A 62,074-nucleotide genomic window follows, 5' to 3' on the forward strand; every position below is an offset into this window, starting at 1 on the left:
ATAGCTTAATATTATTATTTTTATTATTATTATTATTATTATTATTATTATTAATTGTCTCAGGGCAAAAGAAAAGATTATGATATGCTTCAACAGGCTTATTTGTTGTATTTTTGCATGTAATGTGTATTATAATGTGATATTCAAAAAGACAGATTATTTACACGTTTTTCAACTGCATGAAGAACATGAGACATTACAATAATTCATAATAAAATCCGAATTATATAATAAATTAGTCAAATAATTAAAATACTAAATAAAATGCCATTAGATAATAATTATACTACATACTATAATACTGTGATATATATATATATATATATATATATATATATATATATATAAATTGGTAAACATTTTAAGACGGTAAAAATATGCCAGATCAACTGCACATATTCCATTTCCCTTAAATTGTGGAGGAATGAAAGCCAACATTATCTGAAAACGCCTTTTCCCCCTGTCATATTGATTTTGAATTGTCACGATGGCTTATATAAGACGAATGAGTCTGAATATTCTCTTAGAACCCCCCAGTGCGCGTGAATTGTGCTTTATAATGTATTATTGATGTGGAAAGACTCCGAGCAACAGTCTGAACTGCTGCTCGTCCAGCGCGTCGCGGGGGCACGAGACAGCCGCCGCAGCTCGCGCGCTCACTCACACACACAGCCGAGCTCTCGCGCGCAGCCGGTCGGTCTGTCGGTCGCTGTGCGCTGTCCACGCGGTGGCGAGAGGAGACGGCAGGTGTCAGATTCGGTTCCGATACAGCTTGCACAGCTGCCTTCTTAAAAACAGCAAATCGATCAGCTCGGATGATATAGGGGAGACAAGACGCCGGAGGGATTTGTGTTGCAATTTTTGGTGGTGAGTAGCCTATCTTATATATGTATATCAGTTATTTATCATCTGGGACGCGTATAATTGCGTTAACGCATCACAAACGCATTCTGTGCTCGCGTCAGGGCTTATGCTCTTTGATGCACATTTAAACGCTTAAGTTGCATAGGTTTGCAATGCCGGCAGTTATTTTCTCTGTGGCGTGCATGAAAACGCAACGTGTTCTCAGGTTATATGTGTGGCCTGGTTGGTTTTAAATGCTAGAGAGACTCCTTCTGTTTTATATGGAGGACGAGGTGCTCTTGAAAAGCTTCTGGGGTCTATTTTGGAAGGAAGAAAGCACCAGCCGAAGCCTTTTGAGAGAGCGCAGTGTCTCCCAGCCATCCTGTTGTCATGGTTACTGCACTAGGAGGCTGGGGATAATATGGCTGCGATTCAGGCTTTCTGTGTATGTGTGTGTGTTTTACTCCACGATGCCTTAAACACAAGGAGCCACTGTATGTGTTAGACACAGGCTGTATTTAAGGCAGAACCTGAGCTGTGATGCTTTCAACAGCTGCAGAGCACCTTACTGTATGAATGCAAATGATGATGCATCTTGTAATGCATGCAGTTTTATGTCTGACGATGCAATGCAATGCAATAGCAATGCTTATTGATCTATTGTTAGCCCAAGTATCATCATGAAACAGTGGGAATATAGGCGTCAGACAACCAGACATCCCAGTGCCAGACGAGACACAAGACGCCCTAAATGATCACTTGCTCTCTCTCTCTCTACCTGTTAAAAAGGTGTGTGCGTGTAAGCCTGGAGCTGGATGCGTTTAATGAGATTTCTATCCCGGGGATGATTTAAGTGAAGACGTTGTAAGTGATACGGTGACATGATACAATAGGACGTCTGACCTTGACAGCAGTGGAAGTGACAGAACGAGGTGATTTAAATCACATTTACACACGGCTCAGTTGTTCACACTCGTTTACTCGGTGGTGGTCTCCTTCACAGGACCCCTGACGAGTCAGGAGAAAAAGACAGTCTGCACTTACTCCGTCATCTTGAAGCCTGTATTTTGATGTCCCGTAACCCGTTACGCACGGAAAGCCAGCATTACGCAGCCGGCTGTATGTGGGTAAGGTAGACAGCATCGATATATTTAGCGCACTGCAGCTCCCGAGAGAGTTAAATACGGCGTGCTGATCGTTTGTAATGGTCAGTCTTTTTGTGTGTGTGTGTGTGTCTGTCTGTCTGTGTGTGTGCGTGTGCGGCGGTGTCATCTCGCGTCTGAAAAGGGTTAGTGGGTCACGCAGACGTCCGGTATCCAGACTGCATAGAGATGGAGAAGGGCATGATGGGTTTGTTTGTGATATAGTGGCTCTCTTTTGTGTTAATGGTCCCAGACAGGTAGATTGGATAGGTCTGACTATGCAGAGAGGAGAGGAGAATCGAGAATGAATGAGAATGCTTGTTTGAAATACTTTTTTTTTTTTTTTATTATATACTGAATATATATTAAAAAAAAAAATAAATAAAAAAAGTTTTTATAAGAACGCCTGACTGCGTAGTGCACCATGTCGTAGGCAGCTGGTGTGAAATAAAGCTGTATTCTGTTGTGGCATACTATAATTCAACCATTATATGTGTGTATGTATATAGTATTTATTACATATTTGTAATTGAATATGTAGTAATTTTCTTCAGCATATTTTAATTTTAGATATTATTTTAAATAATAATTACATTTGTAATTAAATATGTAATAAATATTTGGTTTATAAAAAACAAATAAATAGCAAATATAAATATTTTACATTCTCACAACATATGTATATGTGTATTAATATAATACAAATCTAATTATAAAATGCAGTTCTAACTATTATAATTGTAATTGTATAAAATATTATATTTATTACGTATAATTAATATATGTATATAAATATCGTAAATATAAGGAATGTAATATAATATAATAATAATAATATGTAACTCTAATAATTATTCAACTAAATATTGCGATTTAGTTGTTGCGAAGTGTTATATGTAGTATATTTATAATTAAATATGTAATAATAAAATATTTGTTGTATAGTTGTAAAATATGTAAATATGTATTTCAAATATTTATCAAAAAATATGTATACAATTAATATAATACACATATAATAATAAAATGCAATTCTAACATTAAACATTAATTCTAACATTAGCATGAAAATTGTATAAAATGTTATATTTAAGAATATATCTAAATATATTTAGAATTACTATATTAAAATATCTTAAATATAATGAATGTACATAATATAATTATAAAACAATTATTCAACTAAATTCTTCAATTTTGAAAATATATAGTATTTATTACATATTTGTGTATTTTATATATGAATGTACATATTAATTACATTTATAATTAAATATGTAATATTTTAATATTTGCTTTATATATGCCTCCATGTGTATGAGTATTTTTTTTAAATATGTAAATATGTATTTTAAATATGTTTAAATATAAAATATATTTAGAATTATAACTATAATTACCATATTTAATTAAATATTTTATAGATAAATATATTAAATATAATATAAATAATATAATTATAAAATGTAATTCTAATAATTATATATGTATGTTTATTAAATCATCATGTATACATGTTAATTCATGTATTATTTATTAATTTCTGACACAACACAGGACACTTTACAATGACTAATGAATGACACACAGATTTTTTGATTAATGTTGAGGAAATGGTTAGAGTAAAAGGTTGTGAGTTTGTAATGATTTTGTACAGATGCACTGTAAAAGTGTTTTGTAAGACCCCCTCCAAAATATGTCTCATATGGTAACCTGTCAATTACCTGCTTTCTTCAAGCCAAAATGTCATGAATCAATTGGATTACATGAGATTACACCACTGACGGTAATTTTCAAGGGTCAGGACAGGTAGAAGTAGCTGTCTATGGCAATAACTGCAGATTTTCTTTTTTCTTTTCTTTTCTTTTTTTTTTTTTTTTTTTTTTTTTTTTTTTTTTTTTTTTTTTGAGTGCAGCTCTCTCTGCCTCTTTGCACTTTTTATCAGGCCTCTGCTGCGTGGCCAACCCATGATCCCTGAGGAAATACTGCTTTATTTTAATCCAATCAATAAAGATGTGAGATTAAGCCAAAGCTGTCGAAAGGTACTTGCAGAAAAACCAACACACATAAAACGACCGAATTTTGCTTCAGAATATCACAGGACAGCCAAAAGGTGGAGGCAGATCTCTCTGAAAGCATGTTGAAGGTTTTTTGGGTGATTGAGAGAGGATTGTTGATTTGAAGATAAGACCGTTCTTTGAGTTTATCAGTGACGGTGTGTGTGTGTTTGTTAAGAGGCCAGTAGCCGTATGAGTGCCAGTGTGTGTGTTGTTAAGAGTGAAGGTGACGGACAGGTCCAGGGAAAGTAATTAAACAGAATTGATTGCCCTGAAGACCCTACTGTTCTGCTGACAGTACTGGAAGTCTCTCAGTCAATCAGTCAAGTGCACACACAGACAAATGCATCAAAATGAAACACTATAGACTTACATTGTTTTATATAAAGCTAATAATGGTAAATGAACCTCTAACTCTAAAGAAAATCTTTGTGTTTTTAAAGTAAAAGTCACTATTTACATTATTTATGAATGATTTTGCACTTGATGATATATATGATTGTTAGATATAGTGAACCTGTCCCCAAACTATTAGGTGTCTTTCACAATGATTTTAGATTTTAGTATCATATTCACGACTCAACAATAAGTTTGTAGAATGGTCTCTTGCACTTTACCCTATGGAAGCCTGTTCGGCCACTGAAAAAAAAAAACTCAATTGTGAGTTTACATCTTCCGATTCTGACTCAGAACTGCGTGACATAAACTCGCAATCCTGAGAAATCAGAATTGCATGATACAAACGTGCAATTTTGAGAAACTAAGATTTGCAAGATATAAATTCACAATTCTGACTTTTTTCTCAGAATTGCGAGTTATAAAGTCAAAATTGTGAGACAAACTTGCAATTCTGAGAAATAAAGTCAGAATTGACATGTAAAATCACAGATGTGAGTGAAGTCAGAATTTTGAGATATAAATTCACAATTCTGAGAACATATCAGTCTTTTTTCCCTCAAAATTGGACTTTATAACTCGAGATTCTGAGATATAAACTCACAATTGCATGAAAAAAGTCAGAATTGTGCATCCATATCTCGTAATTCTGACTGTATAACTCACAGTTGTGAGTTTATATCTCACAATGCTAAGAAAAAAAGTCAGAATTCAGAGAAAAGAAATCAGAATTCAGATCAGAATTCAAATTCAAATTCAGAATTCAGTCAGATATAAACTCGCAATATAAACTCGAAATTGCAGTTTTGAGAAACAGTTTTGAGAAAATAAAAAAGACAGAATTGTCAGATAATCTCACAATTGAGATATAATCATAATCATTTAAAAATAATTATTCATAATAATGTGAGATATAATCTCACAATTCCTAAAAAAAATGTCATAATTGTGCATTTATATCTCGCAATTCTGAGGAAAAAAAGTCAGAATTTCTAGAAAATAAGACACAATTGGGGGATATAAACTCACATTTGCAAATTCTGAGAAAAACTTCTCACAATTGCGAGTTTATACCTTGTTTTGAGAAAGGAAGTCAGAATTCCTAGAAAATAAGTCAGAAATTTGATATATAAACTCACCAATGCTAAAAAATGTCATAACTGTGCATTTATATCTCGCAAATCTGAGGAAAAAAGTCAGAATTCCGAAAAAAGAAGTCAGAATTGTGAGATAGAAAGTCACAATAACCTTTTTTTTTTTTATTCAATGGTGGAAACAGGCTTCCATATTTTTCTGTAAGTGCTGCATTACCACAGAAAATTTTTACATTCATTAATCTTGAACATAATTGGTTTTCTGCAAAGTATTTTACATTTGTCATGCAAATTCTGTTGATTTGTCACCAGGATCATTTTGTCGAAATAACAAACATGCTAATGATTAGAAACATTAAAAAAACATTTTGAAAAGTCATTAATTTTTGTGCATGTTGTTTTCCTGCTAAGGTGAGTTCATAAATGTATGATTTATTCATTTATATTTTCATTTAGCAAAGAAAAGAATGAAAGAAAAAAATAAATACACACAGTATATTGTTTTAGGAAGTGTAAATAAGTACTGTATGCACAGAATAAATTCAGATTAAGATTCAGAATAAAAAGTGTAATACATGTACTACCTTTAAAAATTTGGGGTTGGTAATGTTTTTTATGTTTTTGAAATTAATGCTCAACAAAGCTACATTTACTGGATCAAAAATACAGTAAAAACAGTAATATTGTAAAATATTATTACAATTTAAAACAACTGTTTTCTATTTGAATATATTTGAAAATATAATTCTGTGATGCAAAGCTGAATTTTCAGCATCATTACTCCAGTCTTCAGTGTCACATGATCTTTCAGAAATCATTTGCTGCTTAGGAAATATTTCTGACTATTATCAATGTTGAAAACATTAATATTTTTGCGGAAAGCATTATTTTATGGATTCTTTGAATATAAAAATCTTCTATAACACTAAAAAACATCTTTTTTCAGTGTGCAGAGAGTATTTTTTTACTTATTTAAACAGATGATTATTCTTTTGTGATGGGTATTGAAAATCATCCTTATTGTTGATCCCTGTTGTTACTACCAATATAGGGCAAATCTTGACACATGCACACTCATGCGTCACACATATACACCCTCAGTGAGTGATCTGTCATGTTGTTTAGTGGGCGTGTGCTGCTGCTGTAGGAATTATGGGTATCTGGCAGTTACAGAGCGCACAGGCTCTGAGGAATAGCCAACATGACAACAGGGTACCTCACAGCAGCTGAGCCTGAGCGTGTGTTTCTGTTTGTGTGTGATGGAATCATGCATGTGAGTCTTGATGTGTTTCCAATGTGAAGAGATCATCTGCAGCTGGGATGGACTTTGGGTACTGAGCGCCCATGCAGAATGTCAAACATTAACCACATGTGTTTGAATGAGGAGCCGAGGTCAAAGGTAACTTTCTAAGAGCCGCTTTTGCTAAATGTCACATCAAAATGTTCTGTGTGGTGTGAGCCAGTGTGTGTTTTTAAAAATTCCCATGTTGCAAGCATTTAGAAGGGGAATTGCAAGGGTAAAGGTTTTAATAATGTAGGAAACGGCACACAATTCAAGCACCCTTGACCTAATTCAATTGAAATAATGTGTAACTGGTATGATTAAGATGAATTTGTGTGTATTCTGTCAAACAGCACTGAATATAGACATGAAGAGATTTGATTTGTTGCCTAATGTAATGGCAGTTTGGGCAATAGAGCTTTAATGTAATGGAAGCTTGGGTTTTACTGCGGTTTGATTCGATCAGATGTTCAGCATTAGAAAGCTTTAAACAGCACCGTCTGAGTCAGAGCGGCAGAAGAAAGCGGTTGAGCTTCACATTTAACTCAGAGGATGCTGGACTGTTTCTCTGCCAGAGACAGGGATTTTCTGTACATGTGTGCTGTTTGTATTCCAGGCTATGTTTGTATATCTGTCCATTTGGTTTCATCTGGTAAAAGAGATTTAATGTGTCATGATGTGCTACTTAGCATCTGTCCTGTTCAATGGGTTTAATGAAGAGCCCAAGAGAAAATAATTTGAATGTGATTTTAAAAATCATATTTTATATGGTAAGGATGCATTAAATGGTTTGAAAGTGACAGTAAAAACATTTACAATGTTACAAAAGATTTTAACTACATATTTATTTTATAGATATATATTTATCATAGAATCCTGAAAAAGATGTATTTTGGTTTACACAACTGTTTTCAACAATGATCATAAGAAATGTTTCTTGAGCAGCAAATCAGCATATAAGAGTGATTTCTGAAGAATCATATGACACTGACGACTTAACAATGCAGAAAATTCAGCTTTGCATCACAAAAATATATTAGTTATTTTAATTTGTACAATAGTTATTTTAATTTGTAATAATATTTCAAAATATTGCTGATTTTACTGTATTTTTATCAAATAAATGCAGACTTGATGAGTATAAGAGATGTAATTCAAAAGTTTTGGACCGGCTAATTGTTGGAAAGCTGTGTGAATGAATTTTGTCATTATTTTGCAGTTCTTTTTATGATGCTAGTAGTAGATTTTAGCTTCAAAGTCAATGTGAATTAAAAATAGACCAGATTTCTTTTCTAACAAAACATTCCTGATCCTACTATGCCAGATTCATTAAAGGGATAGCTCACCCAAAAATGATAATTCTGTCATTAATTACTCACCTTCATGTCGTTCCAGACCTTCGTTCATCTTTGGAACACAAATTAAGGTATGTTTGATATAATCCGAGAGCTATCAGCATAGACAGCAACGCAACTGACACATTTGTGCACAAAAAGTATTCTCATAGTTTCATAACTTTATGGTTGATGTCACATGGACTATTTTAATGATGTGCTTACTACCTTTCTGGGCCTTGAATAGGTCAGTTGCTGTCTATGCAGAGTCAGAAAGCTCGTGCATTTCATTAAAAATGTCTTAATTTGTGTTCAGAAGATGAATGAAAGTCTAACGGGTTTGAAACGACATGAGGGTGAGTAATTAATGACAGAATTTTCATTTTTTGGTAAACTAGCCTTTTAAGGCACGTTATTCTAAATGAAGACTGTCCAAAAAAAAAAAAGTTTGTTATTTGTAACATTTTATCGAAATGTAATAACTTTCACCACTTCTGAAATTAATTTCCTTTTAAGCTGTGCAGGCTATAGTTAAGGGTCGCACATGAACTTTTCATTTTTGCATCTGTCACATGAGAAATAAGTGAAAGATTTGGATCAGAAAACGCAGCAGGGACTCGGTAATCTCGTAATTAGTCTTTGGATGCGTTACAATGATACCTAATTGGAGTATCTCAGGGAATTTGGCTATTAAAAATATAATATTTTAATTGAACTCTGCTCAAATGAGTAAAAGGACGTGAATGAAGATTAGTCCATTTTGCTGAATGAGATTCAGAGTGAGTGAAATGATCCGGGCTTCCTATTGCTAGTGCGGTCTATTGATTAATGTTCGGCAGATGCTACAATGCAGTTAACATCTAATGGATAAATTCAAGTCCATTTGTATTCACTGAACATCCTGTTGCACTTGGAAATATGTAACATTATAGAAGTAAAGTGGGTTGGCGAATCTGTCCATTGCTGCTGCTGCCCACTAAGTTTAGGGAAGATTTCCCAGAGCAGATGTTAGAAATCAGAGCAGCATTTAAAATTAGACTCAGACTGACCCTTAAATTCACCCTCGGTGGATGGTTCTGGTCTGTGTGTTGTATTGTAAGAGCCTCTAGCATGTAAAACACCAGTGGCGCTTGAAGTTTGCTGAGTCAAAGGTAATGCATTCTCACCATCCTGCACTTCTGCAGGGTTGATAAAACACAAAGATGACAGCAGATAATGGAGTCTGAATCGCTGTTTAAACTTTTAAGATCCTGCCACCTGACTGCTTCAGTCTTCAGAATGCTTAATGTCACCTATAATGTGCAGTGAGCTGTGGTCTTACATGCCGGTATCACACAGTTGATGGATGCAGTATTCAGCAAATTGGAAAGAAAAATCACAAATGAAATCTCTATATTATTTCAGTTATTTCTTCTAGACAGTATTGAGATTAAATGGAGAGCACAAGAAGACTTTTGCTTAAAGGGATAGTTGTAGGGAAGACCTTCGTTCATCTTCCAAAAACAAATTAAGATATTTTTGATGAAATCTGAGAGCTTTCTTGCCCTGCATAGACAGCAATTGACACCTTCAAGGCCCAGAAAGGTAGTAAGGACATTGTTAAAATAGTCCATGTGACATCACTGGTTCAAACCGTAATTTTATGAAGCTACGAGAATATTTTTTGTGCATACAGAAAACAAAAATAACATTTTTATTAACTCAGTCTCTGTTTTCTCAGTAGGTCACTGTCCTTTATCTTTCAGGGCCCACCTTTATCCGAAATCTCATTGCTCTGTCTCACCTTCTTTCTTAATAGGTGTGAACTCTAGCCCCCTCCCTTGTTCCTGACCCTGACCTTGTGACCCCAGGCTGCCAGGACACTGTGATTGAGGAGGCCACCATGAGTGAGGAGGGGCAGCATGACCCCCTCCGCACAGACACCCCACCTACAGATACACCCCCAGCACCTGAGGGAGAGGAGGAGGCTGACGGCTCTACGGCGAGAGATTTGGAGCCCTGTAATGGGACAAAGACAGAGGAGGAAGCAGAAGATGGCGATACAGAAAATAACAGAAACACACAGTCCAGTGCAGAGGAGGATGAGAAGGTGACATTAGAAGAGGAAGGCCGAAACAGTGAGATTGAGGGCAGCTGCTTAGATCCTGTAACAAAAAATGGTAATAAGGACATCAGTGAAGGTGAAGACACACAGTCGCTGCCGCCTCAAAGCCCAGAAAACGACTCAACCAAACCCCTGTGTACTCTAAGGTTAGTAAAATATGATATACATTCATATACACTTTTAAAGTTTGACTTCTGTCAGACTGAAGCAATCATTTTGAAATCTTTTGATCTCCAAAAGATACTTGTGTTCAGCCAGGATGCATTAAATTGATCAAAAGTGACAGTAAATACTTTTATGTTACAAAAAAAAAAAAGAAGTTCAGGGTAAATTTAACGTATTTTGTCTTCTGGAAACATGTAAGTATCTTCTGTAGCTTCTGAAGGTCAGTACTAAATGAAAAAAATATTATATTTAGGCAAAATAAGAAAAATGGTCAAAAGTTTACACCCCTAGCTCTTAAAGCATCATTTTCCCTTCTGGAGCATCAGTGAGCACTTTCTGTAATAGTTGCATATGAGTCTCTCAGTTGGAAAGGGTATAAATGCACCAAAATGCTGAAAAACCAAAGAATTTGTGGGCCCTGATCCATTTTTCTAAAGAACAGCAGACTCATGAAGGGACTCATGAACAACTATCACTAAACAAAAAACAAAAACAAACAAAAAAAACACAGCTGTGGATCGTTCAGGTGACTAGACAGGTATGTAAACTTTTGAACAAGATCATTTTTATAAATTCAACTATTATTTTCTCTGGTGGACTATATGCAAACATCTTTTATGTGAAATATCTTATTCAGGTCAGTACTAAATAAAAAATAACATGCATTTTTTGACCCCAAACCTTTAAATAAAATGTATTTAATCCCTAAAATATTCACCAAAATATCACATATAATTGAATAGAGAGATGAAGACTGTAGCTTGACTGTAAGTGCACTGGTAAACATACTTAATAACAGTGCCTGAATCAACATTTATAGTCAAAAGTAGGGTTGCATGCTATTCATAATGGAATTGAAAATTCCAGTTTTCCTGTGGAATTGGGCTACTTTAACATTGGTGCTGTGGGTTGTTTTCCATGTCCATGGGTTGAAACGACCACAATAGCCCCAGAATGCTAATTTTAACAGGGAAATCCCACCAAAAAACATGTATTTTACCCCCTGGAATGTGATTTTTACCGCGGGACCCCATCAAAGTGCGATCAGGCTACTTTTGAGCTAATTTTGAGTAGTAATTGGGCTGGTTTTGTTGTGAAAACCTGGCAACCCTGAGAAGAGTAGATTAACTTTGGTGGATTTAAACTTAAAAACTGTGTGTATTGAAGTCTTTCTGTGGTTGAAATAAATCCGTTCTGATGTTCATTGATGTTTACTTCACTTTGTGCTTTAAGGAAGGAAGAAAAGACGATCGGTTCAAATGTCGATTGATCTAAAAAGCCAATACAGTTATCTGTCACAACACACTGAAGAGCCAAAAAACGTTCTTTATTGTTTGAATTTCTTAATAAATTACAACATTTTAAAGCTGATGTTTCATACCAGAAGTAACCTGCTCTGTCTTGTCTGTCTGTGTTGTCAGTTTCCTCTTTGCTACGCAATGTATTTCTCACTGCGTGAGAACATGATGTTTAGTTTGAGAGTGACATTGTTTGTTGGACATAGCAACAATAACTAAGGAGGACGGGTTTTTGCCCTGTTTACACTAGTGCGATCCTCGTCTACACTGGTGTTTTCACTACGTTTCAGAAACGATCTCCATCCAGACTACACAACCGAAAATGCATGTCACATGACAATGGGGACGAATGGGGAATCTACCTATACATATCTATGGGTACCACAATGAGCATGATGTTATTGTTTACACGGTCGTCAAGGATACGCAGAGCGAATGTGGGCAGCCATGCCATCGTTTTCAAAAGTCTCCGTTTTGGTCCGTTTACACTAAAACGCAACCCCAGAGTTTTCAAACTAAAACAGAGTCTACAGTGTTTTCAAAAGTCTGGAGTAGTGTAAATAATAAGCGTAAAGTTATGTGGTTTATAATTAAACGCACAAGTGTCAGGGTTGCCAGGTTTTCACAACAAAACCCACCCAATTGCTACTCAAAACTAGCGTGTTTCGAGGGGGGGCCCCCAGAAAAACTGCGTTCCGGGGATAAAATACATGTTTTTTGGTGGGGCTCCTCTGGTAAAATTAGCATTCTAGGGGCCAAATATTATGTTATTGAGGCCGCTTCAACCTGCAGACATGAAAAACAACCCAGGACTTGGCAACACTGACTAGTGTAAACATAGCCTGAATGTAAGAATGTAATTTAAGTTTGACTTCCCATGTGATGTGCCTAATTTGAAATGAAAAAGAGTCAGTGAATTTTGCACTGCTCAAATGTGCTAAACAAATAAAATTGACTTCCAAAACACACACCTAATGATTTTCCAAGAAAGGATCCAGACGTAGTCTGAACAGACTCCCAAAAATCAATAAACCCCTTGAAAGATAAGGCTTTCATGTTTTCACATTGAAATTCACAATGCCTGGCTTGTCATGTCTTACAAAATATTTTGAATATGAAACACATGTATTACAGAGTTTAGCTGTGCAATTTTCAGTGTCAGGCTTCACAAATGATGTGGCATGCATGTTACAATGAGGGTGGGGAGATATTTTGGGCACCATACGTGGCAGGGGAGCTGTCCTGAATGATGCTTCTCTCTGCTGGGACTCCTCCACTGCAGTCGTGATGAAGAACTGTGACAGCAGCCCGACTAAAGATAGGAACATGCACAGCGCATGCCAGCCAGGCTAAGAGCCTTTGTGTACAGTCTAAAGCAAGACCTCTTTAGCCAGGTGTGTCTGTGTGATGCGATTTTCACTGGGAATGCATTAACTGGCATCTTTGTATCTGTAGGTTTGAGAACGGGACCGAAGATGACAGTGAAGGGCAGGAGGACGAGGAGGGGGTCCTCGAAGAGCCATCAGCACAGGGGAACCTAGACGCCTTTAGCTCCACGTTTGAACTCTCCGTAGAAGAAGCAGATGCTGAGGTAGAGGACGAGGAAGAGAGGGAGGACGGGGGAGAGGAAAGGGAGACCCGAAATCAGGACAGCTTCAGCTCTACGTTTGAGAGCATCGTCGAGCAGGTCGCCAAGACCACAGCTGTGGAGGAGGAAGAGGACGACGGAGAGGAAGAGTACGACAGGACGAAAGAGAGCCAGGACGGCTTCAGCTCCACATTCGAGCGCATCGTCGAGTCGGAGCTTCTGAGAGGCGGGACTTGCTACAGCAGTCTAGATTCATTGGACGTGCTGTCGCTCACTGACGAGACGGACAGCTGCGTCAGCTTCGAGGCGCCACTCACCCCTCTCATCCAGCAGAGGGCCCTAATGGGCCCTGAACCTCCAGAGCTGGAGCTGGAGACCGTGCAGGAAGGGGCTGAGGGCGATGCTGAGCTGGGGACGGATGAAGCCAGCTCTGCAAGTCCACTACGGACCACTATTCCAGGAAGCAGGTCAGAAAATGTCTTGAGCCAGCCAGCACAATGGAACATCCCTAATGGATTCCACATTGAGCTGCCTGGGAATGGAGAGAGTGGAGGAACAATGCCAAACTCTATCAGGTAGGGTTGAAACTAAATCTCCTTCTTGATCTGTCCAGCAGATGGCATGCATAACTTGTTAATAACATGGTCTCAAACTAGTGAGCAAGAAGTTTCATGCTTTCATGCTTTCATCCAAGCATAGACAATGGCTCATCTGGAATGGAGTCATGATCCAGTGCACAGTCAATGACTGTTTGATAATAGTTACTCAGATCAGAACTGCATAGAAATAAGCAACCTAAGTCTGATGGCAGAAGGTCTGGAAACCTTTGTTGCTTTGAATGGCCAAGGACGGCCCAAGAGGCCATATGACTGACTGCTAAAGCAACCAGTCGCATTTCATTTTGTTCCATGTCATGTTTAGAGGCATGGAAATGTCCCCACAATAACAGACTGGTGTATTAAAAATCTATAGTCTATACCGTGAACTTTACATATTTCACACATTTTGAAAATCCAGCATTTAGTTGATCCTGATAAGCTCTCAGCTCACTGGAAAAATATGGATCTACATAGATTTTTACAAAAATGTACCAATACATACAGTTCTAAGTGAAATGAACATTAGTAGCAGTAAAAAAAACAAAAAAACAATAGCTTTAATTCCTTTTCACACAAATCATGATTACAGGGCAGATTGATTAATAAAGCATTTTCACATAGTTTCTTGCACAATATTCTGCTATGACTTCAAAACACTATGGTAACATTACCATAGTGCATGATTTGTAAATTAATACATTCTGACATTTGAATTCGCCAAATTCACGAATTTTCAGATGTAATAAACTTGCTTGGAAGCCTACCTGGTACAGCGCTGCGCTTATGATGTGGATGTAAGCAAAATGGCATGGTTGCTTCAACAAATGCAATTTTATCTCACATTTTCTTTTGGTAACACAATCCTGAGTCGGATTTAGTGTTTTCGAAATGTTATAGAGCATTAGCCTTTTAGAGCCACTCACCAGAAATTTCATTTCCCGAATTTCTGTGATACATTCAACAACATACAAAACTTATCTGTTTTGGATAAACTGAAAGTGCTTTTAGCACCACTCACTGGACATTTCACTTTGAAAGTGCCGCAAAACGTGCCAGAAGCATTGTAATAGTGTGCTCCATGGGCACATTTTCTAATGAGCCTGGGTTTCACACAAATGATTTCACACAAATCATGATTACAGGACAAGCTATTGGTTAATAAAGTTATTTTCTCGAAGTTTCTTGCACAATACTCTTATAACCTCATAACACTTTCACCATAGTACATTATGACAGTTTGATCACATAACTACAGTTGAAGTCAAAAGTTTACATACACCTTGCAGAATCTGCAAAATGTTAATTCTTTACCAAAATAAGAGGGATCATACAAAATGGATGTTATTTTTTATTTAGTTCTGACCTGAATAAGATATTTCACATAAACAATGTTTACATATAGTCCACAGGAGAAAATAATAGTTGAATTTATAACGACCCGGTTCAAAAGTTGATTAGTTCATACACTTGATTCTTAATACTGTACCTGAATGATCCACCTCCGTTTTTTTTTTTGTTTTTTTTGTTTTTGTGATTTGAATTGATTCATTTATTGACGTGAATTTGTTCATGAGTCCCGTTTGTCCTGAACAGTAAAACTGCCCACTGTTCTTCAGAAAAATCCTTCAGTTCCCACAAATTCTTTTTGTTGTTTTTTTTTTTTTTTTGTATTTTTTTATTTTATTTTTTATTTATTTATTTATTTATTTATTTATTTATTTTATTTTTTTTTTTTTTTTTGACTGTATGACAATGACTGTATGATTTTGAGATCCATCTTTTCACACTGAGGACAACTGAGGGACTCATATGCAACTAATACAGAAGGTTCAAATGCTCACTGATGCTCCAGTAGGAAAAATGATGCATTAAGAGCCAGGGGTGTAAACTTTTGAACAGAATGAAGATGTGTACATTTTTCTTATTTTGCCTAAATATAATGTTTTTTTTTTCATTTAGTACTGCCATTCAGAAGCTATACAGAAGATACTTACATATTTACCAGAAGAAAAAACAAGTTAAATATACCCTGATCTTCAAATCTTCACCCCCTACTCTGCATATGAGTCCCTCAGTTGTCCTCAGTGTGAAAAGATGGATCTCAAAATCTTACAGTCATTGTTGGAAAGGGTTCGACTACAAAAAAACTGTTAAGAACTAAAGAATACTAAAAAAAATAATTCAGGCAACAACACAGTATTAAGAATCAAGTGTATGTAAACTTTTGAACAGGGTAATTTTTATCAATTCAACTACTATATTTTCTTGCTGACTATATTTAAACGTCTTTTATGTGAAATATCGTATTCAGGTCAGAACTAAATACAACATAATATGAATTTCTCACTTATTTTGGTCAAATAATTAACATTTTGCAGATTTTTAAACTGTATCTCAAAATATTTGGGTTTTCTGATGTAGTAAACTTGCTTGGAAGCCCACCCGGTACAGTGCTGCACTTGTAATGCAAAGCATTCGAGTACGAGTCCTGTGAAAAGCAAATGCCATGGTTGCTTCAACAGATGCATTTTTTGTCTCACATTTGCTTTCGCTAACACTATCTGTTAGGTTCAGAGTCGAATTTAATGCTTTCCAACGCGATTGAGCATTAACGTTTTAGAGCCACTCATTTCACAATTCCCGTGACACATTTCAACAACAAACAATGCCTGTTTTATCTAAATTTTGGATAAAACCGAAAGTGCTTTTAGCGCCACTCACTGGACATTTCAATTTAAAAGTGCCACAAAACATGCAAGAAGCATCTTAATAGTTAGCACGAGCACATTTTCTAATGAGCCTGGATTGGAAATTAGACCATTTAGGAGGGTGGTCTATCGTGTCTGTTTTGAAGGGAGTATCACATTGCGACCTAGCTGACTGGAAACTTCTTTATATTGCACGGATCTGAGCCAGTATCCAAGTGGAAAGATTTCCACCTCTGGGAGCCAATGAAGGATAGGTCTAATATTGCTGCCGCCTCTCTCTCCCTCTCTCTCTGCATCCATCTGGACTGGACGCAGCAGCAGATGTTGTCGTTTTTTTCCTCCCCAGTTTTAAATGACTAGCAGCTTCCTGCCCCCCAGTCTGCCTGAATGAGGCATTGTTTTTTGGGAGTGACATCATCGCCTTTGGCTTTCCTCTTTCACGACGGGAGCCTTGCTCTAGTTTTTAGTCACACTGTGCTTTATCCCAGTCTACGCCTTCATTAGCGTCCTTCTGTATCAATGCAGTTCGTTTTCATTCACTGACATGGTCAAAGCTGCATTTGATCATGTCCGGTTGACCTCTATATTGCACACTATTCATTAAAACTCCCCTCTTTTAGCATTAGCGGCTAACTTTATTAGCCTGTGGTCTACCAGAGGCTGGTAACGCTACACTAGCCACATGTGTTTTTCATTAGCAGTTCTTTGGAGTTGTATGGTGGTTGAATGTGGTTGATAAACTCATCACAGAGAACAGAACGAGTGCTGCGCAGTGTCTACAACCGCTGACAGAAGGAAAAGAGCATATGCTGGTAATTAGCAAATCCACAGAGCCTCACAAGCATCATGATTGCTAGGGAGTTACTTAAAACATAGTCTGTTTGCATGAGCTATGCTCCATTCAGTATTGAGCTGAAAATGTGTTTAAAATTTCAGTTCAATTTCTGAATTAGCATTAAAGAAACAAACAGGATGCAGAATGGCCTATATAGACAATTCAGTCAGAAGTACGTATATACAGCACTCTAATATACAGCATTAAACTGACATAAAATATAATGTATTGAGATTTCGCCCTCGGCCAAAACTATTTGCTCTGGAACAAATAATAGATTGATGAGACCAAAGACTGCCTCCTAGATGTACCCAAATTAATTATATCTTGTGTTTAACCACTATAGAGACATCAGAGCCAGCGGCAAATTCCTGAAGATCTGGCCAAGGTGAGGCTTTCGGTGGGTTCATGAGCACTGAACACCCACTGTCGCCCTGGAGCTCACGTCTCCGAAAATGTCAAAGCAAATTTTCAAATAGACGTTATTTATTATTATCAAACCGCATATTTAAAGTCTAAACAAGTACATTCTCACCTAAAAAACTTTTAAAACTACATTCTGTGACACAAAAACTTTATTATTTATAAAGTTATAATTGATTTGGGTGTCCGCCATAACACTCGCTGTGAGAAACACCTCAAGTGGAGTTAAACAAACGGTGAAATGGTTGGAGTTCTGTTATCACTAGAATATTGCACTCCTCTCAGCCAATCAGATTCGAGAGCCAGAAAGAACTATGCAACATGGAAGGGCATGGAAGGGAATATTTTCAGTCAGCTGATATGAGTTTTCAGTTCTTGAATTAATTTTAGAGTAATTTTAGAATATGTACTTAAGTTATATTGATGAATACAGCCTATCACTGACTAAAAGTCATAAAACTTTGATTTTGATTTGTCTTTAAAATATATTCATATTAGATTAGTCTTTAATGCAAATCCCTGTTTGCCCCCAAAACTAGGATATAGCTGTGCATTGGAAAGGAAATGTAAGCAAATCCCAAACTGTTCATCAACAAATCCCTCAGTTGTTCAAAGCATTCTTTGCTGTGCATGAGTGAGTATGCGAGCGAATGCATGCTTTTATGTACGAAAGCAATGATTTTCTATTAGGATTTCACACTGCTAAAACATAAAACACTCTCCCCTGCCATCTTAAGAGCAATCTGTTCATTTTCAGAAGGTCCATGCTTCATTACCTCTCCACTGAGACTGACCTGAGTTTAGACACGATTAAGTGATTGATCTGTCAGCTCTGACTGCCCTACAAAAGGTCAATATGTGACATGAAATGTGATGCATTTTTATGTATTGCACCGCAGGCGGCTGCTAATTTGTGGGAGGGTTTTCACCCGTTTGGTGACATAGACCCAGAAACAATCATCTCAGCCACGACCCCGTCGCCTTTACCACCCCCACGCCTTTCTGAAGCCTGCACCTATCCACACAAAAGAACACTCTCATTTATTCTGTCTTTATCAGACACTCATAATCTCCTTCTTTATCTTTCATTGTCACACACATACCCACAAAGCCACACTCATATGCACCCCCATCTCACACACACACACACACACACACACACACACACACACACATACACACATGCAAACTTCCTGTCTGGTTCCGCTTCATCCTGGTTGTGTGTGTAGGAGCAGCGGGAGAGTGCTGTCTAGCTGATGATTATCCCTACAGGATGCAGGAGAGCTGTACACACACACACACACACACACATACCTCTCTTTCTGACATCTACACACTGGCTGAGATAAACACGGCACACACACACTTGCATACTTCCATACAACAAAGAGAAAGGATTACTGCTATAATCCTTTGTTTTTCTCCAAAAACACAGGCCTTTTCTTTTTCAAAGGCATTTTGCTTGTGTGAAATCAATACTATTTACTCAGTTTCTTATGCAGGTATTGATGCTCACATCCCTTGGTAACTGCGTTTGTAGTCTATTATTGTTATACACTGTCTGAAATATATCTTTAACCTTTGTAGAAAAAATATAGATTCTCTAGTTGTGAAAAATCGGTTTTAATCCATATACTGCAAAAACATTTTCTTAATCAACATCTTTGTCTTGTGTTCCAATATAAACCTCTTTTAAATGACAAAATTTCACTAGAAACTGAAAATGCATAGAAGTATATATATTTATGCATTTACTTTTTATGCATGTCATTGTGTTAGTATGTATCTCCAAATTTACACTTTGGTAGTGTATTTTCAAAAGTCAGGAACACTTTATCAAATAGTAATGTATTTACTTTTATATAATAAAACTTTCTTTATATTTTTATTATAATTTTAATATGTATTTTTGTTTTTGTTTCATGAGAAAAATATATATTTCTCGTGAAAAATATATATATTATTATTATTATTATTATATTTTTATATAATTTTTAATAATTTAGTTTAAAATTTTTCATTTTTATAGGTTAATGCATACTTGTGTGTATTATTTCAAATAAAAAATATTGGTTTTCATAACACTATTTAAATGCAGTAGTTTATCTAATTGTTAGTATTTTCATTAGAAAAATATATATTTCTCATGAATATATATATATATATATATATATATATATATATATATATAATATTTATATTGTTCATGTATTTTATATCAAATTTATTGATATTGTGTGTATGTATGTATGTTATAATATTGTGTGTATGTATGTAATATATAATTTTACATAAATTTTCAGTTTTTTTTTTTATTTACAGTAAATTATATATTTTATATGAAATTCTATGTGTGAATGTGTGTGTATATACATATACATACATACATATACATACATATATATATATATATATATACACACACACACATATATATTAAAATGCAGTCCTTACATATCCATTTATTGCTGTATAGGTAACAATCTATTCTATACTCAGTAACCATTTAGGCTTCAGCAGAATGTAAATCTATTACTTTTCTTAGCTTCATACCTTATGGAGCATAAGCTGTTAAACATCTACGGGTCAGTTAGTTTGCTAGCTTCAGGAAAATGCGGGATAGAGCAGAAAGCCTCTTTAGCACCGCTTGTGGGCCTGCTAACAGAACGCGGATGAGCTGAGATGAAAGTGAGTTGACCGTGAGACTCTGCTGAGCTATTCGAAGTGCAGAAGTGAAACTCATCCGTGGAGAGAATAATCTCTCGTCACCGTGGAGACAACACCAAAAGATGATAAGGAGAGAGAGAAGTGTGTGTGTGTATGTGTCAGAATAAATCATGATGGGTCTTTGTCATTCGCACTGTGCCGTGCTGTTAAATCCTCGCAGGTCCGTATCACAGAGAAGTCTGTCTTTACTGGGTTTAGACCCAGTCTATAATTAGCTCTATCCTGTGTCTGTCTGACACTTCAGTGCTGCTGTCAGTTGCTCAGCAGCTTAAAGCGACTGCAAGAATGGAGAAGAAAGGTTTAAAGGAATAGTTTAGCCAAATATAAACATTTTGTCATCATTTACTCACCCTTGTGTCGTTCCGTATGACTTCCATAGATGATGATTACTTCAGTGCAACACAGAAGGTGATTTTTTTGAAGAATATCCCGACTTCTATTCATTATAATGAAAGTAAATGAGGACTAGAGCCGTCAAGCTTCAAAAAACACTCAAAAGCACTCAAAAGATAAATGTACTAGAGTCCAGATTTTCAGTGAATAACTATAGTTTCAGTCCGTACACAAAGCTGCTGTTTGGCTTGTGTACAAGTCATATGAGTGACTTTTATGATCCTTTTATGATGCCTTTTTGAAATTCTAGAGCTTTTAAGTGTGCTGGAAAAATGCTCAAAAGAAATCTCAGGTCGAGGGTATTCAAATGAAGATTTAAGAGGTTTTCTTTCCATTAAAGGTCCATAGAATCATAACTCTTTCAGATGCCAATATGTTGTATGGCTATGAAGTGAAAAAAGCCATGTGCATGTCATGAATATTTATTATTCATTGTTCATAATATCTTGGGACTGAGAGAAATAAATTAATAAATCCTATATAGTCTGAACTGTCTCCAAACTATGGAAGCCCATTTTTGACACCGAATTAAAAAAAAATGTTATTGAGACACTTTATCTCACAATTCAGACTTTTTTCCGAGTTTATCTCTCACAATTGTGACTTTTTAAAACGCTATTGTGAGCTATTAATTCAAAATTGTGATATAAACTCACAATTCTAAGAACATAAATTTTTTCTCCTCAAAATTTGACTTTATAACTCGCAATTCTGAGTTTTTATCATGCAGCTTTATAACTGAAACGGCTTCCATACCAAACAGTATTGTTATTGTTAACTAAATCTAAAACTGTTAAAAAATGTTTTCGATAATTGGAATAAAAATATTAAAAGAAAATGTAAATGTTGAATTACGAAAACTTGAATGAAAATAAATGAGTTTTTGTTTTAAGAAATGTCGCCTTGGTAACTGAAATTATAGTAGTTTATTTTAAAGTGCTAAATTTCTCTCTATACACACAAACCGAACAAAAACTAATTAAAAAAAATAGAACAGAATTTGAAAAATTAAAACTAAAACTAAAATTAAAATGAAAACAGAAAATATAAAATAATTAGTAAAAAAATAATTAAGCTAATTTAAAATATTTAAATAGTATATAAATAATACTAAAATAGCACTGTCTCTAAAAAGAGAGCCAACAATATCTGCTGTGCCACCACGTCTCAAAATGTAAGATGGAGTAGTAAAGAGCATTTCACAACGCGCTTTCAGATTTCACATGTAACCCTCCACCTCCCCAGCTCCACCTGTATAGATCTGCTACAGGTTATTATATATGCTACTTGTGTGGCAGCAGTATGTCTTAAATACTCACAGCACTATATTAGTGTATGTATTGGCAGTAGCAAGTTCCTGTACTTGCTTTGCAGCAGCAGCAGCAATACACTACAATAACAGCAATAACCAACAGCAGCAGCAAATCAGCAGCATAGCAGATCTATTCCACCAAGACCAAATACATTAACATTGTCATGTCCATTAGCGTGCTAAAATCTCCCAAGAATTGTCATGACAGAACTCTAGTTTAGCTGATACTGAGATGGCCAAGTATAGAGAGAGAGAGAGTGAGCAAGAGAGAAGGATGATTATTAGTTCTGATGGTAGAGCGGCATCAGCTGTGATGATCACTGTAACCAATTACGACGGTCATTCAGCTGAATGATCTGCTGTTTGTTGATGAGAGGACAAACATGTTGTGACTGCAGGTTACTGAAGCATGCAAATACCACAGATAGCAGACTACCCTCGCACACACTAACAAGGAACTTTACTGTACCATACATCACAGAAGCTCGGCACCACATGCTGATCTTAAAGAGATAACTGCAAATTTAAATATATAAAGTGTTATGGGTGGACAAATTCAGAACAACAGCATTTTGTTATAAAGTGACGGTCTGTTTGTAAGCATATTGGATGTTATCTGTATCCATTCTTCTTGTATGGAGGTGAGTCACTGCTGAATGGAAATGTTGTAGCACATCTTTGGGCTGCATCACATGTTCCAGTTTGTTGTGAGCTCACATATTTTAGTCTTGAAATAATCATATTTTTCATGCACTCAATTTTGTCTCTGGAGTACATTCATAATTTAGTTTCCAAGTAAACTAACAGAGGCCTCTGAGCATGCCAAACTCTTTTAACATTCATTTCTCAAAGCTGTTTTAAGTTTCTTTAAAGTGTAGTAGTTTAACTGCTATAAAGATGTTTATTTTGAGTATTTTAGTATTAATTTCAGTGTTAGTGGTAACAAAATGTAAATTCTGGGCTCTTGTGATTCTCAAGTAGGCTATTAGCTTCTGACTACTATTTGTTTGTTAGTAACAGTTAAACTTACTAGTCAGATTTCTGCAACAGTCATGTTGGCATATTGTTTTAACATGATAAACCACTAGTAGAAATAGGCCTAATGTTGTTCTTTGTGATAATGAAACGGCTAGTATTAACTGTACCTCTAGGGCTACAATCTGTTTAATAGCTAGTTACCAGGAGGGCTGTCACGATTCCTCGATTCAGTTTGAGTACTGGATTTTTAAAAATCCTTAATTGTATCTTGTCAGTGTCGAGTAACCGGCAAAATACCGGAAGTGATGCAAAAATTGCATGAAACGTATTATTAGACTGATTTCCAAGGCTGCTTGATATACTAGACCCATTTAAAAATCATGATAAAGCGTAATGCTTCTGTGAATTCACAAATGCTACGATTCAGTTAAATGAATATGTGATGCAGGTTTAAAATATGAGCTTTTTTTAAATATTTTTTGGGGTGCTTTTTGCCTTTTTAATTTTTTAGATAGGACATTTTTTAGTCTTGGGTTATTTTTTAAGAGAGCAGACAGGAAAGTATTGGATGGAGAGAGGGGAGTGGGATCGGCAAAGGACCACGAGATGGGATTCGAACTCGGGTCACAGCGAGCACAGTTGTGCAACATGTCAGCGGACTAACCACAAGGCTATTGGCGCCAACTAAAATATGCGTTTTAGTTTATTACATGCATGTAGGCCAGGTGTGGGGAAACTTGATCCTGGAGGGCCGGTGTCCCTGCAGAGTTTAGCTCCAACCCTGAAAAAAAAGGTTGAAGTGATGCCAGTGACATGGTATTTAGCCCCTGGAATGCGAATTACCCAAAAAAAAAAAACGTGTATTTCATCCCCTGAAACACAATTTTTGATATTTACCGGAAGACTCCCCTCAAAATTCAATTGAGCTCATTTTGAGTAGCAATTGGGTGGGTTTTGTTGTGAAAACCTGGCAACCCTCTGCGTAGGTTACATTCATGCATGTCATAGCGGCTCCGTTCACAGTAAATGCTGCTTCACACAAACTGTTGTAATTTACATTTGCGTCTCAAACTCCATCTCTATATATTGTTGTTGAGTCTGGGTTTATTATAACGTTCATCTTGGGAATGCAATGTGCACCATTTCATCAGATTTACAAGGTAAATCATTTATAAACCTGCCCAAACACAGGAGAATACATGGATATCTTTCTTAATATGCTAACTGTTCTTCGCAATTTCAAAATAAAAGTTTAAACCTTCGTTCTGAGTTTACACATTTGATGTCCACATATTCAAGAAATTACAGTGGCTGTAGCATTTCTGTCGTAAAGAAATGGCCAAATATTAAAGATTAGATTAACATTTAAATTAAATGTCGTTTAGTCAGTATTAAAGAGGGATTAGATCCAGGGTTGCCAGGTTTTCACATCAGAACCCACCCAATTTTTACTCAAAAGTAGCCCAAAACTAGCCCAATCGCATTTCGAGAGGGGGCATTCCGGGAGATAAAATTCACTTTTTTTGTCGGGGTTCTCCTGGTAAATTCGCATTTCAGGGGCTAAATATAACGTTATTGGGGCCGCTTCAACCCGCAGACATGAAAAACTACCTGCGGCAACAGTGTAAAAGTAACCCAATTCTGCGGGAAAACCGCAGCAACACTGATTAGATCGCGCAGTAAAGTGTAAAAACAATCGTCAGGCTGTTGGCACCCTCTTCAGGTATTTCATATAATGTGTGTTAGCTCTATTGTTTATTATATATTATGTATTTTAACAGTTTTGTTCAATAAAACCATATGATTACTTGTTTTTGATACTTTATTTGAACTAATTATTATTGTCTATTGCATATGTATTTTAAGTCATTTTAAAGCCTATTGATCTATTTTTATTTCCAACCCTCAAAAATTAATTAGAATTATCTGATTACTCGATTAATAGTAAGAATAATCCACTGATTACTCGATTGTCAAAATAATCATTAGTGACAGCCCTAGTTACCAGGAAACTAACTGGATTGGAGTAGTTGAGGGGGAAAATTTCTACATCTGATTTTTCTCATAACAACATTCATTCATTCATTTAATAATTCATTCTTTCATTTGTGTCACATTTTCAAGCAATATTATAAAGGTCTCTTGTTTGATGCCGTGATGAATGGCTTCCATTTATGATAGAATTTCCATTAGCCTTTTTTGTATTATTTATAGGCTGGTGTAGGTCATGATGGTAAAATAATGATTTTTATTAATCGTCTTTGTAGCTATCAGTTATGTTATGATGAATATATATAAAAGAATTTGTCATGAGTGAGCGTGACGGATGCAAAGAGGCAAACTCTGATAATAGACGCGCCAGCGCGAAACAGTCCAGACTGACGGTCTGGCGCACCCGGGCCCCGGTCCAGATCGCTACTTCAGCATCGGAAATATGGAAATGTGACTCGGGCAGGACTCATTGAGTAATCCAATCCATCCAGAGCGACTCTCTCCGCCCCCTTCCCTTGTGTCCGACTTTGAGGAACTTCACACTGGGAAGCCGTTTGCACCAACGCGCCGGAGCCAAACGCGCGCGCACATTCGCTTTAAATTAGTCGCGTCAAAACTTTTATTTGTCGATGAACATAAACGGGATGCGGTGACACGCCGCCAGAACGGCCCTTTAAGCCCCAGCAGCGTCGAAAACTTATTCCATTTGGGAAAAACCTGATTACTCAATGCGCAAAGCGCCCGAAGGCGAATGGAGTTGAAGGGTTTTTTCTCGCTCCGCGCGGGACCGATGCCTGATCTCCAGTGAAAGATGTGGAAAGATGAATATGAGGTGCATTTCGACTTTCTTCTGGGACTTCTGTAAGTTTTTCTTTAGCTTTTGTCGTCTACATAGTGTGTGTCACTTTCAAAGACGTGCAACTGACGCAATAGACTTGAAAATGTTTAAACTTAGTCTTAGATTTCTGTCATGAAGCGTAAGTTGATTATTTTTGATATGCTTGATGTATTTATGTATTGACGTCACTAAAGCTAAAAGTTTTGGGTTTTCTTTAATTATGTAACGCAGGCAGGCAGGGACTTTGGGACTTGGTTTGTTTGAACTTTTTGGGACATCTCGCCCTTTGGTCTTTTGTGGACACATCTGCTGCTTGTTTTTTCTCTGTCTATGGTTTTAATATTATAGTGATGACTGGGGCTAGTTGTCACATATCCAGTCATTATTCCCAGTGTAGATTTATTTTTGATTGTTTTTTTTCCTATGGGCACCGTTCTTGAAGTCTTCCAATAAGCTTTTGAACATTTTTTTCCTAGGAAAAAAGATACAGTTCATTTAAGACGTTGACCTTTTGTGACAACATGCCCCACTTGTGGGACCAGCTATTTCAACTCAATGTTAGAGCAATTACAAAACAGAAAAAAGTGAGGATAAGACCACATAAATACATCAAACTATTGCTTTTACCAGCAAATACTATAATTGATGATTTGCGTAAAATTATAACCTGTAAAACACATGTGAAAACTTGTCAGAATAAAAATGCAACAACCTGCCCTGACCTGAGATTTATAATGGGGCAAAAAACTTAGTGCAAACTAAGAACATCATTCTTTCAATGATGTGCCTGTATTTTATATATATCTGAATGTATGCCAGTGTGGTTTTATTTTATTCACTTCAACACTCAATAGCTTGTACAAAAAATATATATTAAACTGTTAGTTTAAAGGAAAGAAGTTAGATACATTATTGTAATTCTAATTTAAAACTGTTCTGAGCTAGATGTTTGATACCGTACAAAACCATTGATTTAAAAAACACAATTCCTATGTGACAACTTGCCCCAGTTTCCTCCACAGGGACCATAAAGCCAAAAATGAAAATTCTGTAATAATTTTTAAACTTGTATGACTTTTTTTCTTCTGTGAAATACAAAATAATATATTTTGAAGAATGTTAGTATGGATTTGGGTTCCGATGATTTCCATAATATGGACATAAAAATACTATGGAAGTCAATGGGGTCAAAAACTGTTTGTTTACCAGCAATCTTCAGAGCATCATCTTTTGTGTTCCACAGAAGAAAGAAAGGCAAACAGGTTTGGATTAACTAAATGGGATGACTAAATGATGACAGAATTTAAATTTGGGTGAACTGTCCCTTTAAACTCTCATCTCTTTCATCATCAAATGGTTTTGGATAAATACATAGCCTGAGGTTCTATATAGTGTGAGCGTGTGTTTGGTTACCTAAATCCCATCGTAACCAAAATGTTTTCATTGCACGTTCTGATGCGTAATTGCATTTCTGTCTGACCCTGCTGGTTTGATGTATTCCAGTAAGAGAATACACACACACACACACACACACACAAAGGGGGGTTTGTGTTTTTGGCTAACTGACAAGGACGCAGCAACTCCTTCACACCTCGCTCTGTTCGTCCAACACACCCTCTCCGACGGCATAGGAGCGGGCAGAGAGAGACGCTGGCATGTGAGTCATAGACAAGCGGTCTCATGTTTAATCTCCTGCCTGGCTCAGCAGCAGCAGGTCCATACAGAGACACGGCTGTTGGCTTCTTGTAGGATCACAGTATATCAGTGCTGCCGCATTAAGCCCTGCCATAGTCACTTATAATGTTTATCTACCCTCTAGAGCAGGACACCAGGCTGTGATTTATTTTTAACTAATGAAGCCTGTGGAAGTTTTTCGTGCCGTCTAGGAATCAAAAACCCTTACAAAGAGTACTCTGGTGGTACTATGGTAAAGTGATGGTATATGGATATAAATGATATGAACAGTGATAAATGAGATGAACAATGGTACAATACAAATATATGTATGTATATATATATATATACAAACATTTATTTTCATCTTAGCTGTGATAGCTCAGCTACTCCTGTAATCTTATACATCCATTACAATGTCCTACTTCTACTTCTTTTAGAAATCAATAATACTATAACTGTGCAATCTATCATTATTATTGATCACAGCAGTTTGGGGCAGATGGAGACGTATTGGTTTCCGCTTTGTTCAGTCATTATGTACACTGGACTGAAATACAAACAGCCAGCTGTTTTGACACCTGACTGCTAAAAGAGTATGTCAGGGGTGCTGAACCAGTTAGAGAGTCTGGCAGTCTAATTCACACCTGTCTCTGTGCAGACACATGTGCTCACATACTGTAGGTGTGAGTCATATTTGTGATGATTCAGTGAGTGTTTTGAATCACAGGAAGAGGGAAGGAGATGATTGTAATACCTAAATTAAGATGACATTTCTTCATACCTTTATGTAATGTCTTCATATATTACGGAAAGATAAGTTTAAAGAGATAGTTCACGCCAAAATGAAAATTCTGTCATTAATTACTTCCCATTATTTCGTTCCAAACCTGTAAGACCTTTGTTAATCATCAGACCACAAATTAAGATGAAATGAAATGAAATGAAATTCGAGAGGTTTCTGACCCTGCTTAGACAGCAACATAACTGACACGTTCAAGGTCCAAAAAGGTAGTATAAATATCGTTAAAGCAGTCCATGTGACATCGGTGGTTCAACCTCTCATGAATGTGGGTCAAAGACTGACACGGTTTCATAGAATTACAGTTGAACCATTGATGTCACATGGACTATTTTAATGATGTTCTTACTACCTTTCTGGACCTTGAACGTGTCAGTTGTGTTGCTGTCTATGCAGGGTCAGTAAGCTCTTGGATTTTATCAAAAATATCTTAATTTGCATTCCAAAGATGAAGGTCTTACGTTTTGGAAAGACGAGGGTGAGTAATTAATCACAGAATTTTCATTTTTGGGTGAACTGTCCCTTTAACAACAGATCAATCAACCATGTGATCCATAATTTAGTATATACTAGACCATGTTCTGTATATGCCAAACAGTTTCTTATTCTCCAAAATTTTGAAGCCCATTCATTAAAATGTATTCCTCAACTTCTTAAAAGACGTCTTAACTGAAAACTGCTATTTTTTCAAACAAAAACCTCTATGGATCAGATATTTGCTTTTGATAAGTATCTATTCCATTCAAGATGTAGACAAGTTTGTTTCTTCATCGTAACAAATTTGGAAAAATTCAGCCTTAGATGAATTGCTCATCAATGGATCCTCTGTAGTGAATGGGTGCCGTCATAATGAGAGTCCTAACTGCTGATAAAAACAACACAATAATCCACAAGTAATCCAAACAACTCCAGTCCATCAATTAAGATCTTGAGAAGTGAAAAGCTCTGTGTTTGTAAGAAACAAATCCATTAATAAGATGTTTTAAACCATCTTAAACAATAAACCATCACTTTTGGCTCAAATAGTCCATAATTTATAATAACTCTTCCTCCAGTAAAAAAAAGTCTATCCCCTGTTGTCCTCTCACATCAAAATCCACTGACGTATTTGTTCAGAACAGTTTTAGACTATTTTTGTTTATAAACGATGCTTGATCTACATATTTCACTTTTGATTCAGACAAGATAACTTTTTTAATGCAGAAAGCAATGTAATAGATACATGGCTCATTTTATGCATCTAAAAGATTAATTTATGACAAAAACACGTTTTTTTGCTTCACAAGATGATGATTGGTGATTTGTGGATTATTGTGATGTATTTATCAGCTTTTTGGACTCTTATTCTGACAGCACCCATTCACTGCAGAGGATCCATTTGTGAGCAAGTGATGCAATGCTACATTTCTCCAAATCTGTTCCAATGAAGAAAGAAGCTCATCTACATCTTGGATGGCCTGAGGGTGGCTACATTTTCAGCAAATTCCGAAATATCTTTGTGGTCTCCAGATGAAATCGGAAATCATTTATTATCTTGAACTACTCGTCACGTAGTGTTCTTGTTACTTAGTTCTTCACCTAGAATTACAGAATGTACCCTGTGCAATCCTGCCTGCTTGACTGCTCGCTCTGTGCCGTGTGAGATTTGTTGGGGCTTTTCTAGGGCATTGTGGGTAATGCTGATGAAGGGGCCATCTGCTTGGGAGGGACACAAATTACACCCTCTTTCTCTCTCCCGGAACACCAGGTTCTACTGGCGCCATGGCAACCAACACATTACCGTTCCTTATCGAGTTTGGAGCTAATGCAATTGTGCTAATGAAATTATGCAAAAAAATTTGACTCATCCACAATGAAAATGACAGCCATAATTTATTCAGAAGGCTGCGGACACGCATCAAGACTAAACTGTTGACCAGTAGGCATATGGCATCTGTATTTGCGGTGTGTTTCTCTTCATGTCTGCTCGCAGAGTGATGACAGCATTGATTTAATTTCTCCTTTGCAATTCATTTGACCAGGGCTGCATTTATTTGATCAAAAATACAGTAAAGCATTAAAATTGTGAGATATTAGTACATTTTAAATGAACTGTTTTCTGTTAATACATTTTAAAATGTAATTACTGTGATGCAAAGCTGAATTTTCTTCAGTGATTCTTCAGAAATCATTCTAATATGCTAATTTGCAGCTTGAGAGACATTTCTTCTTATTATTAGTGTTGAAAACTGCTTAATAGTTTTGTGAAAAGACAATATGGAGTTTTGTACATTCCTAATATGTTTATAATTGCAGTGAAACACCACAAAGCACATTAGTTTATGCACAGTTAGCTATGTACCATAACCAGACGGAAGTTCATAAATAAATCATATGTAAAGCTTGCCGTCTGCCACTTCAGTAATGGCCTGCCTGACTCATGCAGGTTCTGTCCTCTCTGGGGCTCAGCAGCTGACGCAAAAACTCCTCATCCCAAATTACAGCTTCATTTAAGGAACATCCTAATGAGCCACTTGCCTCCATCGCAGTAATTGTACACATTGAGATTTTAATTAGTTGAATTAGATGTGCCATTCCTTGGCTGGAAAAAAAAAAGATTGTGTTTTTCTCAAGATGCTCTTTGCTACCCATGAGCTAAATGCTAATTCAGTGGCATGAATTGCAGGAGAACTTTAATGGGCTTGGATTGGATGCTTATGTCAATAGCCTAAATTTAAACACAAATGTACACATGTATGAGGTTTGTTGTATTTTAGGATTAGATCATCTCTGTCAGTCTCTTTTAAGATTGGGGGGGGTAGCAGATCAAACCCGATTAGGTTAAAGGGGTCATATGATGTTGCTAAAAAGAACATTATTTTGTGTATTTGGTCTGATGCAATTTGTTTATGCGTTTTAAGGTTCAAAAAAACACTTTATTTTCCACATACTGTACATTATTGCTGCTCCTCTCTGCCCTGCCTTTCTGAAACGCATAAATTTTTTACAAAGCCCATCGTTCTAAAAAACACAGTGTGTTCTGATTGGTCAGCTATCCAGTGTGTGGTGATTGGCCGAATACCTCAAGCATGTGATGGAAAAATTACGCCCCTTACCATGTTGTGATGCCGTGTCCCGGCGCGACGAGACAAAAACAATCAAATCCATTATAAATGTGGCATTTGTTGCATCCAGTGAGGACATGATTACTGATTATAATGACTTATACAGTCTTTTTACGTGTTGCGTTGCGTCACATAAACATAAAACCATGTCTGCATTTGTAATTGTAGAAACGACAAACAACAAGCACTACTCTGCACAAATTCTTTAAATATGAAAACATACTTACAGGCTGTGAGTCAGAAGTGCCAGACTGTCCTTGCAAAGTTGGAATTGCACCACTTTATAGAAATAGCCTTTGTGCACAGCCAGGCTACTCTCCCAGGTTCAGGAAACAGTTGAACATTTGAGCAGTCGAAAGATGAACATTTATTATTAAGCAAGAACACATGGACAAAATACAAGACAAACTGAATTTATTTGAGTGAATACAGCATGGTTTACAATATTACAAATGTAAGATTTAAAAGTAGAATTTTAATTTTAGTGTATTCAACCATTCAAAATAGCGCTAATTTTCATGCCGGTGTGTCGCCTAAATCTGAGCCAGTGAAGGGCTGCTGTTCGCCGGGTTAACTGCAAACGTCAGACCGTGGCCTCGCGTTTCACTCGTAGTTGAAAGATGCCGTAACTAACTCCAAAACCTCCCCATAAACAAACAGTACTGACATTAGAGAACATATCTTAAGATTAAACTCAGTACAACTAATAAAATCCATTTGTTTTATGCAAGCAAATGGATTTTATTTCACTGAAAAAGTGCAAATCGTTTGTTTGCACTGAAAAGTGCAAACAAATGGATTTTATTTCACTGAAAAAGTGCAAATCGGTGGTGCTGAGAACCACTCTCTCCTGTAGAGGACTTAAAAAGCTTGTGCTCTGACTGACTGTAACTCAGCAGCTGGGTTATTTCATCTGAGACAGGCTTAACCCAGCGGTTGGATAGAAAAAAAATAACCCAGTGTTAAAAATGACCCAGCAACTTAGTTACAGAAAAACTACCCAGCACCTGGGTAAAAATATTAAATAATAAGGCAACAAAATGATCCAACAAGTTTGAAACCAGCATTTGGGTTAAAAAAAGTAACCCAGCATTTCTTAGAGTGTAGTTGTGTACTCATTTGGAAGGCCAAACAAAGTAGTTTCGCTTCCGCAACAAAACACACAGCATCTCCATGACATGGTGGAGGCTGCAACAACACTGCAGCAAGCAGTGGTTGGAATATAAATTTACCATAGTGTAGGGATGAAGCAATTCACTCAACTCACAATGCAAAACAATTCACAATGCTGATTTCACAATATTTTTTTTTTTTTTTTACAAAATGAGACAGTTTATTGATTTAAGACAATTTAAGACAGTTTATAAATGAAAAGGCGTCCTAAGTAAATCATCTGCCATCTTGGTTCTGGCTGTGCTTTCCATCTGGACATTGACGTTTTTCTTTTCTTGTTTCTACAGTGATGCCAACCTCACAGATGTGCTGTGCGACTCGGACTCTGAGTTGGGTAGCGTGGACACGCTGGAGAGGGGCAGCACGGATACTCTTGCCAACGGCTGCCGCGTCGACGCAGATGCTGCCAAACGACTTGCTAAGCGACTCTTCTATCTGGAGGGCTTCAAGCGCTGTGACGTGGCACGACACCTGGGCAAGAAGTGAGTGTTTTTGTGTGAACAAGTGTATTACATGGAAAATGGAGTGGAATAAAACACTTTTCATACGGTTTATACCCACAATCCCTTTCTTTCTTGTCTCTTTCTCCTGCAGTAATGAATTCAGCCAGTTGGTGGCATCGGAGTACCTGAGCTTCTTTGATTTCACAGGGTTGTCATTAGACAGAGCGCTGAGGTAAGAACATTTCAATCATGAATTAAACGAAGATTATTAGTGACTTGAAAAGTGCACATACTAATTTTAACCCAAAGCAAAATGGCAGATGTACCAACAAAGTTAATGTTTAATATACAGCTATGTTAAGCAGGAAATTCCATGTGGGTGGGTCAGAAATGTAGTATAACATTGCATGAGCTTGATTAGGATACAGTTTCACAATTCCAAGTGTTGTTGAACAGGAAGTTATTAAAAGCACTTAACATGTGTAGCTGTTTTTTTTGTTTCCTTGTTTCAGTACTGTGGTTAAGCAGCAATAAGAGGAAGAAGCTTATTTTAGATTGATACTCACACGTCACATATTTATGTCTCAGTTCCACAAATACCCCTGAAACTGGAAGATGTTAGGCACGCCATTACTTAAATACCTGCATTGCAAGAAGAGGAGGAACTAAGTGCAGTTGCACAATGTGGTTAAGAATATTTCAGTCCTGGACTAACAATAGTTCTCTGGATAGAATGATAATTATCACAGACAGTAAGTGGAAGCTCTGATTTAGTCTAGACTAAAGTTACTGGCCTGAAACACACTCTGTGCAAGTGCATAAACTAGGAATGCATGAAACTAGTTTGGGTCGCTTATAATGTGCATTTGGGAATGCAATATGCGCCAACCATTGTCCTAAACTTGATGAGAAGAGCTTATAAACCAACTGTTGTCAACAAAAGAGAAGCTTAGTGATAGTTTACCCAAAAATGAAGATTTAATCATCCTCAAGCCATCCTAGGTGAATATGACTTTCTTTTTTCAGATGAATACATTCATATTTAAAAATGTCCTGGCTCTTCCAAGCTTTATAATGGCAGTGAATGGCTGTTGAGATTTTGAAGTCCACAAAAGTGCATCCATCCACCATAAAAAGTACTCCACACGGTTCCGGGGGTTAATAAAGAGCTCCTGATGCGAATCAATGTATTTGTATAAGAAAAATATCCATATTTAAGGCTTTATAAACCATAATCTCTTTCATATGTGTGTTCACGAGAGAGTGGCGTTTCAGCGGATGACATAGGATGTAGGTGTAGCGTAATCTCTGATGTTTTGTTTACAGAAAAGGAAAACCAGTCTCCTCTTGGCTTATATTGAAATCCTCCAACATTCTTTACAAATCCTCATTTTGTACTTCTAATTCATGACTGGTGTTTTGTTTTGCTCTCTTCACTACGCTTCTGTGTTCATCACCACATTTGCCTACGTCCTATATCATCCGCTGAAACACCACTCTCTCGTGAATGTGCGTACGACAGTTAATGGAAGATACAGTAGAGGTTACGGTTTATAAAGTTTTGAATAGGGATGTTTTTCTTACACAAACATATCGATTTGCCTCAGAAGGCCTTTATTAACCCCCCACACATTTTATGATGGATGGATGCTTTTTTAGTGGACTTTAAAATCTCAACAGCCATTCACTGCCATTATAAAGCTTGGAAGAGGCAAGACATTTTTAATATAACTCTGGTATTCGTCTGAAAGAAGAAAGTCATATAAACCTAGGATGGCTTGAGAGTGGGGTAATTTTCATTTTTGGGTGAACTATCCCTTTAAGGGTTTTCTGTTGTTGTCCACCAAAATAAATGCTTTACTCATGATTATAATTGTTGGTATAGTTTTATTGTCATATTGATATATAATAACAAAATGTTAGGGCCAAATTGTGCAGCCCTACAAACAATCACAGCAAACCTGGAAAAAAAAAAGCATTTTAAATTGCAATCATGATTTATATCAGAAAAATAGAAATATGGTTTTCTTCCCGAAGTTGTGCAAAATGACTATAAATTTTTCTACTATAGCCATGCAAGCTCTAACACGTACGTAGTTTTTTTTCTTGAATATCAGACTGCACTTAATAACACAATGCAAGTACATTACATTACAATGGGTGCTTATTAGTGTAAGCAAATACGTACTGTAAAGAATATTTATTCTGTCTATGGTATATATTTGTATTTAGCAGTAATAGCATATCTGCTCCTTTTTAGCACAGCGCCATGATTGTCTTCATGTATTCTGGTTGCAGGAACTTCCTGAAGGCGTTTCCTCTGATGGGAGAGACGCAGGAGAGAGAACGTGTGCTGGTGCACTTCTCCAAACGCTTCTGCCACTGTAACCCAGAAGCTCTCACCTCAGAGGGCAAGTGCATTTCTCTAGATTTAGCTTCTGCTACGTAGCTCAAATTTTATGATGGCAGCTCATAATATATTTCAATGAACTTTAATGCCACATGAGTGAATTTACGTGTGCAAGCACTGTTCCAAACTCTAGTAAGCTGTCTACTGCCTACATAGGCATCTGCTTTGTAAAATGGCAATTTTACTGAAATGGAACCTCATAAGTGACTTTATAGTTTTATGTTAGCATTTGCTAGGCTACTAAATGATGCTTTAAATCTCCTGTGATATGTAGCTACGTGTTGTAGTTTTAACTATGTGTTCTATAGAATGTATGATTTTTTATTAACTAACTTTTTTTCCTAACTCTTTTTTTTAATAGATGGTGCTCACACACTGACCTGTGCACTTATGCTTCTTAACACAGACCTGCATGGACACGTATGTATTCGGCTCTTCTCCAGGTTGTTGAATCCAAACATGTCTGACACTAACAAGTTTATTAGACTCATACCTTTAGTTACTGCAGTAACTGGATCTACTAGCACTTCCTTTCAAATCTAATAGCAGAAACAAATATTAGATTGATCTTGAAACAAACCAACTTCAGTCCTGTCTCATATTTCTATTTCTGTATTCACATCCAAAAGGTGAACAGGACTCTGATGTTAAATATTGATTTTGCAATAATATCCGGCTGACTGTACACTAACCTATTAAACAAAAATATTTGACTGCAGAAGGCCAATTGACCTTTTAGAAACACATTTTCGAGAAAGTACTGTGAGAAGAATTAAATTAAAAAAAATAAATGTAATATCAGATGATGCTAATGAACAGTTATCAGCAACTAAACTGAAATCCTCTTTTTCTCACCATATGCACATCATAGTGTCATTTTCCTTAACAAGCCTCTTGTTGTTGTGTTTCTCTTAGTAATATTACAGTTCTCTCCGCCTTTGACCTAAACATGTCTCTCTCTCTCCATTTCTTCTTCTAACTCATTTTGCGGCAGGTGGTAAGTGCTTCTCTCTCCTCCTCTGTTCTTTTTTGTGTTTTTCTTCTCTTTTAATGGCTTTGGCTTTAATGTGTTTTCAGAATGTTTTCATCCATCATTCGTGGAATATTACTCATCTAAAGTAGATCTCTGGGGTAGGGGGGAGACAGACAGACTGAGATATTGATGTGTGTTGTGATTGTTAGAGTGGCTGGTCTGGTTTAATACTGCCATCTGCTGACAGTTTCGTCAACTGCATGTTTAGAAATAACTGCTGTGGTTCTGAATATAGTTTTTCATCTTTAGGATTTGATTTCTGTATTGTTGCATTTGCATCAGTTTTCAATAAGGTGATGTATGTTTATAAATGACTGCCATGCAGCCCCATGGATTCTGCCAAAAGGCTCTACTAAAGTTATTGTTACTGCTGTAAACTGTAATAAATTAATATGGTATCTCCTTCGAACTGTGCAAAGAGCTTTAACAATCTTTCCATCATAAATCAAGGATCACTATTAATATCACTCATGGATCTGAAATGATCATTTGTTTTACAGATATGAGTGATGCCTCAAATCATGCAGTTTGTTGAGGAGAGGTTTATTATTGCTTTTCTAAGTAATCAGATTTATTTTTTTTGGCAGATGATAGAAGGGATGAAAAATTCACACCAACTCACATTGAAGTAGGTTTTAGAGACCAGCATAGAGTGCGTTAATGGCCATCCACTTTTTCAGTGGCATTGGTTCTAGAAGTTTTTTTTTCACATTAATTTTTATACAGTATATGCATAGATAGGTATAGATAAGTATATGAAGAAAACCAGCTAAAACCAGCTAAAAGCAATCTAGGTCAAAAATGAGATAATGATACTGAGTGAATACTCCTGACACATAGTATACATCCATCAAATACTTTTACTTTTGGATTTAGAGGCTTTTGTATCTGAACTCTTCATATGTAGATATACAGTTGAGCTCAAAAGTTTACATACACCTTGCAGTATCTGCAAAATGTTAATTATTTTACCAAAATAAGAGGGAAAATATATGTTATTTTTTTATTTAGTTCTGACCTGAATAAGATATTTCACATAAAAGACATTTTGAGACATTCTGAACAGTTAAACTGCCTGCTGTTCTTTAGAAAAAATCCTTAAGGTCTTACAAATTCTTTGGTTTTTCAGCATTTTTGTGTATTTGAACCCTTTCCAACGATGACTTTATGATTTTGAGATCCATCTTTTCACACTAAGGACAACTGAGGGATTCATACGCAACTATTATAGAAGGTTCAAACGCTCACTGATGCTTCAGAAGGAAACATGATGCATTAATCTCAAAATGGATCTCAAAATCATACAGTCATTGTTGGAAAGGGTTCAAATACACAAAAATGCTGGAAAACCAAAGAATTTGTGGGACCTGAAGGATTTTTCCTGACGAACAAAAAAAACACAATTTTTATAAATTCAACTATTATTTTCTCTTGTGGACCATGTAAACGTCTTATGTGAAGTATCTTATTTAGGTCAGTATTAAGTAAAAAAAAAATAACAAGCATTTTGCATGATCCCTCTTATTTTGGTAAAATAATTAACATTTTGTAGATTCTGTGAGGTGTATGTAAACTTTTGACCTCAACTGGATATAGATATTGATAGATAGGTGTAATGGTTTTTCTACTGTACAAACTGTATTTTATATTGCCTTACCCCAACCCCACACCTAAACATACCCCTCACAGGAAACTACTGGCAAATTATACATTTCATGAAACCCCATTTAGTATGTTTTTTTAAGCCTTTTGGTTTACCGGGACACACACATACATATTACAAATTTTCCCTTTGTATTCTCTATGCTTATATTGTCTGATGGGTGTAATTTTTTGTACACCATCATGGGTAATGTAATTTTTCACCACAAATTCTGCAGTTAAACACAATTATTTATATATATCAAATGGATATACCATTGATTAACGACCTTGAAACTCACAGTAGGTCTTTGAAGGTTTATAAGTTATTGTTAAAAATCTGTTTCCCTGTGGAGAAAATGAATTCAGTTTATACAAGCATGCACAAGCATGACATATATTGAAAATATAAAAATGCATTTATGTTTAATATCTCATCTTGATGACAGTTGTGGCTAATGTCAGTTTACCTTACTTCTTTTTTCAATCAGTTGACCCTTTGCTAAGTGCCATCTTAGAAATATATGAGTCCTATCTTGTCAATTATTATTTTTTAGACAAGCTTTTTATAATGTAAGCTCATATAAGGAAACATGTTTACAGGAATTGTACAAAATACGGTAAAATGTTGTCAGGGCACTTACAGTGGTGACACAGGGTGCACAAAAATCTCTGTTTTTCCAAATCTTTAAATAAATCTTGAGAAGTAGATGCTGTGGATTAAACAGCCCTCAAGTGTTTTCCTCAATTGTGATTCACAGTCACAGTTTTTAATCACGACACTGAATAATTTATCAATTTAGTTTAAAGAAAAATGTCACAATGCTAGAAGAATAATATTCAGTCTTAGATGGCAACAGTTTTCAAGGATAGCTTAGCAGAGGGTCCGTCAATAATATTATGATACTAATTGGCATATATGTCATTATTGTTGTAACACTGTATTGTGTTATTGTATTGCAGAATATTGGGAAGAAGATGTCTTGCCAGCAGTTTATTAGCAATCTGGACGGCCTCAACGACGGCAAAGACTTTCCCAAAGAATTGCTTAAGGTAATTATTTGGAAACACAGCAGACATGCATTTGCTTCCTTTTTTCTATTATATTATTATTATCATGGACAACCGCTTCAGAAAAACACATGTATGTCTACTGATATAGTGTTTTCTCACCAAATCTGACTGATTTCATTAAAACACACTTTAAACACAGTAACCACGTAATGTGCATGTTGTGATTGCATTTATGAATGCAACAAAAGACACATTTGTGTTTAAGTTGGATTCAAAAGCATATTGTTTGATGCTTGGTCCCATAAGCACGTCTGACTATATTGGTGCAGTTGTGGTGTTTCAAACGTAGCGCATTAACAGTCTCATATGTCTCTGTCCTGGTTTAGGTGCTCTATAACTCAATAAAGAATGAGAAGCTGGAGTGGGCGATGTGAGTATCCAATATCATCCCCAGGAGTCAAGTGCGCTCGCATTATCATGTGACTTCTGAGGCTAATCTGCGTGTAATGTGCGCAATACCTGCGCACGTGCATTAATGCTGGGTAATCCGCTCTGTTTCTGCAGCGAGGAAGAGGAGTTGAGGAAGAGTCTGTCAGAGCTGGTGGAGGAGCAGTGTGAGGCGGGAGGGAAGAGGGTTGTCAGGGTAACGGACGGGAGTAACCCTTTCATCGCAATTCCGCTTTTACTCAACGCTGCGACGTACAAACACGGCATTCTGACACGCAAAAGCCACGCAGACATGGATGGCAAACGCAGTACGTGTGTTGTTTGTTTGTTCTGCAAAATCATGCTTTTGGTGTACATTTTTCAGTGCTGTTCCCCTTAGTTACCACATAATTTCCTGTCCTTTCTCATTTGTCTGTCAATATAAGAGGCAAAATATAAGAGTCAAAAATAAATAAGGTAAAGGTAAATCATGTCTCTGTTCCAACCTATTAGGGCAACACTGAGATGTGTATCAGAGATGTGTTTTCGTCTTAATTACACTAAGATTCCTTCTTGTGGTCAATAATTTTCCTTATATTAGCTGAAATTACGAAAATTTGAAATGAAAATTGTCCTATAATTGTGTCCTATTTTTAATTTCAAGCTAAAAAAAAAAACAGCAAAATGTAAAAATATTTTTATTATTTAAAATAATTATTTTCTATTTAAATATATTTTAAAATATAATTTATTTTTGTGATCAAAGCTACATTTTTAGCATCATTACTCCAGTCTTCAGGGTCACATGATCCTTCAGAAATTATTCTAACATGCTGATTTGCTGTTCAAGAAACATTTTTATTGCTGTTATCAATATTTAAAACAGTTCAGTACATTTTTTTCAGGTTTCTTTGATGAATAGAAAGATCCAAAGATCAGCATTTATCTGAAATAAAAAGCTTTTGTGACATTATACAGAATTTATATAGAAATTAATCATTTTATTTAGCAAGGACCCTTTAAATTGATCAAAAGTGATGCTAAAGACATTTATAATGTTACAAAAGATTTCTATTTCAGATAAATGCTGTTCTTCTAAACTTTCAATTCATCAAAGAAACCAGAAAAAAATATACTCAGCTGTTCTCAACATAATAATAAAAATAATGTTTACTGTTTTTTGAGCAGCAAATAAGACTATTAGAATGATTTGTGAAGGATCATGTGACTTGAGTAATGATGCTAAAAATTCTGCTTTGAAATCACAGGAATAAATTACATTTTAAAATATATATTGAAATATAAAATAGTTATTTAAAATTGTAAAAATATTTCAGAATTTTAAATACTGCAAATGCTTTTATATTATATTTAAGTATTTTATATAATGAGTGCTGTGTTTTTTTATGCTGATTAGTATCACATCAGCAACATGCTAATGTTAAAATTAGCGCATTAACGCAGGCGATTAATTTTTCCAGTTTAACGGCATTAAAAATAATGCAGTTAACGCAAAAAAAGATGGCATTAAACAGATATTAAAAGTATACTGTCTTTATGTTGTTTCTTCATTCATTTGAAGATTGCAATTTAGAAGTATATTTAAAAACCTTAATGTTAGGTGGGATTAATCACGATTAATTGCAGTTAATTTCAGAAAAAATATGTCATTAATTCTTTTTTTTTTTAATTGTCAGCACTAGTTAAAATTTAAAACACGTCAAATCTTAAGTTTGTGTTATAGAACACACCAAATAGGATGTTGTCTTTCAAGGTAGCTTTCATCGTAGGCAGTAAACCGCAAAGCTCACTAAGTTTTGGTTCAGAGCTAATGTTAAGGAATGCAATAGATCAGCATTATTTAAGACCCGCCAAGATTTCCTTCTGTTTAATAATTCAGCTGCTTTAATTAAAACAATTAGGTTGTCTCTTTCAGTGTTGTGGAGTTCATTTGTGAGCAGTGAAGTTTGTTCTAGAGATTTTCTATCCTCGACTTGTGTTGCAGCAAACAACAGCGGAGCTCATTAGTGAAGTGTGTCTTTATTCTGTCTCGCTCACACACACTTTTTCTCTTTTATTCTGTCTCTCTGCAGCCCCGAGAGGACGCAGAGGCTGGAAGAAGTTTTATGCCGTGCTGAAGGGGATGATTCTCTACCTGCAGAAAGTAATTTAAATCTACTTCCCACACACACACACACACCACACACAGACATACTATATTTTGCAGTATGTGTACTATAATATGTGTAAGGAATAGTCAGATAACCAATTGCATTTGCCAATATACATTTGCCAAGCCTGTTTTATTAGTACCTTTAAGTACTGAATGAAATAAAAGTATTTTTCTAATGTACATTTACATGCTATAATGTTTTACAATTTGGCCAAAAGCAGATTTCTTGTAAAACAGCATAATTATCTAATCCAGTTATGCTGCTTACTTTTAGAACTGCCTTTGTAAGGTCTTAAAATGCTGCCTACTTTGGCAGCTCTGTAGGGTTTTGGAACGCAGCCATTGTCTCTCTATCATTTATTTTCATTTTTGCTTTCAGTCATTCTTTTCTCTGTCTCCCCCGTATGGTCAGGATGAGTATAAGCCTGATAAAGATCTGTCGGAGGTGGACCTGAAGAATGCAGTACGGGTTCACCACGCTCTTGCTACTAGAGCCTGCGACTACAGCAAGAGACAGAACGTCCTCAAACTCAAGACCTCGGACTGGAGGGTCTTCCTCCTGCAGGCCCCGTAAGCATCATGCCTTTTCAACTGCTCCCAGAATCTTTTTCTTGTTGCTTTTATTGCAGTTGCTATTTATGGTGGATATTGCAGTTACTAGGGTACTGGGGTCAGATTGCTTTCATGCTTTGTTCACTTGTTTGACTTTCCCTTTAAATGTGTGTGTGTAGGAGTGAAGAGGAGATGATGTCATGGATTTTCAGGATTAATCTGGTCGCTGCTCTTTTCTCGGCTCCTGCTTTTCCCGCCGCCATCGGCTCCATGAAGAAATTCTGCAGACCGCTGCTGCCTTCATCCACCACTAGACTCAACCAGGTGAATACACAAATACAACTGTAAACATTCCACAGACTAATAAACTAATGCACATTGTGGAAAAATTTGAATATTAATAATGATGTTTATTGGTCTTATACAGTGGTATAGTGGTAAAGTACTGCACAACACTCAAGAATACTAAAAAAATGCTAAATTTTTACATTAAAAATGTAATCATTATTCTATTTATTAAAGCCAAGTATGAATCTCATCAAGTTAGTAACAATTAAAATAATATATTTTATTTGTGAACTTACGTTCAGCTATTCTTTTTAATATTTAACTTTTAACTATTTTTTAATTTTCGGATCATCAGCCAGAGCTAGGTATTCATGAACATAGAACGTGCACAAACACAAAAGGCGGGATTTATTGCATTAAAAATCAGGTCATTACATTTTAAAGTGTCCTAATATTGTATTGCAGTCCCCTACAACAGGTTTAAATGCATCTAAGGTAAAAAAAAAAAAAAAAAGTACGATCTCATAAACCGATCTAAAGCTCTGCCGTGAGAGGTTTGGTACAACATGCAGCGGCACTTTTCGGTGCGCCACGTTTACATACCTCCGTTTGCAGTGCGTATTTTTTTCCGGGCTTATGCTAACAGTTTAAAGCGTTCAAGCTGCACACGGTTGCAGTCTAGTAGTGCGTTCCAGGAGCGGTGAGTCTGCAGCATCGTTTCCGCGAGTCTGTGCTGCACGCGCAGAAATAAAGTGACAACGCATTGTTTGCGGTAAATATGCTGAAAAAGAATTTTCAATAACAATGTTTGGATTCGAAATCAAAATAATGGATAAATGTGTTTGTGGAAATCAGACTTGTGCTGTGTGTAAGCTACTGTGCAATAATTGCACAATTCTAAAAGCAAAAATGCACTGCATGATCAAACATATATGTGAGATTAATATATATATATATATATATATATATATTTTTTTTTTTTTTTAAATCTAAAAAATGCTCCCCTCCACCCCTCAAATTAAAAAACTCCCCTTTCTCAAAAAAACAACAAAAAAAATCAGGCCCTGAATAAGTGTCTAAAAATCCTGATTGGAGTATCTCTATAAATAATTTTACATGATTAATAGGAGGCTTTAAAAAGATCAGTATCAGTGATCAGATCGGCAGATACTGCCTTCTGTGATTGGCCTCAGAAATCCTGATCGGAGCACCTCTACAAAACAATAATGGAGGATACATTAGCCGCGTGCTAACGTGACTGATGAAACAATGCAGTTTGTAAACCAAAATATGTCTACTGTAATGGCTTTTATACCCTGTGTTAACTCTGTAAATGCCGGTGCAGCAAAATAAACTGCAGTTTCACTACATTCTTATACAATGTTATAGTAATATAATGCTATTGACATTTATAGCATTGCATAGGCCTATTGTTGACTGTTTAAAATGAAAAAAAAAAACAGTAGACGTTGTACCGTATATATGTAATGGTGGTTATACTTTATACAGGAAGAGCAACTGAAGTCCCATGAGAACAAACTGAAGCAGATTTCTCTGGAGTTGGAGGAACACAAGAGGAGCCCACCTGATCTGACGCCAAAGAGCAAAGAATCAGAAGAGTATCGAATCAAAGAGCACTATTTAACCTATGAGGTCAGACCAATACAAATTCATCTGTCTCAGAGCTCATATAAATGCTTCTGTTTGTCCATTTAAATCTTACAGTAATGCATTAGCTGTTGTATAGGCCCAAAAAAAAAAAACTTTCTTTCTTTCCCTTTCTTTTAGTCATCAAATGAGTCATCAGTTGATTAAATACTCACTGGTCACAAAACAGTCTGTAAAACATCAGTATCAGTGGTTTTCAAATGGTGGGTCATAACCAAAAATTCTGATCATCGTCACGGTCAACAGAGATCATAATGCAAATTGCAAATAGTACAATGGAACTAACCATATAATCATGCATGGTTATAATAGCAAAGTAAATGGGCTATAAACTTTTAAAAAAGGAAGAGAAAAACTATTCATGTATATTTTGTTATTATTGTCAAAGGTTTTATGACCCATACTATAACAAACAAGTTAAAATGAGGATAAATATATGTTGTATGGATAAATTATTGGAATTTAAAATCTAAACGAGCAGGTTTAATAATACTAATACCAATAATTATCATGGAATCTGTGAATATTACATTGATTTTAAAGGACATTTTTGTTCACTTTTGTGCAAAAAAAAAAAGTCCATTTGAGAACCACTGATTTAAATCACATATATATGTTACATTTTTGAATACAACAGGGATCTATTCAGTGCATAATATTTTGCTAGCCAAAACCAATCATTTGAATTTAAAGCCATTTTTAACTTTTTTTTTCTTTTATGTCTGCAGAAATGTCGCTATGAGACGTACGTCAGCCTCCTGCAGGCCAAGTTTCGTGCAGGAAGTGATGATTTGGATAAGATTGAAGCCAGTCTGTTCAGCGGGGAGGGGAAAGAAGGTTACCTGCGCAAAACTCAGTCCAGCCCGTCAATCAGTCAAGGTCAGGGGGTCAACGGACGGGCCGGTCATAAACACGCCCCAGAGCACAATAGCTGAAGAGCCTTCTTTGACCTCTGAACTCATGTGACACACTCACGTCTGAGCCTGACTGCAGTAGGTTCAAATACGTGAGACAGAGTCGAGAGAAATACAAACGTAGCATTATAATGTCCTTATTATTTCAATGTACAGTAAATTTATTATGACCATTATATGTATTATTAGTATTATTACTACAACAATAAACATTGTTAATAATGCTATGAACATTATTATGTGCCAAAAACGAAAAAATGAGGAGACCAAGACTGTATAAGTGGGAAGAAACGACAACACTGCATATAAAGTTAAGAGAAAGTGAACTGCGGCAGCACAAATGCGTTGCGGAAGATGCACTGTGACATGCAGCCACGTTGTGATGTCATTTAGAATTTTACTGTGACTTTACAGTGACACACAAAGAGATTTGTTTAGATTCCATTAAAGGTACAGTTCAGCTAAAAATAAAAAATCTGACCCTCATATCCAAATCTGTACGATTCTCTTCTGAGTAGGGCTGTCACGATTCCTCGATTCGATTCGAGTGCTCAGTTTTAAAAAATTCATGACTGCAATTTGCCCTGCAAAATACCAGAGGTGGCGCATTTCACGGCCGTGAATCTATGCATTATTAGACTGTTTTTCGAGGCTGCATGATATATTAAACCTTAAACCTAAACTTAAAAATCATAATAAAGCAGAATGACATTGTGAGGAGTTTTATATATGCGCTTTTTTATTTACATGCATTCACAGTAAATGCTGCTCCACACAAACTGTTATCATTTACATGTGGGGACCGTCTCAAACTCCATCCCTGCATATTGCTGCGAGTTTATTATAACACTCATCTGGGAACACAACGTGACATTTCATCAGATTTGTAAGACTGGAGAATACATCAATATCTTTCTCAATATGCTAATTGCTCATCGTGATTTCAAAATAAAAGCTCAAACTCATTTTTTAGACATTTTGATATCCACATATTCAAGAAATGACAGTGACTGTAGCATTTCTGTCATGAAGAAATGGCCAAATAATAAATATTAAGTGGATATTTGAATTAAATGTTTAGTCAATATTAAACAAGGATTAGATGCTGCAATAAAATGTAAAACAGTTGTGATTTGTTAGAATGCATAATGAACATTAGTTCTGATTACTCAATTAATTGTCAAAATAAGCGACTAAGTACTCAATTAGCAAAATAATCTATAGCGACAGGCCTACTTCTGAGGAACATAAAAGATTTTTTAAGTTCTGCCCTACAAAAACATTTCATCCCTACACAGGGTTGCCAGGTTTTCACAATAAAACCCACCCAATTGCTACTCAAAGCCTAAAACTAGCCCAATTGCGTTTCGAGAGGGTCATCCGTTAAAAATTGCATTCCGGGTGATAGATTACATGTTTTTGGTTGGGGTTCCCCTGGTAAATTCGTATTTCAGGGGCTAAATATGACATTATTGGGGTCGCTTAAACCCCAGACATCAAAAACAACCTGCGGCAACAGTGTTAAAGTAGCCAAATTCTGCAGGAAAACCACGGACTTGGCAACACTACAGCACTGTGTACCGTCCGTTTAGGGCACGACTGTCAGTTTGACTGACCAATGGCACGCTGGAAGAGTTCTAAAAATCTATTTGAAAAGTCAAAATTTCGTTGTGGCACAGAAATGATACATTTACCTTTTAAATAAGTCATGACATCACTTGGTAGTGTTTGACATTCTGTATGACATCACAACGTGTGTCTACCCCATGGCTGTGTGCGGTAACGACTTCCTGATTGACAGGTCTGGTTTAGATGTAGCATTTGTTGTACTCACAGTATCAGCCTCATGAAGTAGCCAGTTTAAGGGCTTCGCTGCACGTTGGGGTGCATGTAAAGATTCATGTTGGCTGTCTGTCGTGTTATACAACTACCCCCTTGTAATTATTTATTATGTTATATTTATTAATTGTAAATTTATTTTCTCCTTTCGGAGCCAATATAGCAGAAAGACGCTTGTAAAGATGACTACATTTGACCTATGATTAGTTTAACCCGCCCCGTTGTTTTTTTAACTCTCTGAACTGAGGAGCTGACGGCTGATTAATGGATCCAGGGATATATGGGATGTTGGAGAATACAGTGTCTTAACACGGGACAGGGTACGGGACGTTGTAATTGTATGCGCACAAGCGAGGAAGGAAGACTGCAAGTTGAGTCTGAGTATGCAAAACAGTGACGAAGAGGAAAAAACATTTCGGACTGAAAGCGACGCCCTCATTTTCTCTATTCAATGGACCACAAAGCCTCTATGTGTCTCTATGTGCCTGCAGAAAATTCAACCTGGACTGAATATTGAGCAGCAGGACTGCAAACAACACACCATGAACCTCCCTGCCTCTTCATCTGAATCGCTGTAGCGAATCGAGACGTCTCAATCCTGGAAACGTATCACTTTTGAAGAAGATAATTGTTCTTGAGCCACCAAATAGGACTCTGAAACTTAACGGTACAAACTTTGAGCAAGTGCAAGTAGATTTTTATAGTCCTGTTGTAAAGCATGAGGACATTGAAAGTGAGAGAATGAGCTTTTGGCTCTTTTATGCTTTATGGATGTGGAATGACGTAAGAGCTGCAATTTTATACATTCTTAGTAATGGCTTTCTTAAAGGGACCTCTATAGCCTACTTTTCGCTTTGGCTGTTGTGCTAACATGATTTTCCCGTTTAGGGTAGAACTCAGACGCTGTTGTAATAAAAGATTGTGATGATTATTTCACCATCTCCATCTGCGTGGAAGCAGTCTGTGTGTTTCATCTCTTTTCAAGTACTTATTTCTGCCACACAGGTTAGTGGGAGCTCATTTGCCAAGTGTTGCATTCATCATTTCTTACAAAACAGCACTGCTACATCCTTCTTCTCATATCTAATGTCTTTATTGTAATGCAAAATCATAGATTTTCTTGGGAAATTCCATTACGCACATTATTATCAAGCAGGTATTAGCAATTAACATATCTAAAAGCAGCAACTCTTCAAGTCAACATGAAACGGCAACCCATTTTACTTCCACTTGGTGACGTTGGTTGAAAAGAAAGTCATTTTAGAGGAAGCAAGTCTCCTTATAACATGCACTGAATAATCAACCACGATAAGACAAGGAATATGTGTTCTCAAAGTTTTTGTTTTCAAGGTGACAAAGTTTAAAAGGTCAACGAGTCCTAAAACCTAGAAGCAATTTAGTATTTTTGCACTTTTATTTCCTCCGTCCTAGAGCTGGGCAAAATGGCTAAATGATCCCGATAAAATTTTTCATATCAGCCGATGTCAATAATTTTCATCATAAATTTCAAATCTTTACTTCTTACAGGTTTAAAAGACGATTTTTGCTCCTAAGTTAAAGTTGTAGAAACCAAAACGTTAATTGTGGTTTTAATCTACTCTTTATGGTCCGAAAATGACAAACACTTCACGTTTTTGAATTCTGAAACATGAAAACATGAAACAGGTTTGTGTTGTCTGACTCTGATGACATGCATCTTAAGTACAGTTTGCAGTGCAGGCTACAATATTAATATTATCTTCTTTTGTCTCTTAGAAATGCACATTTGATGGTAGCTTAAGTTATGATGCAGAAAACTGTAACAGCCTCATTATTATATGATAAAATGTAATTATTCTGGCTGTTTGAGTTTTGGTCTTCAATAGAGGGTTTGCAATTACATCATAGCCATATTGAATTTACTCAGATGTAAACAACAGCATGGATTCCATGGTTAATGTACTACGGAATAAGTTGTTCTGCTATTTAATGCTGTCTAAACCACAGAAAAAACGTGTGGAAGCAGCTAAATCGTATAGAGAAGGACTTAGTAAGCCAAAAAAGGCGCAATATTTTGACAAACTAAAGTTAATAGGTGGTAAAGATACATATGAGAAGTAGTAATTAAAGTATATGCCTAATATTTCACCTACCTGACCGGAAATGATAAGAACAAACACGAATGTTGTCAAGATTCTTGCCCTGGAAATCCTGGTGCAGTTTGGCAAACTACAAACGTCTTCTGTTCCTCATTTCCTTGATTTGTTATAATTTTGATAGTCTATAGTACTTCAAATGTTTTTCCCGGTCCAACCGATTAACACAGCCCAAAACATGACAATAACTGACAATTTTCAGCAGCAAAAATTAGCAAAATATGCGAGTTTCGTTCGGTTCAGTGGCATTGTTTACGCTCAGTGTCGCCACTATGGCAAATTGATGAGCATACATTTAAAACATGATAACCACAGTTAAATACACATAGCACCTCAATACCATGGTAAAAATGTAACTATATGGTTTCTAGTTATTTGTATATTAAAAACTAGTCTAAACATTCAGTATAAATGCAGAAACGCTATAGCTTAATCATAAAAAATACTGTGATTATACTTCATTACTCCTATAATACATTTAATACACGTCTATATTAATACTATAATAAAATTCGATATGAATATCCCACATTCCTGCCACAATACGATGGTGCAGTTAGTGTTACTACAGTAAATCCATGGTAAATGATGGGGATTTGCAGATTGAAAAGCCTTCTGGCGTTATTGTAGCACACAGTGCTTCTCCTGTGTCAGTGTTGTTTAATCTGACTTTAAACTAGTTTAAATCACTGAGTCGTTGGTCTTATTTGCTGAATTCAACCGCTGTTTAGTGAACCAAGACTCAGCGAGTAAACGCATCTGCTCTAGTAAATTCGCGCCCATTGTTGTTTGAACTTTGATCCGAGGATAAACGGTCCGTGTGGCGCGCTTCAAATGAGGAGCTCTGTTTAGTTCCGCTTTCGGAGCATAAACATTATATCGAACATTTATTGTACTCTCATTATCATTTAATCGAAGAAAATTTTATCACAATAGTTAACATCTCAAGATATTTTCACTTTAAATTCAGCTACATAAAATACTTAATGATTTTTGTTGGTGACATTAAACATAATCACACCGAACAGGTAAATTCATCTACTCACAATCGTTATTTTAAATTAAGTTCAAAGAGTCATTATACACTTAGTGGTGTAGTTCATTTTAGGGATGGATGATATGTGCTTAAAAATTGATCACGATAATTTCTGGTATTTATTACGATAACGATATCAATGACGATAATTCAGGGAAATTCTTTAGAGAAAAGTTATCTTTTCTATTTTTACACAAAATAGGGTGTTGTGAGCGCTGTACTGAGTACACACGTAATGTAATGACTGTTTAATTCACTGGAATGTGAATTAAATTGTACTTTCAGTACTGGAAGCTCCTGACATTAAGACGAATTCCTTGTGTGTGAAACACACTTGGCAGTAAAGCTCTTTCTGATTCGTAAGCCAGAGGGCGCCCTTGCGCAGAAACTCCACATATGCTTCATAGCAGAAGTAATAGTACTGACGATGCTCCAGGAATCTAATCCAGTTATCGCTGTAGCTGAAAAAAACGCAGTTTTAACTGAGGAAATGTGAAGACAATAAACATACGAATGCTACAATATATGGGTTGTCTGTGTTCTTCAAGCAATCTTGGGTATTTTTTATAAGGATAAAGTATATTTAAGATGCAATGCTAAACGACATAGCCTTTATAATACTATAAAATAGTATGATTTCAGCCTCATTCTGTGATATTAAACCACAGCTGATCAAAAAAGGTTATTTCAAACACTTGACTATGTTATGTGCATCGCAGAACTGCATCGCACATGTGATACTAGTAAATTTAACGTTATTCAAGGCTCAGACCGATTTTTGTCGCACTGCACAGTTTTGACCAAACCAGTTCCAGATTGGACCTCCTCATTCCGCCTTCAGCATGTCACTCCGTACTGTTGCACACAGAAAAATGTCAACAACTAGACTTTATCGTTATTATCGGGAAGACTAATTCTTATCGTGGGGAAAATTTTACTGGTATATCACAAACGATAAGATATCGCCCATCCCTAGTTCATTTATGGCCTATCTTCAGTTTCTTTACTCCTACCAATTGTATTTAGGCTTCACAGTTCATGAAATTTGTGTTTTGTTAAGATTTATCTTGATCAGTGTTGGGCACGTACTTTTAAAAAAGTAATTATAGTTACTAGTTACTTCTCACAAATAGTAACTGAGTTAGTAACTGAGTTACATCATTATAAAAGTAACTAATTACCAGGCAAAGTAACTATTGCGTTACTTTAAAAAAAAATCTAATTTAATATAAAATAAATATAAAACATTGTACACTAATCTACACTATTTTAATGTTGTTGTGGGCAGTGTTGGGAATGTTACTTTGAAAAGTAATTAGTTATAGTTACTAGTTACTTCTCACAAATACTGAGTTAGTAACAGAGTTACATCATTATAAAAGTAACTAATTACCAGGGAAAGTAACTATTGTGTTGCTTTTTTTAAAAATAAATAAATAAATAAATATATTAAATAACTTGGATGACCCCAATATTAAATATGTTAAATGAATGAAATTTTAATGAAATTAATTACATTTTTAGTTTACTCACCAGACTAATATTTAATATCTGATATAATATTATAATTATAATTAGCATTCAGCTTTAGCCATTAGAACTTTAGTAATTAGAATAACCATGTATGAATGCATGTTTGTCATGTTGACTGAACTTAGGACTGCTGGTGATATTGTTTGTAATTTAGTGTTTCTATGAACGTCTTGTTACTACCACGAATTCTACTATTAATAACAATATTAAACACACTAAGGTTTAATGAGCTGCTGGGTTCATGAATATTAATCACGTTGTCTGTGTCCGCTCGAACTGATTTGCTGTAATCAGAACAGGGACGATAATAGGTGAGCGCCAGCCAATGAGATTGCTGTTTGCACATTAGTTCCGCCTACTACCGGAGAAACCGGCAGTTCTTAAAAGCTGAAGTATTCCAAAGGAGCTCCGTTGTTTTGAGAGGAAAATACAACAAAGAATATCGTTTACACGTAGCGCGTCAATTCTGCATGGTATGAGACTCTGTCGCTCTGTATCTCTCTTTGGGTGTGTGTGAGACAAAGTGACGGCTAGTCGTGTGCCTTCACACTAGAGTTTACAGCTCGTCAAATACAGGTACGCTGCGCATCCATTCAGATGAACTGAAAAATAAAATTATAATAATATTATAATAAATGATAGTAACGCCGTATTTTATTGGCAGTAATGGTAACGGCGTTATAACGTAGGAAACAGTAATTCGTTTGATTACTCGGTACTGAAAAAATAACGCCATTAGTAACGCCGTTTATTTATAACGGCGTTATTCCCATCACTGATCTTGATAATTGCAATTTCAGATATTTATAGAAAATGTACCTTCAGATGTAGGCCACATGCTTAAATTAGTCACCATGTTAAGAACTAGTTTGACTAACTAGCAGTTCACCAAGTGGTTATCAGTTTTGCTTTCAAGATTCAGATTAGATCAATCTATTTTTTTATGTAACTGACTTTAAAAGGTTATGACCCATCTTGCAGAAAAAAATAGGTGTCTAACTTTTAAGACTAATCTAAGCTGTTTAACACTGATAACACCTTTACAAGCGTTGTAGCCAACAGTTTTAATAATATAGAAGTGTAAGTACATTGCCTGCAATAGTCTTTAGAACCTAAAGCGAGGATATTAGCATTTAAGGCTTTCAGTACACTGTAAAAAAATAAAAAACACAATTTGTTGAGTCAGCTTAAAATAATTTGTTACCCTACTGCCTTAAAATCTTAAGTTCAGTCAACTAAAATAAGTTTAGTCAATTTGAAATGTTAAGTTGTACTAAGTAACAACTTAGATATTTGTGTTTGCTAAACTTAACAGATGGGTAAGTAACCCAGCTGCCTTAAAATTTTAAGTTGGTTCAACTCAAATATCTAAGTTGTCACTTAGTATAATTTAACATTTCAAGTTGAATCAACTTTTTTTGAGTTGACTGAACTTAAAATTTTAAGGCAGCCAGGTTACAAATTAATTTAAGTTGACTCAACAAATTGTTTTTTACAGTGTAGTTCACAGTATTTAAAGTTTGTTGGGGCAGCTCTTTAAGTCAAAATTAAAGTTTTGTGGCTTTTAGTCCATATCTGTTAACATCAAAGTCATTTGAAAACTAGATGCTAAATCCTGGACTCCTCCGCAGTCCAATCAAACGCTCTCTACAGTAAAAGAAACATCCCTCCTGTTAATGCGACCCAGCTAGCAATAGGAATTCACATGCCTCATAGTTCTCAACTGCAGCATAAACAATAGGAAAAAAAGATTTTGTCCTGTGTGAAATTCCTGTTTCAATTAAAAGCACATGGGTTAAAGTAGGTTATTTTAAAGCAATTTGAGTTTTTAAAGAACTATTAGTTTCATGTTAGTATGTTCTGTACTAGCTTGATGCGTTGAATGGATAATTCACGCAAAAAATAAAAACTGTCATTATTTAACCTTGTGGTTCACAAAAGAAGCTATTTTAAGAGTCAGTAGGGTCTAAAACTGTAATTACTGGGTCAGCTAATTCTTGACCTGAACGTATGAATTCAAGAACACAAAAACCAATCATTGCCAGGGAGGAATGGATGATTTATTGCAATTAGTCATTTTCAGACACAAAGGCTTTCCAACTCAAGAACAACATACGTACCTGTACAAAAACACACTTGTTACTAAGAAACGTAAATCTGAATAAAGTTGTGAGAACACGCAAACAGCCAAGGGAACAAACAGAGGATGCAGTAGAGGAGGAAGAGGAGGATGGTTGTGGCAATGATGAAGAGTAGAACACGATGGATTTCTAAGCCAATTTAAGCACCATATTCATGTTATAGGAAAGGCTGAACTGAATACCTTCGAATGTATGACTTAAGTTTAACATGGGTACACACATGAGAATAATCATCACAGTATTTTTTTCATTAGACATTTTAACCAACTAAAGAAAATAACAGTTGGTGCACTACTTAGTCATCATGCAATTTACTTTAGTAAACCTTCTGTAACACAGACAAAATAGACTTCAATATGTAGAAGAACTTCATAGATTTCTGCCAAACAGCAATTGTCACAAAGCCTGGAAAGTAATTATAGAATCTTTGAATGTGAGGTCACCTATCAAAAATAATATGCTGATTTTTTATCTTCTTTATATATTTAAAGTGCAAGTATTTTATCCATTTGATTCAATGCTTTCTGTAAGTATAAAATACAAAGGAAAAAAAAAACAGCAATATGCTTTTTCCTATATACATTTCCTGTGCACACAGGAACACGTATATAGGAATCATATACATATTTATATATTTTTTTATATATATATATATGCTATCTTTTTTAATAAAGAGGAGCATCATATGTAACAAACCATATATACACACACATCACAGGTCATATATATATTTTTAAGTACAACACATTTGATAGGGAATAAAAAGGAAATGGTTGGTGGGATATGTGAATACCCTCCTTGTGCATTGACCCTCGATGCAGGACCCCTCCCAGACAGTCCGCTTAATACGCAAAACGCTCACAGTTACATGCTAAGCAGGTCAAAGCCTTGAGCTTGTGAGACCGAAGGAACGTGAAGTATGAGAACTAACCCAACTTGGTGACTGGCCGTGGTTTAACAGGGAAAGGGAACCGGATAATCACACACGCACGCACACACACACACACACGCGTTTCATGAGATTAACACATAGATCAAGTTAAAAGGTTGCGCTTCGCTCTTCGTATTGGAAACTGCAGATACGCGAGGGCTTTAAGGTGTCTGTGCAGCTCCATTAGTTCACTTCTACTCAGGTGACAGGTGATGTTCGAATCAGCACCTGGAATTGGAGAAAATAGTCGGAGTACCGTCAAATGATTTTTATTTTTTTGTCCCCACAGCCTGTTGTGCATCAAACCAATACTGGTCTTTGCTGGTGGAGAGCTCGAACACTATTAAGCGAGAAAGACTTGGCTGAACGATGCCACCCGGACAGCCGTTTAGTACCCAATAGCACCTTCACGATTGACTTAAAACATGTGCGTATTCGAGGGCTTCGAGGGTGCGCTTTTGCATCGCTTTGCACTACAAAACACCCTTAAATGTAACTTCCAGTTTAGATTTCGTACTGTGGCACGCATCGAACAGTTTTCGTAATCGGATCCGGGCAGTGATAGGAAAAAGATTTGCTTACCGGTCTCAAGAGGAAAAGAAATATAACAGTGTACAAATAGACCTAAAATAGCCCCTACGAGAAAAGCATGCCGTTTCAGATTCAGATGCGAGGGCAAAAAGTGCGTATGTATGCTTTCATATTGTGCAGTGGTAAACAAGAGACCAAACGCTCCGCAGGAATAATGTCAGCCTTGATCCCCTATAGACTTCCTTGTGTGCTTAGCACAAAACAGGCCTTCAGTATGGGGGTCTGTGGCTGGAAACCCCCAAACTGTTTGTAGGCTGGTGGCTTTAGTACATATAAAGGTCTTGTTTTTACAAAACCCCATATATCAGAGTATTCGTGATGTTTGGGGTCTGACAGCAACAGGCTTTTCACTGCAACACTAGTGAGCTGGCTTATATCGAGAGAGGGTTTGAGGAAAAAAAAAATGTTTTTTTTTCTTAACATTCATATTTGATCAAATAAATAGTTATGAATATCTCTGACTGAAGCATTGTGCATTTAACGTTGGCTAAAATAAAAAAAAAAGATAAAACATATATATTAGCAACCGAGTATTAAACTACTCCAACCACCGAGAAGCTTTTGAAGTGACTACATCACTATATTTTTAGGTCACACTGGATCACGTCTGATTAGCGGAGAGCAGATTTGCCACCATATACGCAGGTGCTTATAGTCGCTCCCTGTTTGTGGTGACCGGTTAAGTTACTAGAATAAACCCTCAACGTTTAAGGTTAATTTAATACGCAAAGAAATATTTCAATTAGAGCGAACCTCATGCGTATTTTTGTCATTGCAGGGGACGAGTATCCACACACACAGAATGCCGACGTCGTGCAAGATTCAATCGTCCCGCAGAATCGAATCCCCCTTGGACCCCAAGAGGTAGCCATCAGTAATGCCTGTTCAAAAACATCACATTATTGTCTTCTAGATACTCAAAGTTGTATGTTAAGGTTAATTTAATATTCTGGATTAACAAAAACTGTCATATTTTTATAGTTACTATAAAATTGTTTAGCAATTTTGCAGGATTTCCAATCAGGCATTGAATAGAGTACCCTTTATATGATCTTTGGGAGTCCGAAGGCGGCATGAACCTGCGGCGGGAGTGAATTTTGGGCAACGCCGCCACTGGCACGCAGCCTACAATATATTGCACACGATACTGAAATGTTAGCACTGTAACTTTAGTGAGAAAAGTAAAATCTCAAGGTGCGATGTGACGAGGTTGACAACGAACAAATTCAGCAACTGATAAGACCGGCAGAGAAAATCCCACTAATGGGGATATTAGCACCATACAAAAAAATCATACAGGCTACTGCCTCGGCCGTAAGTCTACTAATATAGGCCTACATTAGCATAACGCTAGGCTGTAGCGAGAAACATACGTACAACGTTTTTTTTTACACGCAGCTTTTTTTTTAAACCTGTGTTACTTTTTTAATTAATTAATTTTTTTTTTTTTTACACGGAGCACGAGGAGCAGACCTCCACCGCCTGTAGGTGACTACTGCTGCTTCATGTCGTGCCAGAATTTGAAAAAATTCACAAAGGCTGGCATCAACAACAAAACCGCACATGCATCGGCTTTGCCGTTGAGCACCGCCATGAAAAAACCCAAGTAATTCTGGTACGACGTGAACGCAGCACGTCCATGTTTTACGTCAGCGCTGTTTGATTACGACATCATTGTCCCAGCAACATGGAGGGACCTTAGAGCCCCGGGCGCCTTTCTTTGATTGGCTTGTCGAAGAAGTCATCGAAGAAGCTCCACGAGTGGTACAGCAACTACGCCGTTGTGACCCCGAACGACAAAGAAAGACAAACAGCGATCGGAAAGAAAATGATCGGACACGTAAAGCATGTAAACGTGTGGAGAATATAAGGCACCAGAGTTGTTTTTTGACGTTGTAGAGGATGCTCCGCGCAGGTATTAACGCAACTCGCACTAGTGGACAGCTCCTTTTTTGAGTACCCGCCCCCCTCCCGCCCCGTCCCCGAAAACAAAATAAAGAAAAATTCCCACAGAAAACGTGGGCAATTTCATAAGGATCTAAGTACATCTGATTCACAAAATCATAGTTTGTATATCTAAGTTAGCACTTCAATGAAACCGTCTGCCCAAATGTCAGTGGGCAATGGTGCAACAGGGTTCGTATTTAACAGGAACAAACGTCAACCGGTTGTTTTAGCAATGCCTTCGCTGTGCGGCTACCGAAGCACACATTGCATGACGCGTGCAAACAAACAATCTCATTTGCTTTGTGTATAGAGTTAAAAGGCAAACGAGTAAACAACATATCTAGATTTCCTCATATGCATTTCGAGGTGCACTCGGTCATTTTTGGTTGACGTTAGACGTGAAGCATCTTTTGCCATGATGGATTTATTCTGCAAATGAAAGTGAGTTGATAATCTGGCTGGTCATATGATCCCAACATGGCGGCCACCATGATGCAACCAGCGTAAAAAAAAAAATAATGGAAAAAAATGACTAAGTGCACCTTTGAGTCGAACCAGAAGGGGTGACATCCATTTATATAAATTGGATAATCTAACAATAGTGCATGTTTAAATATTCACAGCACTCCTGCATCACTGTTCCTTCACTTCTGATGTTTGTTTGCATGTTGAACCTTTGGTTCAAACGGTTCCTAAATAATAGCTTTTGTGCTGGAAGTCAAAAGTGAGCACTAATTATATATTTCTTCCTCTTTTTCGAATTTGCACCTTTGGAAATAGTATTACGCTGCAAAAAATGTCCGTCTTGTTTTCCAGTCAAACACACGGCATCCTTAAAATAATTTACTTGACATGCATTGTCTTCACAAGACGAGTTAGAGCGGGGTCAGTCACTCGAATAAGCATAAAGCCACAGTGACGTCACTCGATTTGCATGCTCTTGTTAAAAACCCCAATGTGCATGCTGAATATCAGCAGCATTTTCACATCACTTTGTACTTTTTTAATTAAGAAAGTACATTTTAAAATCTGCAAAACACATCAGGTCATCAGTTTTTTACACATGAAATGGCAGCTGTCAAGTTGGCAACATGATTGACAGGTGATTATAAAGTGTATTACAACTGACCCCACTCATGTGTTTTTTTTTGTTGTTGTTGTTTATATAAAGTGTCATTTTACCATTGACTAGGTATGTTTGTTTATTTCCAGTACTGACATTATTTGCTGTGTGTCATGAGTGGTCTGAATAAAATTGTGCAAAATGTTTGTTAAAACAATAAAAGTACTCTCTCTATATTCAGGACGGTAGATATTTGTACTGGAAAACAAGTGGATTTTTGCAGTGCATAAGAGCTTGGATGTGTCACACACGTGGGTAAAGAGGGATATACACACTCCTGCACCATCCTGGACACGGTTCATACATCATGTTGTCGATAGCAGCGTCTTACTGTTAAATGGTGGGTAAGTGGGTAACTTCCGGCGATGAGTGAAGAGATGCAACTGTTTGAGTCTGTGAGGGTTGTGTGTGTGTAGATCGATCCCACTTTACAGTAACGTCTGATTATCATGTCATTCGTGCTGTGCACACATGTATGCATTAGTCCTCGTCCCCGTCGTCCCCGTGCAGGGCCTCAGGTAGCATCTCGCGGGCCCTCCGCTCCCGGCTCCGCTCCTGGATCTTCTTCATCTCGTCCGCGTACTTGCAGAAGGTCGCGCCGAATTTGGACCACACTTTGCAGGGTACCGTGATGGAGTTGCGGTAGGTGGGCTTCACCTCGCTGACCCGCATGAAGACGCCGTACTTGTTGGAGCCCACGTCGAAGAAGAAGCGCTTGTTGTCCACCGTCAACGACGTGCCCTCCGGCAGCTCCGCGGGGTCCTCGTCCACGCCGAAGTCGTCGATGAGTTTGGCGAGCGCGTCGCGGAACTCGATGAGCCCCTGTGCAGGAAGCGCGATGGTCTGGCCTTGCGAGGTTCCCAGGCCGGGCCCGCGATTGACGGTCTGCCGGATCCGGAGAAACCGCCCCCTCTGGTTCTCCTTCAGATCCATGTAGTACTTCCGATTCTCCCGCACTAGGAACTCGCTCTTAAGCGCCCTCCTGGGCTCGTCCTGCACCATGTCAGGGTTGCTGGGGCCCAGCTGGGCGTAGTGCTCGATGAAGTCTCCTAGGTAGTCGCGGAACTCCACGGCGACGGACATGGAGAGAGTCAGGCGGCTCTTGTTTCCCCCGGCCCCGACCTCTGCTATCTTCAGAAAGCGGCCTTTGGCGTTCTGCTTCACGTCCAGATAGAAGCGTTTGTTCTGAATGTCCACCCGCTTCGAGGCGAGCTCCTCCGTGTCGTGCTGGAGCCGCGATGCGGCGCCCGGGTGCATCGGGCCGGGGCCTGTGGCGAATCCACCGTGCTCACTTCCACTGTCTCTGTCCGCCATGATGCAGCCTCCCCGCGTACCTTCTCTCTCCGTCTCCCTCAGCCCTGCTGCAAAAGCGACTGCTGCTGAGCGACCGCGCAACTCTCGCGAGATCTGCTGCCAGAGACGCTTCCGCAAGGAGGAGACGACAACCTCCGCGTCCAGCGCTTAACTTGGATCAGACAAGCCGCAACAAGACATTTAAAAGCAAAAAGAACAAAACATTCTAAGAGGGTTACTGTACATGACATTCTGAAATGAACTAAAGCGTATTAGATGATTCCTATAACACCATTGCATTGTCTTAAATGCAACTGAATATTTAGAGTTAGCCTATGTAAATACAGGATTCAATTGTATATCAACATGTTTCTTGAAAACAAAAATATAGATTTTTTATTTAAAATACATTTATTAATGTATAATTTTATAAAGAATATTAATAAAATATTTACAAATTATTATGAGAAGGGTCTATTTTTTAATGAGTCAAAGTTTTAGTACATTCTGTGTGCATTTGTAGATTCCGATGTACAAACCTGGCTGTCATAAAATTGCCTTGTCCTTTTTCGTAGTAGCTTCCAGTTGTTGAAGATTCATGTCGAATTGTTTATTTTGTGTCAGGATGTTTTCACCGAAAAGCGGTTTGTTTAGCGTACTGAAGCATTCTCCATTGACTATTCACACAGAGCTGGCTCTCACATGCGTTGCGCATTTTTTAGCTCAACTTGAAGTCTCCGTCTAGTGGAGGGGCTCTATTTCTGCAGTCTGTGAGATTCTTCAGATCAAAAATTGTGTTGGTAAAACTCATATCAGCGTTACGATTGCGCACAAAGCAGTAAACTTCTTCAGTAAGTCAATTTAATCTTGTTTGCCATTCTTTGGAAGTTTTTAGCCATTCTGTTTGTCTGTGTATGTAGATTATGTTTCATATTACAATAACTCGTCTGCATGTGTTTAATAAGTTTATGTATGTGAAACAGAAACAGAAAAGGGGAACTCGAAAGAATAGTCATGCCATCATGTTGGTGTTTTATTGCTGTTAGATATTTTCACACATTCTCTGGCATTTATCTTGTTACATTATTTGTGTAAGTGTGCGTAACTAGCAATAATAATACAAAGTGACCGTTCGAACTAGATTAAAACGAATAAGCGGTAAAGTTACATAACCACAGTCAAAATGATAGGACATGGTAATGGTAATTAAATGGACTAATAGACACGGATATCTATTTGCTCTTCAGCACCACGGACAGCGACAGCGCCGCGCCCAGAGTAGAGACTGTCAACACGTGATTTTTTTTCCAGGTTTATTATGAATGGGTGAATGAATTCTGAGGTTGTTGCTCATTAAATGCTTTGGGGACGACTGAAAGCAAGAGAATAAGTTTCATATTTGCATTCATGTAAGTTCTATACATTTTAAAATCGTGTATATCACTTTGATATTATAAATAGCAATTATTTCTTATTTTTTTTTTACAAAGTTATATGATAAGGGTCCTCTATGTTTTATAATTTTCTTGCCACATGGCAACAATGGCTCCTTCAAGCTGGTTATGCCACAATTACTTTTCATTTGTCAGAAAAAATTGTTCAGAACCAAGACTGTATAAAAAATATTTTTGATAATTTTCAGACGCTTTTTTTTTTTGTTGTAAGTCATTTTGATCATTTAATGAAAAGGCGCGTTTTGTTAAGCGCAGATATGACCCTGGACCACAAAACCAGTCTTAAGTAGGGGGTATATATGTAGCTATAGCCATAAATACATTTTCTTTTATGCCAAAATCATTAGGATGTTAAGTAAAGATCATGTTCCATGAAGATATTTTGTAAATTTCCTACCATAAATATATCAACGTTATTTTTAACTAATAATATGCACTGGCAACAACTTAATTTGAACAACTTTAAAGGTGATTTTTTCTTTTTTTACTTTAACTTTAATTTTAAAATGTTGATTTTTTATTTATTTATTTATTTATTTTTTGGAATCGTGAGATTCCTGATTTTCCACAAAAATAAAATACCACAAAAATAAAAAGGTTTTTTTAAAAATAATAATGATGTTCGAGA

General features: G+C 36.6%; 2 protein-coding genes across 2 annotated transcripts; one reads left to right on the top strand and one right to left on the bottom strand.

Annotated features, from left to right (window-relative positions):
• Positions 1 to 660: 660 nt before the first annotated feature.
• psd2 (pleckstrin and Sec7 domain containing 2) lies at positions 661 to 48,193 on the top strand. The gene is made up of 15 exons (XM_051127217.1): positions 661 to 867; positions 9,947 to 10,398; positions 13,171 to 13,878; positions 33,149 to 33,343; positions 33,456 to 33,536; positions 35,603 to 35,715; positions 36,076 to 36,134; positions 39,352 to 39,441; positions 39,789 to 39,832; positions 39,967 to 40,157; positions 41,922 to 41,992; positions 42,414 to 42,571; positions 42,733 to 42,877; positions 44,351 to 44,494; positions 45,238 to 48,193. The coding sequence occupies exons 2-15, from the start codon at positions 10,031 to 10,033 to the stop codon at positions 45,442 to 45,444; spliced, it is 2,574 nt and encodes an 857-aa protein (XP_050983174.1). The 5' UTR covers positions 661 to 867; positions 9,947 to 10,030; the 3' UTR covers positions 45,445 to 48,193.
• A 6,195-nt stretch (positions 48,194 to 54,388) lies between these two features.
• purab (purine-rich element binding protein Ab) lies at positions 54,389 to 60,067 on the bottom strand. The gene has a single exon (XM_051127237.1). It carries the CDS (start codon positions 60,011 to 60,013, stop codon positions 59,180 to 59,182), a length of 834 nt encoding a protein of 277 aa, XP_050983194.1. The 5' UTR covers positions 60,014 to 60,067; the 3' UTR covers positions 54,389 to 59,179.
• Between the last annotated feature and the right edge of the window lie 2,007 nt (positions 60,068 to 62,074).

This window comes from Labeo rohita, chromosome 14, assembly GCF_022985175.1.
Source record: "Labeo rohita strain BAU-BD-2019 chromosome 14, IGBB_LRoh.1.0, whole genome shotgun sequence".
Lineage (NCBI taxonomy): Eukaryota > Metazoa > Chordata > Actinopteri > Cypriniformes > Cyprinidae > Labeo > Labeo rohita.

What these genes read in the sequence shown, in the direction of transcription:
- purab (XM_051127237.1), bottom strand. Translation starts at nt 60,013, where the DNA reads ATGGCGGACAGAGACAGTGGAAGTGAGCACGGTGGATTCGCCACAGGC.
- psd2 (XM_051127217.1), top strand. Translation starts at nt 10,031, where the DNA reads ATGAGTGAGGAGGGGCAGCATGACCCCCTCCGCACAGACACCCCACCT. An exon ending in ACACAGACCTGCATGGACAC is followed by an intron (nt 36,135 to 39,351) that starts GTATGTATTCGG and finishes ATTGTATTGCAG; the next exon opens with AATATTGGGAAGAAGATGTC. An exon ending in GAGAAGCTGGAGTGGGCGAT is followed by an intron (nt 39,833 to 39,966) that starts GTGAGTATCCAA and finishes CTGTTTCTGCAG; the next exon opens with CGAGGAAGAGGAGTTGAGGA.